At 35.8% G+C, this 72089-nt stretch overlaps 6 protein-coding genes and 1 non-coding gene across 11 annotated transcripts; 4 read left to right on the plus strand and 3 right to left on the minus strand.

The window, feature by feature from the left end:
* Positions 1–6033: 6033 nt before the first annotated feature.
* LOC131658255 (uncharacterized) lies at positions 6034–8744 on the plus strand. The gene is made up of 12 exons (XM_058927568.1): positions 6034–6210; positions 6326–6487; positions 6572–6812; positions 6949–7039; positions 7122–7249; positions 7339–7432; positions 7516–7654; positions 7737–7894; positions 7974–8094; positions 8183–8353; positions 8434–8493; positions 8592–8744. The coding sequence occupies exons 1-12, from the start codon at positions 6034–6036 to the stop codon at positions 8742–8744; spliced, it is 1695 nt and encodes a 564-aa protein (XP_058783551.1).
* A 1641-nt stretch (positions 8745–10385) lies between these two features.
* Positions 10386–12387, plus strand: LOC131658256 (uncharacterized). Its single transcript, XM_058927569.1, has 3 exons — positions 10386–10758; positions 11440–11881; positions 11991–12387. The coding sequence occupies exons 1-3, from the start codon at positions 10386–10388 to the stop codon at positions 12385–12387; spliced, it is 1212 nt and encodes a 403-aa protein (XP_058783552.1).
* Positions 12384–16370, plus strand: LOC131658257 (uncharacterized). Its single transcript, XM_058927570.1, has 5 exons — positions 12384–12900; positions 13007–14089; positions 14510–14679; positions 14826–15681; positions 15790–16370. The coding sequence occupies exons 1-5, from the start codon at positions 12384–12386 to the stop codon at positions 16368–16370; spliced, it is 3207 nt and encodes a 1068-aa protein (XP_058783553.1).
* A 25627-nt stretch (positions 16371–41997) lies between these two features.
* Positions 41998–44164, minus strand: LOC131661771 (glutaredoxin). The gene is made up of 4 exons (XM_058931387.1): positions 43778–44164; positions 43185–43273; positions 42367–42465; positions 41998–42258 (listed from the first exon to the last, which is right to left on the minus strand). Exons 1-4 carry the CDS (start codon positions 43885–43887, stop codon positions 42173–42175), a joined length of 384 nt encoding a protein of 127 aa, XP_058787370.1. The 5' UTR covers positions 43888–44164; the 3' UTR covers positions 41998–42172.
* A 3295-nt stretch (positions 44165–47459) lies between these two features.
* On the plus strand, positions 47460–47530 carry TRNAG-GCC (transfer RNA glycine (anticodon GCC)). The gene has a single exon. It is a non-coding gene; the product is annotated as a tRNA-Gly (tRNA).
* Positions 47531–49228: 1698 nt separating this feature from the next.
* Positions 49229–54302, minus strand: LOC131661772 (uncharacterized). Of its 2 annotated transcripts, XM_058931388.1 has the most exons (13): positions 53704–54302; positions 53439–53577; positions 53178–53311; positions 52861–53062; positions 52527–52765; positions 52310–52421; positions 52091–52232; positions 51851–51993; positions 51568–51737; positions 51184–51480; positions 51039–51094; positions 50743–50957; positions 49229–50513 (listed from the first exon to the last, which is right to left on the minus strand). In XM_058931388.1, exons 1-13 carry the CDS (start codon positions 53911–53913, stop codon positions 49345–49347), a joined length of 3228 nt encoding a protein of 1075 aa, XP_058787371.1. In that variant the 5' UTR covers positions 53914–54302; the 3' UTR covers positions 49229–49344. The 2 variants fall into 2 exon arrangements, with proteins under 2 accessions (XP_058787371.1, XP_058787372.1); XM_058931389.1 differs by lacking the exon at positions 53704–54302 and having other exon boundaries at positions 53443–53579.
* Positions 54303–55319: 1017 nt separating this feature from the next.
* Positions 55320–60283, minus strand: LOC131656025 (retinoblastoma-related protein 1-like). 4 transcript variants are annotated; one of them, XR_009299949.1, is made up of 8 exons: positions 59878–60283; positions 59308–59449; positions 58466–59071; positions 58316–58384; positions 57351–58230; positions 56950–57022; positions 56679–56855; positions 55320–56597 (listed from the first exon to the last, which is right to left on the minus strand). XR_009299949.1 is itself a non-coding variant. In XM_058925807.1 (6 exons), the coding sequence occupies exons 3-6, from the start codon at positions 57912–57914 to the stop codon at positions 56460–56462; spliced, it is 408 nt and encodes a 135-aa protein (XP_058781790.1). In that variant the 5' UTR covers positions 57915–58230; positions 58316–58384; positions 58466–59002; the 3' UTR covers positions 55320–56459. The 4 variants fall into 4 exon arrangements, 1 of the variants encoding a protein (XP_058781790.1); XR_009299950.1 differs by having other exon boundaries at positions 55322–56597; positions 57895–58230; positions 59308–59363; XR_009299948.1 differs by having other exon boundaries at positions 55325–56597; positions 57895–58230.
* Between the last annotated feature and the right edge of the window lie 11806 nt (positions 60284–72089).

A 72089-nucleotide genomic window follows, 5' to 3' on the forward strand; every position in this document is an offset into this window, starting at 1 on the left:
ATAAAGGTATCCTGACTCCTTAAGGTGTACCACAAATGTTGAGTTGATATCCTGTTCTTTACAAACATCATGTTTTATAAATATCGCGCTTTTACATCTCTTGTTTTAACATTTTCACAAAAACTCAAGACAAACGTATGCATTGCATCTCATGAATTCATTATTAAACATATTCTGCTACATAATTTCAAATGTTAGCATCAGAAAGAACTTGCACAAAGTATAACTAATGACTGGAAGTTATCCCGATAGACAAGATTACTCCGAGAAGCAACGTCTCCTATGTATACAAGGGGCATGGCACGTTTGCTCAATCAATCAGGGGCAATCAGGTCAAGATTCGAAGAATCCCTCAAATGCCAAAAAGTCAAAGGCATACATCACAAGTAGATTTAAAACTATTTCCCAATCAGCATGGGGCATTGTCCTGGATCAATGATTACGAGGGGCATGATGCCCATAGTGCACAACTCATAAAGCCCTCGCGAGGCGAATCTTTCCAAAGTCCCTACTAGCAGGGGAAAATCTATGCAAGTTCAGTTTGACATCTTGATCAATACTCAGTGGTGTATCCTAATCAAAACCAGGAATGGTAGTTACTATAATGTTGGGGGCATCTTTCGAGACACCCATGTCTCCTCACAAAACCAAGTTCACAAGATCATATCCCCACAGAGTAATAATTAAGAAGATATCTTCAAATGCCCTCGTCCCGACAAAGACATGGCCCCCCAAGCAGAAATCATAAATCCCCAGCTGAGTACCTTTCAAGACGAAATCAAACATCAGGATCAAACATCTGAAGATTTATTTTCTCGACTAAGACAACATAAATCATATTCGCATACCATATGACACAAATATATTCATACATCGCATACATCGCTGCATAACAAATCCATAACATACAAAGTTTCTCATTTATTTTGAGATACTCATTACATAAACACATGCATCATGACATAAGAAAACTAACCTCTACTTTTCAGGATACTACTACCTCTATTTTCAAGTATTAAGTCGACACCTTTGACGGTTCCTTAATATATCAAGAGTTAAGTCGACACCTTTGACGGTTCCTTAACAACACACTTCAGATATAAGTCGATACCTTTGACGGTTCCTTATACAATCTATCTACATATCTGAGTCGATACCTTTGACGGTGCCTCAATGATATGCTTCAGAGTTAAGTCGATACCTTTGACGGTTCCTTAACAACCCACATCAAGAGTTAAGTCGACACCTTTGACGGTTCCTTAACGACATACTTCAGATATAAGTCGACACCTTTGACGGTTCCTTATACAATCTATCCGCATATCTGAGTCGATACCTTTGACGGTGCCTCAACAATATGCTTCAAATTTAAGTCGATACCTTTGACGGTTCCTTAAATAACCCAACACAGATTTGAGTCGATACCTTTGACGGTTCCTCAACATTCAAAAAAAGGGAAGACAACAAAAGCAGAGATTTTGCAACAATCCATACTCCAACAACTACCAGATGGCATCTACAAGCCTATCTCCGACAAAAGTCCCTACTTCAAATAGGGCAAATTTCTTGGTATTCTTGTGTTCAATCATCTTCCACCTTCAGATACCGACTGGCACACAAACCACTCTACATCTTCAGGTTTAAGAAGATTGAACAGGGGCAGCTGTCATACCCCAAAATTTGCCCTCCAGATTTTGTTTTCATTATTAGCGTGAGCTTTGCATATCATTCGCATCTTGTCATTAGGATATCAGTTAATTTTGCATTTATTCAAGAAACCGAAAAATATACATTTAGATTCATGTTAAGCATTTGGTTCGTTTTTACAATTTGATAACATTTTTCATTTATTCTACTAATTTTCTTAGATTTATAATTTTAATTCATTTTAAATTTAATTTGAATTTTGATTTAAAATTAATAAATCATTGTTGTCATATTTTATTATGTGTTTTGGGTGTCTTTTATTTTAATTAGGTGGTGCGATAGAGGAGTTCTTTGGTCCATTTTGTGGGATGCCCATTAAGGGTAGGAAACCCTATTTTGAGTGCTATAAAAAGAGGATATTGTTATTTGAGTCGGGGGACACCGAACCTATTCTCTCCCAAAAACCCTATTGATGTATATATCTACACGTACAGTAACCCTTATTTTCTTTAGAATTTCATGCACACAATAGCCGTTCCCATACCACAAGTCCTATTTCTTCCTTGAGTCAAACCTCTGTCACAGTTTTTTTTACACTAACAATTACATTACGTTTTCACTCATTCATTGATTTTTCACCAATTTTTCTAACCCTTCTCACAAACCTTGTTCTTACTAACAACTTTCAAAGTGGAATCAAATCGCTCCGTCGACGGACGGTGTAGCTCTTTCTTTCATTCCTATTGTTGTTCTTCTAGTTTTTGCTTGCAGGCTGTTAAGAATTAGAAGATACCAGATGTGATAATTGGAACAGAGAGATCCATGAATCCCGCGCGGAAACTACGACTCAACACTCAGTTCATTCTTCAACTTATCATCATCGATTCAAGCGACAACCCCATTGAACTTGCGACGGAACAGTCTTTTGAGTCTCAACACCGATACGGTTTCGCAAACATTCACGCTTCATCAGCTTCCAATCAACAAACATAGCCTTACAACAACAACGATTCCGACGCCGAATCGGAAACAACTTCACAACTTCACGTGCACGTACATCAACCATAGCATCGAGTCAGAGGTAGCGGCAAACGATTCAACTCAGTGAAGACGTTACCATAGCCATGTCTCTACTTCGATCAACATGGGATTCGGTAGTAGCGTTTCAAACCAACGGATTAACAACCTGAAGCAACGTCGCCGTCTTCACACCATTCATCCTCCGCCGTGCAAGATCGTCATCGACGCATAGATTAGAGTTGTGCCAGGGAGTTGTCGAAAATACAAGCGTAAGGTATTTGGCTGTTCATACTATTTTATTCATGAGTTGCATATGCGTTTTGTTTTTTCTGTGAATGTTGGAACATTTTGTCATGTTGAAGATTGAAAAGAATTGAGTTTAAATTTAGGGATACGCTTTGATGTGGTATGAACTGTCATGTGCTCGATTGGTCCAAATATTATTTTTCTTATGAACTTTGGTTTGGATAATCTAAGCCAGCGAGTTGACTTAGAATACGATCTCTACTGTGTTTTGATCAATTAAGTATTTACGAAATATTGTCAATTCCGTGAAATTTCTTTATACCATATGGTGAAGACAAGACTTAAAGTGAGTTTTGAAAGTTTGATTTATATCATAATATCACACATGTGCAGCTTTGGGCTCTAAAAAACATTTCTTTAGTTTCTAAGTTCATTACTTATGCTATTGTAGTTATTTTAGAAACAAGTTTGACGGTGTTTTCTATGGTGCATGTTGATTGATCATATTGAAACTTTTTCTAACAAAATACAAAACACTAAAAGATTAAGATAAACAATTTTTTTTTACTATGTTATTTTTAGTAGTTTAATTTCTTATATTATAAAATAATAAAAAATTACAAAAATATTTTGATTAATTTTTTTTAGTGCTCATTGTATTTTCAGAATTTATTTTAATCTTTAGTTAGATTTTCTTTTGTAAGTTGTTAATTGTTTATAATTTTAGTTTTTTTTTACCATTCTCTTGTTTATTGCGAGGTACATTCGAGTTGTTCGTCTATTCTCGTGGATACGCAAATTTATCCTCAATCTCCTCTACTGGATCTCGCTAATTCCAGATCTAAAGGACCAGAACACGTTACTCCACCATGGACAGGGTTCTTCCTATTACGAGTCATACCTGATCAAAAGCTAAATCCTGTTTCATATTCATTTTAAATAACCATTCTATTTTATTTGGTTTTTATCAAATTAGGGTTAAATTCGATTGCCATCGAATTGTCATACACTCACCACATCCTTTTTCTTTATGCCCAACTTTTCAGGGTTATCGTCAGAAGCCTCCGCCCACGCGCTCCACTAATCAAGAGCTAAGTTTTTTTTTATTCTTTTCTTATTTAATTTGACCTTTATTTTATTTCATTATTTTTGCCTTTTTGCCCAAAATAAGGTTTGGCTCGAATAATCAATACACTCATTGCCTTCTCCTTCTTTTTCTGTTGTCAATTCTCCAATGGTCAGGGTCAATGCTTCATGCTTCCAGGCAAATCTCTTTCCCATCAACCTTCATCAATCCAAGCTAAAGGTTTGTCGAATGCCAAAGCTACGCCATGGGTAACCCTAAACCCTAAATATTTTCTGTTTTCTTTTATTATTACTTGTGCCAAACCCTATTAAGGGATCCGCTGGTTATAATTTCCCTCCCCCATATCTGTTTTGGTTATATTATTTAAATGCGTGGTTAGTAATCCTAGGGAGTGCAACCTTTGAATTGAACATAGAATCAGTAATTTTACAAGATAATATATTCGAATATGATCACGTGATTGATGCACACACGCACACTTTTGGGTAACCTCTTTGTTGCCTTGTTGCCTGTTGCCTTGTTGCTTGTTGCCTTGTATTTTGTGCAGAATAGCCAGTCCCTCGAATACGAGGATACCTCAGCCATGTTGCCTCGATTAAAGGTCATGGTCCCTAATGATGCTGCCTTCGATACACTAACATGACCTCGACCCTCGGAAGTTGCCTACGGAAAAGGCTGAGGTATCTTCTGGTTGCCTACGAAAGGCTATTCTGGTCCTTCCCATAGACTACCTGCCCCTCTATGGCATGGGTCAGTCTTTGGCGAATGACAACGCGATGACCCTTCTACCTCCAAACGAAAGGCTTCCTGCCCTCTTATGGCAAGGATAGACCCTTTCATTCTGAAAGGCTAAAAAGAGACCTATCATCTGAGTTTAAGGTAATTGCCCCTAATTGCCTCGCCATGCTCTATTTTCTATATTCTTTCTCAAAATTCTTCAAAAACCGGCTACGCTCATTTACGAGCTAAAGTCCATTTTTCCTCTTTCATCTACATTTTCTGAAAACGAGCAAGCAAAGCAATTAAGAGCCCATGGAAAACCATGGATGCAAAGGGTGCCTTACACCTTCCCTTTGCATAAATTACCCCCCGAACTTAGATTTCTTTAAAAGGTTTTTTCTGTTTCTTTTAGCCTTTCTGAGTTTGTTTGGATAAAATAAAAGTCGGTGGCGACTCTTGCTCAACCGCACATTTCGATTATAAAAGTCAGTTCACCGTATTACAGGTATTTTGCCCAAAATTTATGAGTCATAGCATTTGGTTGAATTTGAAAGTTTAAATTTGAATTGAAATGAAAAAAAGTTTTAAAAAAAACATAATCTGATATGAGAGATATTTATAGTAGTATATATCTTTTTGTGCAGCAATTTTAATCAATATAGTATAATAAAAGAAAATTATCCCTAATATTTTTATCAATACCTTACTATGGCTGTAAAAAAAAAACCTAAATATGCATAATAATGAAAGAAAAAGTATTATAGTAAAAATATTTCAAGGTGACCATTCCATGTCCCATTATCCCATATATAAGTGGCAATGAAATAATAATATTAATAATGAGGATTGATGTATTCTTTAATAATTTAATAAGATTACTAAGCTGTAAAATTCTTATCCCTAATCTTCGTGATGTAGAAATGATGGAATTCTAAATCTAAAAAAATTATTATCTTAAGCTAGTTTTGAATCCTAGCTTCCATTCCAAGTTGGCTAAGGGTCCACTCACCTAGGCCACATTATCACATGTATAAATAATTCTGAATATCTATTAACAATATATAAAGATTAAAGTACCTGGAATTTCCACGTATGCCCTAACTGACTTAAGCTTAATCTAATCTAACAATTAAGGGCACATTAGTCTTTGTATTAAATACTGGATCATGGTTGATTTTAATTCAAATTTTGCTGACATGGCACAAGCACAGCATTCTCCAAAATTTTCCTGTTTTTTTCACCTTTTATCACGTTTAAAGCAAAATCCAAATGTAATTATGATATATGTTGCGTGTGCTTTTCTGCATTTATGAATGTTTGTTGGAATTAAAAACCCTAGACGGCAGCTGCATCATCACGCAAGGGACTTAGGACAACTTCCTACAACCAAAACCTTTCAACTTTCCATGCTGCATTGTGCCCAGCTCCACTATAAATACCCTCACCTGCATGCCATTCATTCCAAAATCGTTCTACCAAAACTACTCAAGGTTTTATATATGTTTTCTCATTTATATTACCATTCTGTTGCTGTTAGTTTGTATATTAATATTAACATTCTGTTGCTGTTAGTTTGTATATTAATATCTATATCTATTTATTCAGGTAAAACGTGAAAAGAAATTCATGGCGCGTCCAATTGAGTATGTGAGAGATATCAATGACTCAAAGGACCTATGGAAGATTTCTGTTAGGTGCAGACATATTTGGTCGGTCACAAGTGCTTCAAAGAAGGAACACCTTGAAATGATTCTCGTGGATTCTAAGGTTTGCATTCATGTTCTTTTGTGTACACTTATTTTACATATATTTTGGACCAGAACCTGATTCCATAATTTTTTATCAATGTAGGGATCTATGATTCAAGCTGTTGTGCCTCCTTACTTGGTTGCCAAGTTCAAGCAATATCTCTGTCATGGTTGTTCATACGTAATGCAGAATTTTAAAGTAGGTTCCAATGACTTCTCTTTTAAGTCCACTGATCACAAACACAAGCTGGTGTTCTGTGGTTCAACTTCCCTGAAGAAAACGGAAAACCCAGAAATTCCTGTTAATGTTCTCAATCTACTTAGTCTGGCTGACATTGTAGATGGCAAGTTCCAATCAAATATTTTAGTTGGTAACCGTCGTCTTGGACTAATTCTGAATTTTTATTATCTGAGTTTATACCTGTGTTAATTTTAACTTATATACGCGCTTATCTTATATTGCACCTCCTTATGTTTCAGATGTTCTTGGTGGAGTTGTAGAGATTACTCAATCGCATGTCAGTTCTAATAACAACAAGAGCAAAGTTGTTTTTTCAATTATTGATAATAGGTGAGATCCATATACAGCCACTCTTATACATATGCATGTGGTCTTTTTATATTTTTAACGGATCTGTTTCATTGTATTGTAGCAAATCCATGGTTGTGTGTACCTTATGGGGAATATTTGCAATCCAATTCAATGAGTATTGGACAAAAAATAAGGATGCTGGTAATATGGTTGTACTTCTGATTAATGCTCGGATAAAGGAGGCTCAAGGTATATGCTTTTGATTTGGTGTTTTTTATGTGATATAATAGATCTATAAATAATTTGACATTCTGACATTATTTAATTTGACTTTGTAGGCAACTTTCCTTTAAACGTATCCAATGCGTGGAATGGCACAAAACTGTTTATTAATGATACAGGTTTTGAACAGGTTTCTAAGCTAAAAGAAAGGTATTTGCATCGTCTTTTTTTTTATGGACCGTTTGATATATAATATAATTCTAACATGCATTACCTTATTATTACTGATGCAGTTTTAAAGGTGATTTCCCAAAATTATCAGATACAGTCGTGCAAGTTAGTGCATCACAGAATTCACAATACTCGGATTTCGATAAGTTTTTATGGAAAGCTGATGTTTTAAGTCTTGCAGAAATAGGGGGTTTGCAGCAGGCAAGCGATCACGTACTTTGAATGTATATTATTAATTTTCTACCGCTCATAATTAAATATTTATATTGTGTTTGTATGTTAGGAAACTACGTGCGTAACTGTTGCCACGCTGGATAAATTTGATGTTGGACAATCTGGATGGTATTATGATGGCTGTGTTGACTGTACAAAGAGTGTGACTCTGAGGGATGGAAAGCTTCAGTGTTATGCAAAGCATATAAGTCCTTCTCCCGTGCCCAGGTATTGTTTAAGCTATTTCAAAAATTTTTTTTCTTTCTATATCTTATTATGGCTTATGATATAATTTAACATGTTGTAGGTTTAAACTGGAAATACTGGCTGTTGATGGTAAATGCAATGCAAAGTTCATTTTTTGGGACGTCGATTGTGTTAAGTTGGTAGGCAAATCCGCGGCTGAGATTATAAATGGTCTAAAAAGGGTACATGACCTCCCATCATCATTCTATCTGTCCATAATTCAAATTAATGTATTGTAACATATTTTTTTATTTTTTTTTATGAAACAAGAGTGGGGAGTATGATCCGCTTGAATTTCCTTATGAACTTGATTCAATATTGAAGCGTGAGCTGGCCATCAGAGCTGTGTTCCAACCCAAAAATGGACGCCTTTCTGTGATTGGTTTCAGAGATGATCCGGAAACCCGTAGCAGAGTCAAGGAAAATTTTAGAGCTGAAGAGGTAAATTTGTTTTGCTGTGGCTATTAACTGGACATTTAATTACGTTGTAAGATACTGATGAATTGTTATTTCTCATGCAGCCTACATCTGTGCTGCGCATAATTGAACCAACATCCCAGGACGAATTTCCAAGTGTATCTGTAAGTTTTGCATAATTCACTTGCTGAATGTATCTGATTGTTATCGTCTGCAAATGTTTTGCTTGACAATAACTTTTTTTCCATGCGCATGATTTCAGGAACCTCTGTCTGTCTCAGCCGATTATGATCCTTCTGCCTCAAATACTAACCTTACCCCTTCCAAGAGAATTTTGAGCGAATCTGTTGAGGAATTTGAAGGTGTACAGCTTTCGTCGACGAAGTTAATTAAAGATATCAAGAAGGAAGAGTAGTGGGCGATGAGCAAGGAGTATGTGTTGTACCCAGTTTGTAGGATTTGTTTTTTTTTGTTTCCGATGAACACTTTATGTTGGTGTATTTTATAATATTTGAACCTTATGGGACAAATCAAGTTTTGAATTTTAAGTTATTGTATTTCTTGCAAATTAGAAATTGCAGCAACTATTTTTAACAACGGCTTTTTTAATTAGGAAATTTGATTTCTTGAGTTGTCTAATTATTGTTATTTATATATAATTTGGTTTTAACGTGTAGAATATTTCTGTATTTAACCTTTCTATATGGATCAAAAAATAAAGGATTATGCTTTTTATTTAATAAACTTTAACAAAATTCTTAGATTCTTATCGATACGTTGTTTACTAACGACCTATAAAAATGTTTCGTACAAGACTCATGGCATATCTTAAAATTGAGATGATCAATTTGTCTCAAATGAGATGTTTCTTCTGCACTACAAAAAAAAAAAACATCCCATTACTATATGCTTTATGCCTCTAAGGATGCGTCGTGATTCAATATTTAATGGAAGTACGATTTGAATATTGGATAAAAATATGTTAAACATATTAAGTTTGTATGTTTTATCGCCATACACTATTGTTGTCTTTTGTTGCTGTTTTAATTTTTTTTTCACATGCTATGTAGATTGCATACAACCAGGGCATTATCTAATTATTATAGTATTATCCTATTTCGATTTTTTATTAAAACATATTTTGTCTTAAGGTGATTTTCTTATTAAAACATATTTCAACACTATTTGGTTCAACTCTTTCTATCTCTGGACAGAGCACTTCAGCAAACTGTATCTGAGTGATTGCAAATTATACATCTACCCATTATTGCCAGCATATCATACAATGGGATGATTTACAGTTGAGTTAATTGGCTGGCATATCATACAATGTAGAGATTTTAGATGAATCTGGTTGGTTGCTACGTGGTGATATTTATTAAAAAATATATTGATTCCCGTGTTATTCACATATCAAATACGATGCTTATATATTTGGGTAAGACATCTTATAAGTTAACTTTCATAGAAAGAATAAACTATGATACCATATTTATTGTTCCATATAATACAGCTATGAAATCATGTTGTGTATAAAAGCTAAACGTATACATAATGGTTACTTGAGTATGTCTTAGCATGATGATGCACCTTTCAAGTTTCTCAGAAACGATTGGTTATTGTGCTTAGCACGTTCTTCAACCAAAAGTGTAATGATGAAAACATATGTCATGCACATTTCATTTATGCTGAGCTTGCTGTATGTGCGTGTGAATTCGTGATATTAGTAGCCATGCGTGCACTTTATGAATTATTCATTGTAAATGACTCTTTGAGTTTTATGCATTTTTTTGTTTTTTTTTTCAGTCAAATTTTGTACTTGTGTGGTGAAAATATCTATATATACAAAACGATTCAAACTCTATTCTTATAACATATTTTGATTGATGCTGATGTTTTAAAACGAAACAACATCAAAAAATCGGTGCTCTTATCATGTATTTTTTATATGACTGACAGTGTAAATCATTTTGTAACTCAATAACCATGGATACAACTATCTTTGAGAGGAAGAGGAAATCGGCACTCACAAGAAGGCACAGGAGAACTGTCTTGGATGAGAGAAAAAAAAAGAAATAAAGTTGATGAGAATGGAAGAGATTTCAAGATATGTTATAACAGTTTCAATCATCCATTACGTGACAATGTAAGGATACCACTTTCTAATATAACTTCATCTATCAGTAATATAGGCATTCAGAATCGTCGCTCACCGCTCAGTGTTACTGCAAAATCATCATCCAAACCATTGCAAACTGGTCTAAAAGAATCTCTGTCGTACAATCTTAGTGGAACACATGCATATGAAAATATTGTCTATCAGCCAACACCTCAGCCTAACACGACCGGTAGTCATTTCTCACCTGGCAGTTCCATATCAAATATTACTGCTGTTTCACTCACCCCTGCACAGAGATCTGCAATGGCACGTGAGAGGAGAAAGTCACTTATGAATTTTAAAAAATCTCGCACACGCACAACACCAACCACAAACAGAAGTTGTAACACCGTAGAAACTGATAATCTTCATTCTCCGGTATGTATATCCCAATAGTTACAACATGTGTTAAACTTACTTACAAAAGCTTAAATCTTTCCTAAAACTGTATATAAACACCGTGCTATGAATTTTACTGCAGCATATAGCACCCGTTGTTTCGTCCAGCAGAAAGAAAAAAACTCATGATGTCCAGACCATCGCAGCAACATGTGCTTAAATCTTTTCTAATGTTGCCAATGGTGGTATCTCTTCCTCCACAAGAAACCGCTCTGGTACAACCGACGTAGAGATTGAAGATGATGATAGTTCGGACGAGGAAAGATCGGACAATTCTTTTAGTGATAGTGAATGTGAGTTCGTAAATAAGAATCCCGACTATGATTCAGCATCAAGCCTGGATGACCATGACCAGTAAAATACAAATTATGGATCCTTTAATCACCATGATTCAGGTTACATGTTATTTGAAAATGTTATATTATCATGTCAATGCTGTTGTACATTCTTAACGAGTAGATTATATTATTAAAAAAATAAATTTCAAGTTCCTTTTTCAACTTTTGTTCATTTGTTATGGGCGTATTATGATTTCTGCTATATATGTTTCCAGGATACTCAGATATAGGTGATCCTGCAATAGAATGTACACGTTGTGGGGCACTTATGTGGTACGGAGAGAAAACTGATAAACGAAAACATAGCTCTGTCCCCAAATTCCAACAGTGTTGTGGAAATGGCAAGATTCAACTTCCTCTTTTGAAATTACCTCCTCCTTATCTTAACCAGTTGTTGTTTCAAGATAATGGTGCGGATAATCAGAATTATCAGCAATATTGTAGATTGTACAACATGATGTTTGCCTTTACATCTCCTGGTATGAAGTTTGACAACAGGTTCAATGCCGGTGGAGGTCCTCCTAACATAAGAGTACATGGACAGCCCTGCCATAGGATTGGGAGCATGATGCCGCTTAATGGACAGACACCCCGATTTTCACAGCTATATATTTACGACACTGAAAATGAAGTACAACCTAGGATCAAAGGAATGGGGTAATTCATCACCGTTTGATTATATAAATAGACTACATTAATAGTATATGTTTATCCATTTAAATTATTTGGATATATATTAATTTACGTGTTGTAATTTATTTTTCAGAAACAATCCTAATATAATTCCGCACGTTGTGACCGAATTGAAGAATATGCTCGACGAGTTCAACACACATGCTAAATCTTTTAGGATGGCTGCGGACAGGCTACGACATTCCGATGTACCAGAATTGAAACTAAGATTAGTTGCAGATAGATCTAAAGATGGTAGAATTTACAATCAACCCAACGTTGCAGAAGTTGCCGCATTGATAGTAGGCGACGTTGACACCGGAGATAAAAGGGACATTATTCTTGAGAGACAAAGCGGCAAGCTAAAGAGAATAAGTGAGTTTCACCCAGCATATCTTGCTTTACAATATCCCCTACTCTTTCCTTATGGAGAAGACGGATTTAGGCTTGGTGTTCTACACAGGGAAACAAGTTCTAAAAAAAAAAGATGAATAAGCTAACCATAAGAGAATGGCTTGCGTATCGCATTCAAACAAGAGCAAATGAGGCACATACGCTTTTGAGATCACGGAGACTGTTTCAACAATTTTTGGTTGATGGATTCAGTATGATGGAATCTCAAAGATTGAATTATATTCGCAAGCATCAGAAGAAACTTAGAGTTTCTAAGTACTCCAATCTTACCGGTCCAGGCCAAGAATCCGACACACAAGGTTCAAACAAAGGTAAAAGGGTAGTTTTGCCGTCAACCTATGTTGGTAGCAGGAGATACATGGAGCAGCTTTATTTTGATGGAATGGCTATTTGTAGCCACGTTGGCTTTCCCAAACTGTTTATGACTTTTACTTGCAATCCAAAGTGGCCGGAACTTAAGAGACTTACGGACGAAATAAAGCTTCATCCTCACGATCGGCCTGATCTCATATCACGAATTTTTAAAATCAAGTTTGATGAGATGTTGTCTGATTTAACAAAAAAGCATGTATTGGGTCGAGTTGTTGCATGTAAGTCGTTATACGATGCACTAATATACATGGGCCGTCTGGCTTTAATTCATTGCTATTTTGAGTAATGTTTATTCTTATTGTTTCGCTTTTTACGTTATTGCAGATATATACACAATTGAGTTTCAAAAAAGAGGTTTACCACATGCACATATTCTGTTATTTATGCATCCTGAAAGCAAGTGTCCCTCTCCAAAAGATATAAACAACATCATTTCAGCAGAAATTCCATCCCAAGACGATGATATGGAACTCTATCATCTGGTGAAAACACATATGATCCACGGCCCATGCGGATACGCAAACACTTCATCGCCGTGTATGAAAAACAATCAATGCACAAAATTCTTCCCGAAGAAATTTCAGGATCGCACTGTTGTTGACCACGAAGGATATCCTTTGTACATGAGAAGAGATACTGGAATTACAGTTACCAAAAAGGATGTTCATCTTGATAACAGATTTGTAGTTCCTTATAACCCATATTTGTTGAAGAAATTCCAGGCTCACATCAACATTGAGTGGTGTAATCAGGGAACATTCGTTAAGTATTTATTCAAATATATTAACAAAGGATACGACCGAATTACCGCAAGTATTGTTGATAGTACCAATGATAGATCATCTTTAAATGGAAATCTTGATGAAATAAAACAATATCTTGACTGTAGATATGTCTCTCCAAGCGAAGCATGCTGGAGGATATTCGCATTTCCCATTCATGGAAGGTCGCCCGCGGTCGAGAGATTGTTTTTTCATCTCGATGGAGACAATTGTGTTTACTATACTGATTATGAGTTGATTGATGAGGTACTTGAAAAACCAAGTGTGAAAGAGTCTATGTTTACCGCTTGGATGGAAGCTAACAAGACATATCCAGAGGCAAAAGATTTGACTTACTCCAAGTTTCTCACAAGATTTGTTTACGACAAAAGATACAGGCGGTGGAGACCACGCAAAAGAGGTAATACAATTGGAAGACTTATATGGGTCCCGCCAAGTACAGGTGAGCTTTTTTACCTTCGAATGATGTTAACTGTAGCAAAGGGACCTACTTGCTACGAGGACATAAAAAGGGTGGGAGGAATTGTTCGGGACAGTTTTAGGGATGCATGTTTCGAAATGGGATTTCTTAATGATGATAAAGAATATGTTTCGGCAATATACGAGGCCAAAGATTGGGGTTCAGGTTATTTCTTGCGACAATTGTTTGTCACCATGTTACTATCTGGTACAATGAATAGACCTAACCATGTTTGGGTTAAAACTTGGAAAGTATTGGCAGACGACATTCTTTACCAGTAGAGGCAAGCAACCAATAAATTAGGTACATTCTAACTAACTGGTCTATCATTTGGTATGTTGGTTATTAGTATAGTTAGTCGAAAATTACATTATTTTCATGGAATAATGCAAAGACGTTAATAATAACAAAAAAAAAGTCCAAATATACAGTCTACATGTATGCATATGTTATATTTACTTTTCCCAATTAAGTAAGGCAGACATCCAGGAAAATAATGTAATATAGTATTGAGATATCGTAGCTGCTCATTTAATATATTATTATTTTGTTTAATTTGTTCATTCTTTTTTTTTTTGGATATAGACCTGCATTTAACGGACAATGAATTGAAAAACTTGACGCTCATCGCCATTGAGGACATGTTGCAGTCCAATCGAAGAAGCTTGCATGAGTTTAAGGATATGCCATATCCCGACTCATATGTCACAAGAGACATTGGCAACCGTCTGATTTATGACGAACGCGATTACAACGTTAATGACGAAAGAAAAAATTTCACAGCTCTGTTCAAAGCACTCACAGGTTATCATACAAAATACTCGATATTACTTGCAACTCTATTACGTTATTACGCTGGACATAATTTCGTAGAAATTCTAAGCAAACACATCATGTGCAGGTGAGCAACGTGGTATTTTTGAAACCATCATGCAAGCCGTCGAGAAACAAAGAGGGGGGTGTTTTTTTGCATGGTTATGGAGGTACCAGCAAGACATTCATGTGGAGAACACTGTCAAGTGCACTCCGGTCGGAAAGAAAAATATGTATTATTGTTGCTTCAAGTGGCATAGCTTCATTATTATTACCAGGTGGAAGAACTGCCCATTCAAAGTTCAAAATTCCAGTGCCGACTCTTGACAACTCTACGTGCAATATCGACAAGAATACAGAGCATGCACAGTTACTTCAAGCAACTGATGTGATCATTTGGGATGAAGCACCCATGGCACATAAAAATTGCTTTGAGGCATTAGACAAAACACTTAAAGACCTCATGAATCAGAATGGCCTATCGGGAAGAATATTTGAAGGCAAAGTTGTTGTATTCGGCGGAGATTTCCGGCAGATTCTTCCCGTTGTTCCAAGAGCTTCCCGTTCAGATATTGTGCATGCATCAATATTCTCATCTTATGTGTGGGATCACTGCAAGGTCCTGACTCTAACCAGAAATATGAGGCTTAGGAATGATAAAGGCAATAAGAACAATAATGATATTGCAGAATTCTCGAAATGGATACTGGATGTCGGCGATGGTAGGCTATCTGAACCAAACGATGGATTGGCCGATATAGAGATCCCTCAGGAGTTACTAATTACAGATTTTGAAGATCCCATACAAGCCATCGTTGAAAGCACGTACCCAGATTTGTTGCAAAATTATATCCGTCCTTATTATCTGCAAGGCAAAGCAATTCTTGCATCAACAATTGAAGTTGTTGACAAAATCAACCATTATATATTGAACCTAACTCCAGGTACATATCATTAACATATGACATTAATGTTCAGATTGGTCAAATATTTGTATGTATAAGATGTCTTTCATTATCCGACGTTATAATAATATTTTTCTCTATCTTTAGGTGAAGAAAAGGAATATTTGAGTTTTGACGAGATAGACAAGACCGATGCGACATACACTGAAGCTTACGAAGTTCTAACACCTGAATTTTTGAGTAATCTAAGAACATCCGGTCTACCAAATCACATTCTCAAATTGAAGGTTGGTACACCAATTATGTTGATGAGAAATTTAGACCAATCTCAAGGATTGTGCAATGGCACAAGACTTATTGTTACAAGGTTGGCCAATCATGTCATTGAAGCAAGAATTATTTCTGGCAAAAATATAGGTAACCTCTTTTACATTCCTCGAATGTCTATGTCGCCTTCAGAGTCTCCTTGGCCATTTAAGTTGATTAGACGACAATTTCCAATAATTGTCTCTTATGCTATGACAATTAATAAATCACAAGGTCAATCTCTTGATACCGTCGGACTGTATTTGCCTACTCCGGTCTTTAGTCATGGTCAATTATATGTTGCCATATCTAGAGTTACCAACAAAAACGGTTTAAAGATATTGATTCATGACAACGACAATGTTCCGCAGTCGACGACTACAAATGTCGTGTACAAGGAAGTTTTTCAATCACTTTGTTAACTGGTAATCCACATTTCCACAACCCATTATATCTATATGTTTTAATATATATTGGCAGTTATAAATATAATTAGTATCTCATGCCGTTTATATACTAACGTACATTAATTTGTTTCAGGTTGAAGGCGAAGTCAACAAAATATGTCACCCGCCACCGCCCACCCTGATTAAAATCACATGAATTTTTATTTTATTTATTGAATGGTAGAAAGATTGTGTTAATTTCATTGTTGTGTTTGTTTGTATTTTCGGTACAGTCTGAAATGTTTACCCAATTGTGAGATTGCCTTACTATGTCTTTTAAACTAATTATCAATTGCACTTGCACTTATCTGGATATTGCTCTAATATGAACTGCATCATGTAGTTTTAAGTTATGTTGAAGATAATGCAAACTCTAATATACAACATTGGTTTGAATAACCTATACTTTATTATAGTACACATCCCAAACAGATGGTTGATATCCATTGAAGATAAATAGATGTTTAATATTAAACACATATATTAAACAGAAAATACTTGCACATTTATTCTGATACACCCGAAATCCATAGAAATTTCATTTTTCCTACAAACAACCTGTTTTTTTTTTTTAAACAGCCAAATATTTTGGCAATATTGCACAGCAAGTGCAGATAATCCTATAATACAAAACATATGCAAGAGGGGAACAAAACCATGACATCCAAATAACACTATTCCAGCCCCTTAGCAAGAAGCTATTCAGATTATAAAATAACAGCACCACTGCATTATACTTGCAGAAAAACAATAACCAGACTTAACATCTACTCAGCACCACCTAAATGTGACCAACACCAATATACTCATTGTACAAACAAGTTACTATTATACTTTCAAAACTCACAAGCTATTGATACAAATAATACTGTATTTTTCAGCATCGCATCGACTAAACTAAAGAAAATAGATGCTGCGATTTTGTAAAAACATCACTATGTAACATTATTCAATCATGCAAATATTTTTGATGTAATCAACAATACTATATACATGCTAAATAGCACCAAATTACGAACTATTTATAGAACCGTACATAAAATGAAAATTATAGCATGGAATATTTCTGAAATTACTTTAATTATGATATCTAATGTGAAGGTTAAAAATTTGGATCCACTCCTGTTCTAATCCACCAACCTTCCCTTCAGTTCCTAATTCAATGGTGTATGCACTGATATAAAAGAAAAGACAATAATCGCAGCATACAATTATATAAAGCAAAAAAAGATATACGATTAAAATAGCAGAATCCCATTTCTGCAAAACCACGATGTATCAATGTTTGGAATAAAATAAAATACCGGCAAAGGAGATCCATTATACTATTACAGTCCAGGCATTTGCCAAATTAAAATCAAAATAAAACTTAAAAAACCAGATTAACTTATGAGAAATGCAGAATTCAACATTCCCTACAACCAGATGACTGCCAAGCCGCCATCCTTCAGCAATCTCAAAAGTTGTAATAGCATTCTGCAATAATAACAAATGTATGCGTTAGACAAACACAATACTTAAAAAAATAAAAATATACAGTTTCTTACATATCACCACGTTAAATCCTGAAAAACCAGGTTATACAATTAATAGACAGTCTTACACATAATTTACTTACCAATTCTTCATGTTTGCAACCATATCCGACCATACCTTCCATTCCCTACCATACATACAAATAAGTAAATTACAACACGAATTTAAAACAACACAAAATATTTAAAGATGTAAATATTTACTTATCTAATCAAAGTAATGCCATACCTTTCACCTTCAAATTCCACATACACAATAGACAGCCCCTCACACACGTTGACGACTCTGTGGTTCACATCAAGACCGGCGCCGATCATAACATCTGAAACAGCCTGAACATCTTCAACAACAGCGAAGTTTAAACCAAGCTTCTTTCCCTCGCGTTTGCCACTCCACTTGATGTCAACAATCTTTCGTTCCCACACTGCCGAGATGTTCCTCAACTTCTTCTCCTTTTCCCAAATGCATGTTTCAGTATCCGATACCTTCAAACCCAAATCCACGCACACCCTCGTAACATGATTTCGTTTCCATTTCAATGACCTCCTCAACTCTTGAGATAAACGCCTGAGCTTTCTTTTGACCGAAAATCGTTCCCAGCGATCACGAACCACAAGGTACTTTAAATTCCTACACAGAAAAAAATACGTATCAAGGAGATTAAAACAACTGAAGAAAAATCTTAGAGAGTATTATTGCTGGAAAAAAAACAGCTTTTCCACCTGCATGCTTTTGCTATTTCAGATGAACGAGACATTTTTGGACGGCAAGGAGTGATGGCTACGCAGTTGTCAATCGCAATGCAATGTGGAGTAAATTTTCGTTGGATACAGCACTTATAGCAATGATGAAGATTTTGGAAGAAATAAAGTAATTGCTTCTTGGAAACTGTTGCGCTACGCCGTAATCATTGTATTGGCTACTGAAAAAACTTTTCCAATGTTGAGTGACATATTAAGTAAACCCAAATCTGTTGATATCTCCAAAATATTTTCAACCACGTTTTCATGTCAATTCAAACAGTATTTATGTATCACATTAAACTTATTTTGCATTAATATATTAGAAAATTTACAACGTGTATAACCTTTTTTTTTCACCTTCTTCAATTAATTACTAACTATATAAAATAAGGTCCTGTGTCTATTAATTACATAATGCAAGGTATAGATTTTATTATTTTATTCCAGTAACTGTTCAAATTATATCAAAAAATAGCACATTGCATTGTATCAAGATTTTAAATATACATTATTTTTTCTTTATGATTTCTTAGTAACAAAACATATAATTGTATCAAATTTTTCAGTCTAAATACATATGTTATCTCCAATGAAATTTTTAGTCTCAATTGTTCCATATACCGTTCATTTTTTTTTTTATAAATAAATGCCACCCCTTACATAGCAAATTATTTATTAAAAACATAGTATCATTATAAATATGTTATATTTGTTAATCTTTTTTCACAACAATGCCATATATCAAATATATATACAAAGCTATATATATATATATATATATATATATATATATATATATATATATATATATATATATATATATATATATACGTTTTTGTTACGTACATAATTAGTCGGCAGGTCATTCATCGTTCATATTTTAATGAAGAGTACAACCACATAGTAACCAAGCACTGGCTACCAAGCACCGTGCTATTATTTTTTTTATATATCACGTATTCATTTTTTTGCGTATTGGATTAAATCATTCTTCCCCCGTACTCATTACAACATTGCGTCTATTATATGCATCATACCATTTGATAGAAACGTGTTTTCATCTTAGCCACAGTAATATTTATTTTAATATACTAACAACGGTTATTGTTTAAACCACAACAATGATATTCTTCTGATTAAACAAACGAAATTAACAAATATGAAGTGTATATACTTCAAAGTTGATATAGATTTAACATTCTACACAAAATATAAAACCAAATGGCAGATTGTTCACACAACACAGTGAGTACAATAAAAACACACATCTCATATTATACTACTCACTAATTTAATAAGTTAACATCGTCATCAATTTCGGCGGAACAACTCCACAAACATCACGCCTGCAAAAGGATTCATGGAGAATTCAAGGACATCTCCGCATTGAAGCTTTTTCTCCCTCGCAAATGCGTACCAGCCAAGGCCAATATGTTTCTCATAAGTATTTCTACTTGCTCTGATAATTACACAGTGATATCCTTTTCCATCAATCAGATCTATCATCCTTATTGCATTTTGTGCCTTACCAAAACATGTTCTTGAAATTTCCATTGGAATGTTCTGTAATTTGCCATAAATCTAAACTATTTAAAGAAAATAAAGAGGATCATAAAAATAAATATTTGCTATTTATTTAGATGCTTACAAGGGCATTTTGTCCGTTCATGTTTGATTCGGTCACATTTGACCTCCATCGAACCTCGCCGCTATAATCAGCTATGCGCTCATCCTCTGTAAGAAATCCGTCTTTTATGAGTGTCTCATACATCTTATTTTTCTCATCTTCAAACTCATTATGTATTTTACGCACCCATTCAAGGCTGTCTCTCTCAGGATCACTGAATCAAAGTAAAAAAAATATATGAATTAACCAGATCTGTTAATAAACAGAATAAAAAAATTTGTGTTGTCAATAACCAGATCAATGTAACATTACTGCATCCAAAACGATAAAAAAACCAGCATTTTCCACCTTGACACTTCTCCCTTTCCATCATTTATCCTTCAAAGTCACGTACAAAAACGGAGTATAGCGAGGCATCTCACATCTCAAAGTGTCTCCCCTTTTAAAACATTTGGTCTTCACAAATTCGTACCACCCCTTTGTCATGTACTTTTCATAAGGACTTGGCACACCATTGCGATTAGCAGTGTTGATTGTACACCTGAATTCTTGATGTAAATCAATATCTCTAATTATAAGCTCCTTTTGATTTCTTGGTAAGCAATACTTTGATACCTCTTTAGGAAAATGCTGCAATAATACATAAATAATTCAGTTCAATTATGTATCATACATTCATTGTATTAAAACTACTTGAGAACATCAAATTGATTACAAGACAATATTCGATACCATATTTAAATTACCTGAACATTTCCTTTCTTAGTTTTTCCATTTGTGATTGCAATTTCCCAACAATATGTTTTCTTCGCCCCATTCGTTGCTACCTTAACTTTAAATGAATTGAATCGCTTCCTCCCAGTTTTCAACTTCACTTTCTTAGTTCCATTCCCCACTACTGCAGCAGGGTCTGAACCGCCAGAACCATTCCTTGAAGTACTCATCTTTCCACCATTTTTTTTGTTACAAGCTCTTTTGGCAACGAAACTGGTTGGCTGCTTCTTAATTCCTTCTATTGTGCGAGCTTCCTGCCTACCAGTACAGTCAGAATCAACTTCTTCGACCTTGACTTCCTTGATAAAAACACTTGCTTTCTTCGCTGGTCGAACTAAAGCTGATGTTTCATGAGCTTCTGCAAACCTAACTTTTTTTTTGACATATTTCCTTTTTCCGGATGATTCTCCCACCTCATCCACAAGTTCCTTAACTACTTCCATTGCAGCTTCCTCACTGTACAGAAAGATACGTATACTAAGATACTATAAAACGTATAATATAAACGGACAAAAGACCCATCGATTACAGGTATGAACATATCCAGCAAACAGATACTAAAAAGATACATGCAGCAATAATTTTCAAATTGGGACATAACTTATATCAACAGACATACAAACCAATAGCATTCATATTGTCTTTCATTCAATGTCTCTAAGAAATACTCCAAACTTTAACCTCCAGTTATGAAATATGGGGTATTCGTTGAATCTCAAACGCAAAGCCCTAATCGACCCAAATAAACCCCAGGAAAATAAAAATACCCTAATACATACAAATTGATAACTAACTAAATTTTTTTCTTTGTTAACAGCATAGATACACGGTGTTCGACAAAAACAAGTTTAAGTTCTAATTACCTGTCGCCTGAAACGGAGTCGTCTGAGACCCAACCATGACAACCATTTCTTCGTCGATTCACCATTGGATTCTCGCGCGCTATGATCAATTGAGAGGCGACTCGCTGAGTACTCGATGACGTCTTCAACCTGTTTAAGGAAGAAAAAAAATTACAAGAGATAAGAAGTGAGAAGCTACAGAGAAGGAATACGAAAAAAATAGAATGGAGAGGTGAGAGTACTTTGGGACGTTTCCTATAACAAATGCAACAATTATTTAATTGTTGTAAGTTCCAAAGCTACTAATACTTCTCTGCAGACATTTTATGTTTCTTCTACTACACGGTTTCTCCTATTAAACCCATTATATTTTATTTTCTCTCATATCTTGATTGTTTGAATCATAAAATTTATTTTGTATTGGGCCTTCAACAGATTGGCCTATTAAAAAGGCTGTGATTATGAATATATTATATTTATTAACAAATTAGCCTAACAAATCCATATATTCTATTATATATATATATATATATATATACATTATTATTATTATTATGTGTTCCAATGCTATGCACTGTCAGTGTAAAATTTTTTACACTATCAATACATCACAACCACTCAATTATATTACTTTTTAAAAAATTAAAGGGTTAATGAACTTTTTCGTCCCTTTAAATATTTCAAATTTCGCTTTTAGTCCCTCCAAAATTTTCCTTCAAGAAATCGTCCCTTCAAAATTTTTCTTCTTAACTATTGGTCCCTAACATCAAATTTCGTAGCTAATCGGTGGCTAAAGTCGTAGCTAATCTCTAGCAAATTTGACGTTAGGGACCAATAGTTTAGACGGAAAATTTTGAAGGGACGATTTCTTAAAGGAAAATTTTGGAGGGACTAAAAACGAAATCTGCAATATTTAGAGGGACCAAAAAGTTCATTAACCCAAAATTAAAATAAAAGTCAAACACTTCCAGCATATTAACGACTATGATTCAATGACGGTGTAAAACTCCTTTACACTGTCAGTGTATTCTAATTAGATTCTATTATTATTATTTTTATTATCATTATTATTACTAATAGATTTTTTTTATTATTATATACAGTGTTTTAAATTACCAAATACCATAAACTTTTTTACAAGTATTAAAACGTCTTTTTTATTTATTTGTCAATTTAGGTTATTCTTATATGCATTGTTTATAATGTGGACATTCAAACGCGTCAAATTTATAATGATAATCAATATATACGTGTATATATACATATATATACACGTATATTTTATTGTTGTATCTTATATAGCATACTACATGTTTAAATATATTAAACACGTTGATCCAATTAATATGCCGTTTGTCTAAGTATATACGGAAAAACTTCATAAGATTTATCTTAACCACGTAAAAAAAAAACGAACCGGCCCCGTGCGATAGCACGGGTCTCCCGCTAGTTTAATTTAAAGTTGTCCTAGTTAAAGTTGACTAAACCTTTTTATTTGCTAGGGCCCTTATACTTTGTTTGGTTTAGAAAGGAAAGTCAAAGGAAAGAAAATAAATGGACTGATTGTTAAAGGAAAGAAAATGAGAAGAAAGTTAGTAGAAATTATAAGTTTGTTTGGTAGAAGAGAATGTGAGAGGAAAGATAGAGTTCATTGTTTTAAAATGACATTAATACCCTCGTAAAATTGATTAATGGTTACTTATAAATTATTAATATATTTATTAAAATAAAATATTGATATTAATGTATGAATTCATTTTAACATATATGTTTAAATATTAAAGTGAAGCTGAAAATATTAGAATGTCAAATTGAATACAGAAAAAATATAAAATACTAAAATGTGTGTTGTGAAAAACGATGCCAAGAACAAAGTATAAAACAAGGAAAGAATAAAGGACAAGGAAGAAGAGGAACACAAGAATTGGTTATAACTGCTATTCTTTCACTTTCTCTTAAAACAAGATTACAAGTTTACAAGAATAACAAATAACCTCTCTCACCCTAAATTAGGATTTGCAGCTTAGCAATGATGAGAGACTAGTATGCTATTTATAATAAAACCTAACATACTAACTAATGGGCTTTTTCAGCAAGGCCCATTACACAAGCCAACTTAATAAACAAGCTAACTTAACAAATTAGGGTTTAAATTCTAAAACCTAATTTAACATGCTAACAACCCTAGCATCTTCGACATCTGCATGCTAGACCCATCTTCGACTACAACATGCACACTTCGACACCAGCATGTGAACAATCCTTCGACTTCATGCTTAACTCTGTCGAACTGTCGAACCAAGAAGCTACCCTTCGACAATACTAGAGTTCGATCCAATATCTCACAAATCTCCACCTTGGACCTAACTCTACAACGTCAAGGAACAGACTAGCTTTCTTCATGCAGCTTTATCAACTGCATACAGTGGAAAAACTTGCAACTCGGCAATGTCTTGGTGATCATATCAGCAGCATTGTCTTCAGTCGAAACCTTCAGCACTTGGACTTCTCCACGCTCGATTACTCCTCTGACGAAATGCAGCCTCACATCAATGTGCTTAGTTCGCTCATGATAGGCTGAATTCTTCGACAGGTGTATTGCACTTTGACTATCACATTTAACAGTGATACCTCGACCTTGAAGTTTCAGCTCCTTCGCAAAACCTTCAAGCCACAATGCTTCTTTCACAGCTTCAGTTAGGGCAATATACTCCGCTTCAGTGGTTGATAGAGCAACAACCTTCTGAAGTGTTGCTTTCCAACTGATTGCAGTGCCAAACATAGTGAAAACATATCCAGAAATAGATTTTCTGGAATCCATACAACCTGCATAATCAGAATCGACATATCCTTCTATTACTGCTTTACTATCTTCACCCAAGGCTCCACCAAAAATTAGGACTCTATTCAGAGACCCATTTATGTACCTTAAAATCCACTTCAATGCTTGCCAGTGAGCCTTTCCAGGATTCGCCATGTACCTGCTTACAAGACTTACTGCGTATGCTATGTCGGGTCTAGTACAGACCATAGCATACATCAAAGAACCAACTATATTAGCATATGGGATGCTATTCATATAGGCTCTTTCAACATCAGTACTAGGACACTGATCAATACTCAGCTTGAATTGAGGGTTTGTTGGAGTCACAACTGGCTTCGAATTCGACATACCAAACTTTTCAAGAATCTTCCGTAGATATGCCTCTTGAGATAGGCATAACTTCGACTTCTTTCTATCTCTTCGAATGTCAATTCCAAGAATCCTGGAAGCAGCTCCCAGATCCTTCATATCGAACTCCTTATTGAGTTCAGCCTTCACCCTCATCACATCTTCGACACTGTTGCTTGCTATGAGAATATCATCCACATAAAGCAACAAAATAACAAATGAATTACCAGATCGAAATCTGAAGTAAACGCAGTGGTCGAACTGACTTCTAGTGAAACTTATGCGTGCCATGAACTTGTCGAATCTCCTATTCCACTGTCGAGGAGATTGTTTCAGCCCATACAAAGATCTCTTTAACTTGCACACATAATCTTCCTTCCCCTTTTCGACATACCCTTCAGGTTGCCTCATCAGGATCGTTTCATCTAGATCACCATACAAGAACGCAGTCTTCACATCCATCTGTTCCAGTTCAAGATCGAACTGTGCCACCATGGCAAGCAACATTCGAATGGACCTATGCTTCACAACAGGAGAAAACACATCATTGAAGTCGACACCTTCTTTTTGAGTGAAACCCCTTGCAACTAACCTTGCCTTGTATCTTTTCGACGTCACTCCTTCAATTCCTTCCTTAACTTTGAAAATCCATTTACAGTTGACTAACCTTGCCCCAACAGGTTTCTTGATCAGTTCCCAAGTATGATTATCATGAAGAGATTTCATCTCATCATCCATGGCCTTCAGCCATTCAGTCTTATTTCGACTCCTCATAACTTCCTTATAGTCTCTAGGTTCTTCGTCTAGAACCTCACTTGCAGAGATTAAGGCATAAGCTATAAGATCTGCATATCCAAGTCTCTGAGGTGGCTTGATGACTCTTCTCGACCTATCTCTCGACAATAGGTAGTCATCGTCAGTTTCCTCAACTTCAGCATCTTCTGCTTCTTCTTCGACTTCATCTGGGATATGCAATTCAGCATCAACATGCTCCACCTCAACAGGAATCTCTACCTGTTCCAGCTCTTCGTCAGATGTTTCTGTACTTCGACCAACATCATCAGTTTTCTTAAAAGCCATTTCAGCTTCATTGAAAACTACATCTCGACTGGTGATACACCTCCTGTGACCTACCTCTAGGCACCATAGCCTATAAGCTTTGACTCCTTCAGGGTATCCCATGAACATGCATTTCAGAGCTCTAGGTTCGACTTTGTCTTGCCTAATGTGAGCATAGGTGATCGGTCACCATTTTCATATAATTTGCATCATGCATTCGGTCCACATCGATCAATTTGGTAACACTTTGGTGTGAGTTTCGTAGAAATTTGTTAAGTTTTTGCTTTTTGTTTGCTTGATCTTTTCATTGTGGGTTTTATTTATTTAGTTAAATTCTAGATGTTTTTATGCCTTTTGTTTAGTTGTGTACAAGTTGCAGGTTTGAACAAAGCATCTTGAGTGTCCAAGCATCAAGGAAGAAGGAAGAGCAAGAAAGAGATGAAAAATTACAAGTCTGGGGGCAAACACGGTCGGCCGTGCTTCAGCACACGGCCCGTGTTGGAGCACAGAACCAATGCCATAGAAAAACCAGGGGACCAACACGGCCGCCCGTGTGCCTGAGCACGGCCCGTGTTGGTGTTCAGCAGCTGCCCATAGAAGCAACCAGGGGACCAACATGGCCGCCCGTGTGCCTGCGCACGGCCCGTGTTGGTAGGCGCATTGGTGATCAATTTTTGGGTCTTGGGACATTCCAACTTATTCCAGGGGCACTTTTGACTTTGTACTACTAAAGGCTTGTATGGAGACTATTTAGGTTTATGTTTTAAGTTATTTTGGATACTTTTTGAAGGTACGAAAGAATTACAGAAGAGAGCGAGATAGCTTTATCAAGGTTTTGGAAGGCTAGGAGATTGAACGGTGGACACCATTGAAGATCAGAGTTCTCCTAATCTCTTGTAAATGTCTAAACTTTCTGATTGTGTTTTCTTGAATATTATGAGAGGCTAAACCCCCCAATGCCAGGGGGGTGTCCCTGATTTTTATTGTAATGACTATGATCTACGCATTTCTTTAATCAAGAATTCATGTTTTGAAACTTAATTGTTTAATGAGTATTATGCTTGCTTTGTCGGACAAACAAGGTTTGATCTATGGTTAACAATCTGTAGGACTACAATTGTTAAGGTTTTTAAACAATTAGATTTTAGGGTTATCACCTAGGACTAGGGATACCGTAAGGTTATTTGAATATTCTTGATCATTGATATCTTTGGTTCACAAACCTTTTGTTTCTAAGGACTTAGGCAATAGGATTGCAAACCAAAAGGTTTTCACTAAGGACTTAGGAAAACAGCCTTAAGAACAAATAGTGCACTTCATGAACTTGTTGAAGAGATCTGTTGTTACAAAGTCATTGTAAGGAAAATTACACACCTACCCTGGCATTCTTATACCTTTATACTTAGAAAATCTCATCTCAATTTTCAGTTGATTTATTTTAACCGTAATTCTTTAATATAAAAACAATACCCCCATGATATTTTGTTTAATTGACTCCTTATATCAATTTTTATTTCCCACGCAATCCTCGTGATCGATACTTGGGGTAAAACCCATTATTACTACATCGGTGAAAATAGTACACTTGCTATTTTTCCGATCAAGTTTTTGGCGCCGTTGCCGGGGATTGCCAAAATATAAATTGTTAACGAGTCAATTAAAATTTTATTGCTCTGCAATTAAAATTTTATTTTTGCTGAATTTATATTTGTGTAATTTTATTTTTTATTTTTATTTCATTCACACTAATCAACTCTAATCTTGTATGCGAGGTAAGGCCTCAGCTGAACTTCTTTTTGACGCAGAACCAGAAAGGCTATTGCGAGCAAGACTCCGCGAAGTTAAACGGAAAAGACTGGCTTCAAAAGAAGAATCTCCTATAGTCTCAGAATCAGAAGACGAAGAAAGAATATCTATTTCATCCGAGCAGTCAGAATCTGAGCCTGAAACTATGGCAGCTGATCCACCTCCCCCAGAGAGGCTTTTAGGAGACTATGGAAGGAATAATGCCCCGCTTGGAAGAATGACCATCGTAAATCAACCGGTCAATGTGGCACACTTCCAACTCCATCCTTCAACTATCCGACAGTTGGAGAGCAAGCCGTTTGCGGGAAGAATCAATGAAGATGCAAATAAGCATCTACAAAGATTCCTCACCACAACAACATCATTGAAGATTGAAGGCCATTCTGAAGAAGCCAAGAGACTCGTGATGTTCCCATTCACTTTATCCGAAGACGCGGAAGAGTGGTTTTACTCACTTCCAGCTGGAAGCATCACAACATGGCAACAAATGGAAACGGCTTTCCTTAATGAATATTTCCCTGCATCAGTCTTTATTCGAAAAAGATATGACATTGTTAATTTCAAGCAGAAAGAAGGAGAATCACTGGGTGATGCATACAAGAGGTTCAAGAGGTGTTTGGTTGCTTGTCCTACTCATAACATGGACCCAACCGAACAAATGCAGACTTTTGTTAATGGTCTCCGACTTAAGACAAAACAGCTTATCGACACTGCTGCCGGTGGCTCAACTAACTTTGCAACAGCCACTGGTATCAAGAGAATCATAGAAGCGATTGCCGCTAATGAGCACATTGAGTTATATGACCGCGCTATGAGCCAACCAGAAGGGAAAATTGATTTGAAGCTTGCTGATCAGGTGGTTAAAATGGAAGAACAAATTGCAGCTGAAGTAGAAAGAAGATTGAAGAAAATGAATCTCAGTGAACAGAAGGTAGCACAGGTTGAGCCAACAGCCTCAGTTATATGTGAAATATGTAGTGGACCGCATTTTGCCATGCATTGTGTGGCAACGCAGGAACAGGTGGAACAGATTCATATGTTGAGGCAAAATAATCCTTATGCCAACACATATAATCCGGGTTGGAAAAATCATCCAAATTTTGCATGGAAGGACCAACAAGGAAACTTTCAAAAGCAAGGACAAACCCAATATCAATTTCCAGCTCAGTCACAACAATACAGACCTCCTCAACAACAAGGTCCCTATCAGCAGCAATTTCAACACCACCCGCAACAGTTCCAATCTCAAGCACCTCAACAATTGCAGCAACAGGTACCGAAGAAGGCAGAATGGGAAATAGCTATTGAAAAGATGGCAGCTCAAAACTCTCAATTTTAGGAAGAAACTAGGAGCAACTTGAGAAACACAGGGGCATCAATCAAGAACTTAGAGATTCAAATGAGTCAGATTGCCCAACAAATGACCAACACTCAACCCCAAGGCGCTCTCCCGAGTGCCACGGTTACAAATCCCAGAGACAACAATCATGTGAACGCTGTAATTACTAGAAGCAGTAAATCCAATGACAAACCGGAGAGGAATTCCGAGGATGAGGATATGTTGATTGAAGTGGATGTCGAGATTAAAGAAAATGAGGTGGTAAGAAAAGAGGTCATGGGCGAAGAAGGAGTAGTCAAAGAAAAAGTTGCTACACCTAAACCAGCTGTTAAACTCCCTTTCCCAACAAGGAATAAGAAGAAAGAAAAACATGAGAAGAACTTCGAAAAGTTTTTAGAGATGTTCAAGAAACTTGAGCTAAATATCCCATTCTTAGAGGCACTGGAGCAAATGCCCACCTATGCGAAGTTCATGAAGGACATCATCTCGAAGAAGCGAACAATAAACGGTGACCCGATTATTCTAACTGAAACTTGTAGTGCTATTTTGCAGGGAATGAAGATCCCAGTTAAAAAGAGAGATCGGGGTTCGGTAACGATTCCATGCACAATTGGTGATAGGTCTTTCAAGAAAGCCTTGATCGATTTGGGGGCAAGTGTGAGTCTTATGCCTTTATCAATTTACAAAAGATTGGGGATAGGTAAAGTACAAGATACTCGTATGACACTTCAGTTTGCGGACCAATCCGTTAAAAGACCCTACGGAGTGGTAGAAGATGTGTTGGTGAAAATCGACAAGTTCGTGTTTCCGGTAGATTTTGTTATTCTAGAGATGCCCGAAGATGAAGAGATACCAATCATTTTGGGAAGACCTTTTCTGGAAACCGGGAGATGCTTGATCGACATAGAAGAGGGTACAATGACTTTGAAAGTTTATGATGAAGAACTGAAGATTGATGTGCGAAATACTATGAAGTACAAGGATGATGTTGCCACGAGTCAACACATTGAGGTAATTGAACAAATTTGTGATGAGGAAAAGTCGTTGACAACACAGAAGCTACCTTTGGAAAGAGTTCTTAGTTTATCAATCTTCGGAGAGGAAGAAATAATTGACGAAAAGGACAGCGAAGTTTTAGCCATGATGGAAACATCATTTGTCAAAAATTCTCGCCACAACCGATGGGAAGATTTAAGGCAACCATTAGTGGAAGGAAGTAAAGACGAACAAAAGAAGGGGGCTGGACTAAAGCAATTACCAGAGAACCTCAAATATGTCTTTTTAGACACTGAAAGTAAGTGCCCAGCTATCATCAGTTCTCACCTTGAATTTCTTCAAGAGGATAAGCTTGTCAAAGTCCTCAAAAAGCATAAAAGCGCTCTTGGGTGGTCAATTGAAGACTTGAAAGGAATAAGTCCAACGCTTTGCATGCACAAGATCTTAATGGAAGAGGATCACAAACCGGTTGTCCAACCTCAACGACGACTAAATCCGGCAATGAAGGAGGTGGTTAGAAAGGAGGTGGTAAAACTTTTGGACGCAGGGATGATCTATCCAATATCTGACAGTTCATGGGTGAGTCCAGTGCATGTGGTGCCTAAGAAAGGCGGAACTACTGTAATCAAGAATGAGAAGAATGAGTTGATTCCAACAAGAACAGTTACAGGGTGGAGAGTCTGTATAGATTACAGGAGATTAAATCTAGCAACGAGAAAAGATCACTTCCCGTTACCTTTCATTGACCAAATGTTGGAGAGGTTAGCGGGTCATGACTATTATTGCTTCCTCGATGGATATTCGGGGTATAATCAAATAGCTGTTGCACCAGAAGACCAAGAGAAGACCGCATTTACATGCCCTTTTGGTATTTTCGCCTATAGAAGAATGCCTTTTGGGTTATGTAATGCCCCAGCCACATTCCAGAGATGCATGCAATCCATCTTTGCAGATATGCTTGAGAAGCATATGGAAGTCTTCATGGATGATTTCTCGGTTTTTGGTAAGTCTTTTGATAACTGTTTGACTAACCTTGCTCTTGTTCTTGAAAGATGCCAACAGACCAACTTAATCCTCAACTGGGAGAAGTGCCATTTCATGGTACGTGAAGGTATAGTGTTGGGTCACAAAATTTCTCACAAAGGAATAGAAGTTGACCAAGCTAAGATAGAGGTAATAGCAAAACTACCTCCTCCGATGAACGAAAAAGGTATTCGAAGTTTCTTAGGCCATGCGGGTTTTTACCGTAGGTTCATAAGAGATTTCTCAAAAATTGCAAAACCATTAACTACACTGTTGGTTAAAGACAAAGCCTTCGTTTTCGATAAAGAGTGTGCCATAGCATTTGATACTATAAAGCAAAAATTAGTGTCGGCACCAATTGTTGTAGCCCCAGATTGGTCTCTACCTTTTGAGATCATGTGTGATGCCAGTGACATTGCAGTTGGGGCGGTTCTAGGACAACGTAGAGAAAAGCTATTACATGTTATTTACTACGCAAGTCATGTGCTAAACCCTGCACAGATGAACTATGCGACTACTGAGAAAGAGTTGCTAGCGGTTGTTTATGCCTTTGACAAGTTCAGGCAATATCTGTTGGGTTCTAGAGTCATTGTTTATACTGACCATGCTGCTTTGAAGTATCTTTTTGCCAAACAGGATTCTAAACCAAGGTTGCTAAGATGGATCTTGCTCCTTCAGGAGTTTGATGTGGAGATCCGTGACAAGAAAGGGTCTGAAAACACTGTAGCCGACCACTTGTCTCGCATGTCACCTATTGAAGAAACTGAAGAGACGCGCCCAATAAAGGACGAGTTCATTGATGAACATATCCTCGCTGTTGTTGGTGTGCCTTGGTTCGCAGACTATGCGAACTATTTGGTAGGTGGAATAATACCTGACGATTTTGACTATAACCGTAGAAAAAAAATTTTACATGATTGCAGGTTCTACTTGTGGGATGACCCATTTTTATACAAGAAGGGTCTCGATGGATTAATAAGAAGATGTGTACCCGAGGAGGAACAACGAGACGTGCTTAAAGCATGCCACGACTCCGAATATGGCGGACATTTCAGCGGTGATAGAACAGCGGCAAAAGTCTTACAATCTGGTTTATATTGGCCCACGTTATTCAAAGACGCCCAAAGTATTGTGAAAGAATGCGACAGGTGTCAGAGAACGGGGAATATTTCAAAAAGGAATCAGATGCCTCAGAAGGGTATACTGGAGGTGGAATTGTTTGATGTGTGGGGGATTGATTTCATGGGACCTTTCCCACCATCATTTGGGAAGAACTACATTCTTGTAGCGGTGGATTATGTTTCTAAGTGGGTAGAAGCAGTAGCCTTACCCACAAATGACGCCAAAGTGGTAGTGAACTTCCTAAAGAACAATATTTTCTCAAGATTTGGGGTTCCCAGAGCACTCATAAGCGATGAAGGCACCCATTTCTTGAACAAGTTGATGGAGAATTTGCTGAAGAAGTACAATGTTAAGCACAAGATAGCAACTGCTTATCATCCTCAGACCAGTGGGCAAGTAGAGGTTTCGAACAGACAAATCAAGCAGATTCTCGAAAAGACTGTCAGTGCTTCGAGAAAGGATTGGTCTCTTAAGCTTGAAGATGCACTATGGGCATACAGAACAGCATTCAAGACGCCAATAGGTATGTCCCCGTATCAATTAGTTTATGGTAAAGCATGCCATCTACCACTCGAGCTTGAGCACAAGGCGTTTTGGGCCACCAAATTCCTTAATTATGATATTGTGAAAGCTGGAGAGTCCCGAATTCTTCAACTCCATGAATTAGAAGAATTTCGGAATCAATCCTATGAGAATGCCAAAATTTATAAGGACACAACAAAAAAATGGCATGATCAAAAGATTCAGAAGAAAGAATTTTGGGAAGGGCAACTGGTGCTGTTGTTCAACTCGAGATTGAAATTATTTCCTGGGAAGTTAAAGTCAAGATGGTCGGGACCTTTTGTAGTGCACAAAGTGTTCCCCACAGGAGCTATTGAGCTTAGGAACAATAACAATGGAGACACATTCAAAGTGAATGGCCATAGGTTGAAACCATACAATCCTGGACAAGGAGCCAGCACTCTCGAACACGTTCGTCTCGCATGATGAGATGATCGACCGTCGAGCCATGCGACGTTAAACGCAGCGCTTCGTGGGAGGCAACCCACGGGTTTACTAATGTTTTTTTTTATTTTATTTTGTTTTGTTCGTTTATGTATGTTTTATGCAGGGGTAAGGAGTGGTGATCGCTAGAAAGAAGAATGTACAAAGAAAGGAACGAAGAAATTATATAGAGAAGTGCGACAGCACCCTCAAGCACGGCCACCCGTGCTCCAGAACACGGCCCGTGCGTGAGTGGCCAGCCATCCCCATACAAAAAACAGGGGAGCAGCACGGCCGACCGTGCTCCAGCACACGGCCCGTGCGGATCCAATTTCCCTCCCCATGCAAAAACCAGAGGTGACACACGGCCACCCGTGCGTGGGCGCACGGCCCGTGTGTCGTTGCGCAGAATTGAAAAAAAAATAGATTTTAAGGGGAGATTCTGAATTTTTGTGGGTCCCACGCATCTTTAAACCACCTTTTATTGTACATAACTCAGCAACTTCATCTTCTCCCTCTCAAAAACCCTACTCTCCTTCAAACCTCCATACCTCCATCAATATTCAATCTCCCTTTTCTCCATCATCAAGACTCCAAATCCATTTCCTCTTTCACAAAAGTTGGGCCATTTTGCGCCCTCTACACAGTGACGGTAATATTTTCTTGTTTCTCCAATTTCCAATTTTCACTAATTTTTCAGGTTCCCATTATGCCCCCGAAGAAAGCTGACAGGGGAAAGGCAGTTGTTGTCGAATCCTCCAGGCCCAAACAAAGAGTTCGCCGAACACCGAACGCTCACAACATCATTTTTGAAAAAGATGAGCATGTCCAAAGGTACAAGACTCTCTTGACTAGGAAGCTTGTTCCCACTAGGTATGTGTGTGACACCACTATGAATACACTAGGAATCCTAGATGATGTGACACAAATGTTTAATAATCTAGGGATCCTTGAATTCATGCACAATGATGCACCCACATACGAGCGCATTACTTTAGAATTCTTAAGTTCTGTGGAATTTACTTTGGAAAAAAACTGGACTGGGCACTCTTTTGAATATTTTGGCACTCTAACCTTTCGGCTTTATAATGAGGATCATTCTATGTCTGTAATTCAACTCGGGCAATGTCTCCGGCTACCTTTGGTTGGCCATGGGGCAGTGCCAAATGAGTTTTCTGCTTCTGCTTTTTGGTCATCTATTACAGGTTTACCACAATATGAAGCACGAACCGCAAAGGCCTCTTGGATCCAGAACCCATGCTTTCGTTATGCACAAAAGGGGTTAGCTTATTCCTTGTTCGGGCGAGGTGACAGCACCGGTGTCGCAACAAAAAGAGAGCTCTATCTGATGTATGCTATGGTTAATGAAGAACCAGTGAATGTGGCTGCGTTTGCGGCAGATCACTTAGGTACTATGGGGCGTGCCGGTTCCGGTGGTATCTCGGTGGGAGGAATGATTACTCAAATTGCTGAATGGTGTGGATATCGGCCGGTGATGGATGGTGAGACACCGTTACAAGCATTGCATAAAATTGATCTAAATGCTCTGTGCACGCAAGGGATGCTCGAACCATCTCGAAATGGCCACATGTTGGTAAGCCGGTCTCGCAAATTGTTGCGATTACCGAATTCTGAAAAAACTACTGTTGATAATAATGTGAATTGGTTATATACTAACGTTGACCCCGAGGAAGCAAGGGATGATGTTGTGTATGCAGATGAGGCAATGGATGAGGATGAACCAAGGAGGGAGAGGGCTACTCCCCGTACTAGGACCTCACGTCATCAAGGTGAGGGATCCTCTTCTGCTGGCTGGACATCTTTGGATGTTGAGCAATTCCGTGCCGAACAAACTCGCCAAGGTGTAGAGATTGAGAGAATTGTGGCAGAGCAACTCCGTCAAGGGGTTGCAATTGATGATATCCAACGAATGATGCAGCAGATGATGTTGCATTTTCAACCTCAGCACCCGCCTCCACAGTAGTCTGTAAGTCCTTTCCGCACTGAGGCTGAAACATTGGGGACAATGTTCAGTTTAGGTGGGGGAGGGGTCCTTTTCATTCCTTTTCGTTTATTTCTGTTTTAATTATTCAGTTTGTGTTTCCTTTGTTTTGTTTTGTTTTTTTTTATGGCTTTGTGTGGTATGTCTTTGTTTTATTTGTCTTTGTTTGTTACAAGATTGATTGACAACCACCGAATAATCGATGCAACTATAGTAAGTGGATGAGAGATACAACCTAAACTTGTTTCTTCAAGGCACCCTGGAAGTTGATGTCATCGGGAAAAAGTACCTGTTGGACGCATCGTGCCGATACTAGATTGAAAAGAGTGGATGGCATTTGCAACAAAAAGAAATTGTATGACTCTAGGAGTAGTCTGAAACCTGCAAGTTAATTTATCCAACATGGCGAGGTCTATCAGAACCAAATACTGCAAATTCATCATGAGGGCATCCAGGTATGACGTTATCACTCTGGCTTCGCGTTTATTCTGCTAACACACTATGATATGAAGACACACACTGAGGCACTTGTTTGTTTACCCATAAGCCTTCACAACCACCGTTAATAATTCTTATCCGTTGTAAACCACTTTTGAGCCGTATCCCTTTGTTTGTTTTACCACATAAATGAACCCACAACCACATTATCCTTACCCTTGCTCGATATTCATGTTGTGTTGTTTTTCAAAAGTGTGCAAAAATAATAAGTTTGGGGTTGATTATGTATGAGGGGCAAGTGCAAATGAGAAAAAAAAAAGAGATATTTAGATGTCTTAAAAAAAAAAAGAGCAAAAGCACTCGCCTAAACAAATAGACTCGAGAATAAGAAAAGCATCGAAGTCAAAATGAATGTGTTGATGAGTCTAAAGAGATGGATCCCTTGAAAAGTCATGCATAAAAGAAAAAGAGAGAGAAAAACACACGATAAGGAATGTCGAGCCACAAACCATTAGTACACCCCTTTCTTTGTCTATCCCACCGTACCTAAGCCCCGTTACATCCGAAAAAGACCTCAAATAGTGTGTGAATTCTGTCTGTGCAGTGAAAGTAGAATCTATTCGAAACTAAGAGTTGGTATTGCATATCTTGGTTTATGAGTGAAACACTTTAACCACGAGAGACTTGGTGAGAGTGTGGGAAAGCTTGCAGGTGAAGGGATACTCTGATGAGAAAATGCGATAGAGCGTTGGTGTGATGTGCTGGAAGCTTGATCAAGAAGGTAGAGGCACGAGGCGAATAACATCGGTGACATTGAGGAAGTAAGAATCCAGGGTGACCTCTCTAAATGTCTCTCGCATCACTTGAGGACAAGCAATGAGATAAGTTTGGGGTTGTGATCTGTCACCATTTTCATATAATTTGCATCATGCATTCGGTCCACATCGATCAATTTGGTAACACTTTGGTGTGAGTTTCGTAGAAATTTGTTAAGTTTTTGCTTTTTGTTTGCTTGATCTTTTCATTGTGGGTTTTATTTATTTAGTTAAATTCTAGATGTTTTTATGCCTTTTGTTTAGTTGTGTACAAGTTGCAGGTTTGAACAAAGCATCTTGAGTGTCCAAGCATCAAGGAAGAAGGAAGAGCAAGAAAGAGATGAAAAATTACAAGTCTGGGGGCAAACACGGTCGGCCGTGCTTCAGCACACGGCCCGTGTTGGAGCACAGAACCAATGCCATAGAAAAACCAGGGGACCAACACGGCCGCCCGTGTGCCTGAGCACGGCCCGTGTTGGTGTTCAGCAGCTGCCCATAGAAGCAACCAGGGGACCAACACGGCCGCCCGTGTGCCTGCGCACGGCCCGTGTTGGTAGGCGCATTGGTGATCAATTTTTGGGTCTTGGGACATTCCAACTTATTCCAGGGGCACTTTTGACTTTGTACTACTAAAGGCTTGTATGGAGACTATTTAGGTTTATGTTTTAAGTTATTTTGGATACTTTTTGAAGGTACGAAAGAATTACAGAAGAGAGCGAGATAGCTTTATCAAGGTTTTGGAAGGCTAGGAGATTGAACGGTGGACACCATTGAAGATCAGAGTTCTCCTAATCTCTTGTAAATGTCTAAACTTTCTGATTGTGTTTTCTTGAATATTATGAGAGGCTAAACCCCCCAATGCCAGGGGGGTGTCCCTGATTTTTATTGTAATGACTATGATCTACGCATTTCTTTAATCAAGAATTCATGTTTTGAAACTTAATTGTTTAATGAGTATTATGCTTGCTTTGTCGGACAAACAAGGTTTGATCTATGGTTAACAATCTGTAGGACTACAATTGTTAAGGTTTTTAAACAATTAGATTTTAGGGTTATCACCTAGGACTAGGGATACCGTAAGGTTATTTGAATATTCTTGATCATTGATATCTTTGGTTCACAAACCTTTTGTTTCTAAGGACTTAGGCAATAGGATTGCAAACCAAAAGGTTTTCACTAAGGACTTAGGAAAACAGCCTTAAGAACAAATAGTGCACTTCATGAACTTGTTGAAGAGATCTGTTGTTACAAAGTCATTGTAAGGAAAATTACACACCTACCCTGGCATTCTTATACCTTTATACTTAGAAAATCTCATCTCAATTTTCAGTTGATTTATTTTAACCGTAATTCTTTAATATAAAAACAATACCCCCATGATATTTTGTTTAATTGACTCCTTATATCAATTTTTATTTCCCACGCAATCCTCGTGATCGATACTTGGGGTAAAACCCATTATTACTACATCGGTGAAAATAGTACACTTGCTATTTTTCCGATCAATAGGCTATGCAGCCAAATACTCTCAGTTTGTCGAGATCTGGTGGATGTCCCGACCAAACTTCTTCAGGTGTCTTCATATCTAACGCTGTCGAAGGACATCTGTTTATCAGATATGTTGCTGTCGAAACAACCTCAGCCCAGAACACCTTTGTTAACCCCGCACTAGTCAACATGCATCTGACTCTCTCCAAAATAGTTCGATTAAACCTTTCAGCCAAACCGTTTTGTTGTGGAGTACCCGCAGTAGTTCTATGCCTTGCAATACCAGAGGCAGCACAAAAACTGTCGAATGCCTCATTGCAAAATTCAAGGCCATTGTCGGTTCTCAACCTCTTGACCTTTCTGCCAGTCTGATTTTCAACCAGAGTCTTCCAACTTTTGAAATTCTCAAAAGTTTCATCCTTAGTCTTCTGGATGAATACCCATAATTTTCTGGAATAATCATCTACTATGGATAGAAAATACCTTGCTCCTGAATGTGATGGACACCTTGCAGGCCCCCAAAGATCAGCATGGATGTAATCAAGGGATCCATGTGTTCTTTGTTTGCCTTTGTTGAACTTCACTCTGCAAGATTTTCCAAGTACACAGGGTTCACAAAACTTCAGCTTTTCGACTTTGTCTCCACCAAGCAGATTTTGTTCCCCTAATTCGACCAGACCCCTTTCACTGACATGGCCCAATCTCATGCTTTGTTGAAGGCATCTTCTCCACGCTCACCGCACCAATTTGTTGTGAAAAACGATGCCAAGAACAAAGTATAAAACAAGGAAAGAATAAAGGACAAGGAAGAAGAGGAACACAAGAATTGGTTATAACTGCTATTCTTTCACTTTCTCTTAAAACAAGATTACAAGTTTACAAGAATAACAAATAACCTCTCTCACCCTAAATTAGGATTTGCAGCTTAGCAATGATGAGAGACTAGTATGCTATTTATAATAAAACCTAACATACTAACTAATGGGCTTTTTCAGCAAGGCCCATTACACAAGCCAACTTAATAAACAAGCTAACTTAACAAATTAGGGTTTAAATTCTAAAACCTAATTTAACATGCTAACAACCCTAGCATCTTCGACATCTGCATGCTAGACCCATCTTCGACTACAGCATGCACACTTCGACACCAGCATGTGAACAATCCTTCGACTTCATGCTTAACTCTGTCGAACTGTCGAACCAAGAAGCTACCCTTCGACAATACTAGAGTTCGATCCAATATCTCACAATGTGTAATAAATTCATTAATTTATTTATATGTGATTTCTTTTGTCATTTTATAGTTCCATGACTTTCTTCTCACTTTTGAGGGGAAAGAAATTTTTTGTGGGACCCCCAAAAAAGTGCTTTTTCCTTTCTTTTAATTGGGCAACCAAACGACAGAACATATTTTAAAAAATGTGCTTCCTTCCCTTTTCCTATCTTTCCTCTTAGAATCGGTTGTTCCATGTTAATTTCGATACACTATGAATATTATTTAATTATCTTGATGGAATGGACTACCACCTAGAACAGTACCAAAATTCGTATTTCAAGGCCAAAAAGTATCACTATACCTATTTAAGAAATTATATAATTCAATAGAGTCATCTAATATATCGATGCAATTTGATTTAAAATGCCTTAAAAAAACAAAAATCTTTAAAATGGAGGTATATTTTAGGAAGGTTACCAACAAGAGATCAATTGAAGAATATAAGTATATTTATAGAAGATAGGGACTAGATAGGGCTGTTGTTGCGTTTTGTGTTTCAAAGTTATGGAGAATTCCAATCATCTTTTCGTGTTGTGCCTTTTCACAAGTAGAATTTGGAACAAAGTAAGAGATTGGTTGGGGAATTCGGTCACGTTGACGAATGTAGAGTTGAGGAGTTACGTGGATCAGTTCGATAAAAATAAGGCGGTAGACGAAAGATTAACTGTAGGAGTTATTTGGTTAGCGGTTTTGTGGAATTTGTGGGTGATGAGAAACGTCATTTTGTTCAATGGTTATATTTTTAACTTTGACGAATGTTATAGTGTTATTGTACTCGTTTCTTGGAAGTGGTTTAGATCAGTTAATGTTTCTTCTACGACTTGTAATTTTCATTATTGGAACATTTTACCTCTATCTTGTATAAAGAGGTAATTGTTTGGTTCGTGAATCTTTCTTGTGATTAATACCATTACTTATTGAAAAAAATCATGAATTTAAGACGTCCATATTTGATTAAGTAACTTCGTAGCAGAAAAACTATGATAACTGAGTACAAGTATCCATAACTATGTAACGTTGATTTAAAATGGCTTAAAAAAACATTTTTTATCTTTAAAATGATGATAATCATGGATTAAGGACGTCCATATTTGATTAAGTAACTTCATAACAGAAAAACTATGATAACTTTAGTGTAATTCGTACCATTTATGATAGAAACATATGTCTTCTCATCCGAAAGGAGCCGACATGCAATTAGATAACCGACTAACTTTTGACTTAAATCATGGTTGTGTAAACCACATATCACATTAAACCTCTATTTCTTATTTGCCAAAAGATAACCACACAACCTAAATAGACATTCACATTTTCTTGAATCGGTGTCGTCGCGTTTCAATTTTTAGATATGACGGGTATATTTCCCACTTCTTTCGCATGTTAAAGTCACAAATGCATTTCTTCTATCTGTACCATTATCAAATCTTCTAATCACAACACCAAATCATAGTTTTGTAGCATCTATACGAATCTACTGCAACATGTCTTCACGTAATTCAAACTATTCTGCATTTTTAAAATGCTCACAAATATCTACCACCTTAGTTACGATAGGAGATACGAGAGGTGAAACAACTTGAGACACATTAGGTTTGAGAATATTATCGGGATGCACCATACCTAATGTTATAAAAAAACCATAAAACTTATTAACACTTACATAAAACATGGCAGAAGTTGTTGTCAAATAAACACAGACAGAAACCGGAATTGCATTTCTGGTTATGTTTAACTACCAATCGGAAGTATACATCTGATTTTCGCATAACCTTTTTCCACAATGATAAACAGATTAATGTAAAGAATGAGAATTGAAATGAATAAACTTCACCTTAAATTTCACTTCCTTTATCTCCTTTTGAAGATGAACCACAAAAATGAAGATTTAGAGTGGAAAAATAGATTGAGAATGGAAGGGTTTTTAAGAGGTTTTATGGAGAGAAAAAAAAAGGTATGATCATAGTGACTATGCTGGTTACTGTTTTAAGCATTATGAATTTTCCGTAATACCGAAAATATACTTCTGGTTATATATGAAATAACAAGGTGGCAGAAAAATTAATCTTCCCGCTTCAAAAACCGAAAACATAATACCAATACAAAACCAAAAGTATGTCTCCAATTTTATTTTTTATAATTTAAAGGATGAAATTATATTTGACCTGTTTTTGTAAAATATATGGTACAAATCAGAAATACTTCCAATTTTCGATGGGCAATTTTGAAAATGTAAAAAATCTTTCTTTTGGGCATTTGGTAAAATAAGAAATTTCCATAATCATACTCACCCTATAAATCACAAATGAACATTTATCAAAAATAACATTATTAGAATTTTCCATACAGTCAATACCACAGCATCTCAAACTTTCCAAACTTTTTCTTTTAACCCATATCACCGCATGTGAAACTTTTCAAATCTAAAAGCTCCCTCTTACTGTCTTACACCAAAAGCCCTAATTTAAATTAGAGAGAAAACTTACCTACAATTTTAATGTGTTTTATACTTCTACTTTTTTATAATGTTGAAACATTTTCAAACTTTCCGAGCCAAAACATAAAACAAGAATATTTTAGATGATCCTCTTTCACTTGTAATAGAATTATTAGTAGTAACTAACTATATCTCCACTAACATAATTAAAGTGGATTATTACACAGGCTTGTTTTGCGTTTATTCATACAAAGTATTGCCACAAGTTTGGGCAAAAGCAGTAAATATTTTGTGGCTATTCAGAGCTGGGCAGAGTTATTAGCAATCGCTCCAGCATCATTGAGAAGGGGAACCAATTGACCTGCACGGTGTTTCTCCAAAACAGCTGCATCAAATAAAAGCACAAATCAAGAAAAAACAGAACAATAACAACTTTAGTTTTTTTTTGTTTTTGTCTATCATAGAAAAAGAAGCAAAAGGAGTATGGGCTTACAATCACAACCACCAATGTGTTTGCCTCCAATAAAGACGTTGGGTACTGTTCTTTGTCCTGTCCACTCAGCTAAAGCTGCTTGAATCTCACCACCGTCACCTTCAAATAGGTAAAGAAGATAGATCCAATCAGGAAAACTTTTCCTCGTACCATCAATTTCCCTTCAAATTCTTAAAATACATTCTTTTCCCTTCTAATTCTCAACCTTTTCAAACCAAAATACACATTCTACTTTCAAGTAAAAATTTCAAACACAAATAAACCAGACATTTTAAAATCAACTCTACAACTCTAGACTACAAATTTTATCTTCAAGTATGTGTATGTTTAGTTTCACGTTTGGAACACCTAAAATTGATTCTGGATGTGTATAATTAATTTTGACATGTTTAGTTGTTCTCAAGAAGAATTGATTATGTTTTTCAAAATTAATTTTACTTATAAAAGTAGAATTTATAGCTTTTGAGTCTAAGCTTAAAATCACTAAAACTAACTGTTCAAGTCACTTACGCAAGAATTTATCTAAACTTAAATCAATTTACCTTCAAAATCACATTTAGCCATAATCAATTTTACAAAATCATTTTTTTCCACTGCGGAACCAAACACACCATAAATCTTATCTTCAAGTAAAATCGAATTCTATAAACAAAATCAATTCTATTTTAGATAAACCAAATATGTCAAAATCAATTATACAGCTATGAAAATGGTTTCGTCTCTAGAATTGGAAAAGTTAAAAGGGCCAAGAACAAACAAGACCTAAAGAGGGATTCAAGTTTTTGGAAGAAATGAGATGAATGAGATAGTAAACTCACTTTCTGTATCCAACTCAAGGACCTTGTAGCTCGCTCCTAGCTGTTTGAGCAGATCCTTCACCCGTTTGCAGTAACCACAATAAGTCTTACTGCCACAACATAAATTACTGAATGAGATTATCAAACCGTCTTAAATTTTTTAGGCACTGAGTAAGTTACTCCCAGTTCTACTCTTACAAATATTTTAAGTACGGTTTAACTGATAGACCATGTATAATAGTCCGCCTTTCACACCCTCTTAGAGGATTTGAGGGTGGCCCGAGTGAAAGACACCAATTTGTCTCAACAACATGTGATCAAATTGCATATCATAGCCTAAAAACTAAATAAAAAAAACACATAACTAAACTTACCAATTAATCTTAACAACCATGTGATCAAATTGCATATCATAGCCTAACACCTAAATCAAATGACACATACCTAAACTTACCAATTAATCTTAACAACCATGTGATCAAACTATAATTAATAAATACTCTCTCTATTTTGAGACAAATCTATAAGTGCTTTTTTACAACCTAATTTCATTGAATAAAGAACGAACTAACTTAAAAATAATAAGTTTTAGAACGAAAACATGTTACAAAAACCTGAAGAGAAAGACAGGGGAAGAAGCAGCGAGGTCCTTAGCTTTACTCAAAGACGTTTCCATCACTTCTTTGCTCATCTGAGTATTCTGAGAACTCAATATAGAACCCATTCTCTTTGGGTTTTGAGTGTGTGTATATATATTATAATAGGGTATGAATGAAGAGAGAAAACGTGAAGGTTTGGGTATTGATCGAAAGGTGTTAGATGAAATTGGAGTACAGGTGTTGGAATTTGATGATGCTTTGTGGCAGTGTGTGAGAACAAAAGCTGAATTCGAGGGTGTGAATGAATTAGGGTTCGGTTGAATTTGGGATTTATGGGAATCGGTGGTGAAGAAAACGATGTCGTGTTATGGAATTTGTGAGGGGAAGAAGAAAAATCAAGCGGTGTGTATGTTGATTGTAGAATGAATGATAGAATCACTGCGATATGAGTTTTGTCATAAGAACAAGCTTAATATGCCCGCCATCAATTACTCTTTACTTTTTTGTCTGAATAAGACATGCATTAAAAAATCCTCAAGATTTCAAAAAAGAAATAATTCCTCAACATGGATTGAACAGTGAAATTTTGGAACTTTGAAAGTGTGTTGATCTTAAGGTTTTTGATTCAAGGATTTTTTTGGTCTTAACCTTAAGGAGATGTAATCCAAAGTTAATATAATTTAAATATGTTATAAAATATAGTTTAATAATTTATTTTGGTAGAGAAATATTTAAGTGACACAATTTTAATTTCAACAAAATAGTTAAATCTTAATGTATGATCATCGTATGACATGTCTACGGTACGGCAGTATATTGTTTGCCTCTTATAGTACAAAGATGTAAGTAAATCTCAACCAATAATTGTTAATTTTAATTATTATTTCTATTTTATAATTTATAGTTTAAATTGTCTTTAAGAATGAGGATCGAAGAAAGAACTGAAGATTGCAACTCATGGAGTAAGCTGATAGAGTGAGTTTTATAATATCTCCCACTTGTTATAGAGGATGATTGACTGACATTGATTTATCTTCACTGTAGAGAACTAGTTTAAAGAGGATTGATGTTAACTTGATAATTGTTTTTGTTGAGAGATGACATTTAGAGACATTGTCATTTCATATGACATTTGTTAAGATGACAATCACTTTTGACGATGCTTTTTGTCTTCTTCACTTTATTAGTAGGAGTGATATTTAGGATGTCCCGCCGAGTGTCAATGAGGAGGTGATGTTGCTCTTATTGTTGACCTTTTGGGAGTGACCATATAGGAGGCTATCCAAGATGTCCATGGTTGTAAGGGTCAACATTACAGACTAGAGTGACTCTATACATTATTTAAGTTTCATCGAAGTCTATCACAGTTTGACTATGTCGCGGTAAGTTACATGGTGATGTTGGTCAGGTCCATTATTTTTTCATAAAAGAGTTATACTCTTGTTGAGGCAAAATATCTAGCCTTTACAGGAACCTGTCAGCATGTGGGAGATATAGTTGGGACGCAACTATTTTGGTCACGCAGTAGAGATTTTTAGGAGATGCTTATATGTTCCTCTACAATCATCTCTGCGGATACACCACTCGCCTACATGTACCCCCTTTTGACTATTTATTTTTATTTCCTTTTATTTATGTATTTATTCATTTATTATTGATGATATTAATGTTGTGACATGTTGGATACACGTATATTTTCTTACCTTTGGATGAGAGCACATAGCCGAATCCCAACCAGCTGTTATGGACTTCCTTAGGCTATGTGATGAGCATATAAGCAAAGAACACCGCAAGTCGATGAGCTGAGGGGTGTTTTGGATGGTCTGACTCCTGTTGATGTCATATATAGCCTATTTGAGACTCATATATAGGAGGGTCTATTTGACGATATATGTCTATATATGAGGTGTCTTAGATGATGTGAGACAATTGTTCTATACTTGCCTAATATGTATATACGCCAGTTTGGTTTTAGACAATATATACCACATCCACCCCATGATTAAAGTACGCATGATGTTGATATGGAGTGAATTAGTTACCATTCCAACGTGCACAAAGTGGTTGGTAAGAACACTGCGGCTAGCACTCCATATGAAATTGATGTTGGATACTTGGAGTTATATTCTAGAGTTTCACATGCCCTATTGGTACCACCCTATTAGGATACACAAAGAGGAATGTCTCTTCCTTATTATGATACAAGACCCTCAAAACCGAGGATATCATTGACTGTTTTTTCTACATCGGCATATCAATCGCATAGGTGCTGACGAAGACAATCCCAATTACGTAGAATTATTTTTAAGCATTACACTTAGCTTAGGAAAATGATTTGATTTTTGATATTAATTATCTTACCCTTTTTTTCATTAGAAACAATTGCATGTAAGATCTAACAGAAGATTTTCCCTAAGATTCAATCATTCGAAGATCTAAAGTATAAATCTTGAGGGGATCTGATTTTTATCTTAATCCCTATGGAATTTAATTTTTATCTTGAACTCTAGGATATTTAAATTTTATTTGAATTTTAATATTCTGTATAAACAATGTAATATTGGGTAAACTATGTAATATTCTGGGTAAACAATGTAACAACTTAATAATAATAATAATAATAATCACACCCCTCGGTTTTTTGAATAAACCGAGATAAAAGATATGCTAGTTTTGAAAATAATAAAAATGCGGTTACTGAGGTTCGAACCCATATGCATATAACTATACCCCTCGGTTTTTTAATCTCGAAGGTGTTAAGTGGAAATTTTTCATGACGCCCTTCGTTACCTCGCTACTTTAGCCGAGGTAAAACGCATTTCGCGTTTGAGGTTAAAAGCGTTATTTGTTGTAGTGTATGCTTATGATCTCATATGTCTTGTAGATGAGCTTGTGTTGATCTGATTTGGTTGTGTAGCAACCACTTTGTATAATCTTTGATATTTGTTACTTCTGCTTACATTCTATTGCATTGTGCTACTTGTGTGCTCAATTTGCTATTTATGAAGATTTACTTATGCACATCTTGTAAGAATCATATGAGTTGTTTGATCCCGTATTTGCAAAATGGAAAAATTGTTATTCCTTAAAATAACATGAGTAGTACAAGATGTATTTTGGTAAAGATGCATCATGTGGGACAAGATGTTCCAGCATGTGTGTAACTTAATGCTTTTGCAGCTATTGACTGAGTTAAAAATTAATGGGTTGAAAACTTTTTTTTAAGATATCAAATATAAAAAATTGAAATAAACATTGATACAAAAAATATAAATATATATCAAATTATTTGCTTTAATAATAATAATAATAATTAACTATAAAAAATTGTTTAATTTCCTAGGCATCCAACCAATAGTAAAAATAATTGGAAGACAATACTAATAAATACATGAAGGATAAGAAACACATGTTGAAAGGGATTAGCAAAATTTAAACATACAACTTGAGTATGCAAAATCTTTTTATTATTATTAAATTCAACCACTTAAATTTAAATTAAATATCCATATAAAAATATATCAAACTATTTATTTAAAGAATATTATTTTTTTGATTTCCTAAACGACCAACCAACAACAACAAAAATTGAGAGGATTGTTTTAGTTCTTCAAAGAGAAAAAGTAAATATAGGCTTGGATTTTATGCTGCTCTTTAAAAGTATTATAAGCTGTGATTTTCGAAGCCATTTCAACAAGCACCAGTGGTCTAGTGGTAGAATAGTACCCTGCCACGGTACAGACCCGGGTTCGATTCCCGGCTGGTGCAATATGTTGGAGCTGTGATGAAAAATATTGTGATGTTCGGTAACATCACTATTCCTTAACAATAGGATGGAAAAATACCTCTGAGCTCTAACTTTTTGTCATTAGTAATAAACATCTATTGAACCAGCATTAGAAAGTACTAACATTAGAAAGTCATTACCAATAGGAGCACACCATAACCAGAACCTAAACTCTCAGTAACCTCTGTCCAAATAGCATAACCATACTGACATGTAGAACTGATGATGCATAGTACTAGTTAGCACTCAACAACAAAGAACCATCCACACCTGAAACAAAGTGAGTCATACAACAAACAAAATATTCTAGCTGAAACAAAGTGAGACATACAACACACAAAACCATCCACGCATAAATGAAAATTCACAAACACCATCCTTTATCCCTTATCAATTTCATTCTACTAGTCAATAAAATCCAGTTTGTTGTGACAGACAAAACACTATTAATCGGCATCAATATTTTATGCCTACGCAGATAAGTCTATGAATTAGACTTGAAATCCTATTCGCCAATGTTAATATTTTAATAGGAACTTGGGTTTCCTTGAAAGTGTAGATCAACTCTTTACAGAAAAGGAAGAATGTTGTAAGTCCTCTAAGAGCTAAATTAAAAAATGAAAAGAAAGAGATTACACAAACTCTTAGAAGTGTATGCACATGCTTCCTTCCTTTCTTATGCTATACTTCATCCTACATAAACACCAAGAAATTGTCCGTGGCTTACCTAAAACGTAAAATTTAATAGGCACATTGAATGTTCATACACCAAAACACACCTCTAACCAACCAAAAAAACCAAACGATTTCAAGTTTCAAGCAATCGACTAACAATAAAAATATATCATTGTTATAGGTTTTCCAGTATTCATAGAATCAACAAACGAACTACACCATACAATAAAATAAAAAGTAGAACTTTGATTACATGGATTGGTCTCCTTACACTAAGAAACTCCTAAAAATTTCTTTCCTAAAAATTTCTTCAAAAAAAAAAAACCATGACATAACTGTCATCATCAATCAAATAAAAGTTTACATGCATTACATGAAGATAACTTCATAAGCATTTGGTTCTTTTCAACGCATGTACTCTTGATTGTCATAGTCTCTAGTAATTTTGAATGTTGCATAATATATTTTACAAATTTGAACTCACATTCTCTACTTGTGTACCCTTGAATGCTAAATGTTTTAAGATGTGTTGAAAGACATTATGGAGCAATTAATGGAGAAATTGGGTGGAACCTTCAAACATCTAGAACAAATATATATTACACCCGAAATATTCAAAAATATCAACCGAATGTTTAAATGTTGAAGATTGGGAAAATGTGGGAGTATTCCTATAATCTACCTGCACCCCATCTCCAGTGAGCTACGACAAATAGTAACAATTTTGTTGCAACTTAACCTCAATAACCAATTCGTACATATAGCCTAAGAGCTATGATTCTTGTATCGATGAAGTTCATTTTTCAATCAATAACAGAATTATGAATTCCATTTTCTCTACAGTTTTCCATCATCAATCATTATTCAAATCATTAGTCATCTAGTAGTTCTTATTTACATTCTACTAGTAATATATTTGAACTAGATAGTCTAGATTATTACTGAAAAATAATGTTTATAGTATGATTTGGAGCCTTAACAACTTTAATAATGGGTGCAAATACACAAGCAAACAAAAATAAATATAACAATCCTACATTATATAAACACCAGAAACAAGTTTATAAGTATATAAGTATAGCAAATCCACATACAAACTCTAACTACACTTTTAGTATTATCACTTGGATGCAAAAATAGCTTCCAAATCTTCATGCAAAGCTTTTGGTTTTGACTTATAATCAGAAGAAGAGCTACCACTTCTCTTATTTCCCCACAAACCACTCCATCCAGTATTATTACTACTAGAAGAAGGATCAGTCATTTGAACTCCACTTCTTTCCCTACTAAAACTGCGTTGCGCAAGCTCCCTTACTCTTTTCAACCATGGTAGATCAGGTGTACCCGAGCTCCTACTACCCGAATGCATACTTCTTTCGCCCGTTTCGTCGTTCGCATGTCCATTTTGAGGTAACTTGTTTTCCAAGTTTTGTACCCATTTTTTAGGGATGAAGTACAAAACAAACCCAATTGAGGCAATTTTCAAACCTCTCAACAATGACTTCTCCTTAGGGTCTAGTAGCTTTGTTTGTGCATATAAAGCATACCATTCGTTGGCTATCTGAGAGCAATAGCCGACTAAAAACAACACGAGCATGAAAATCCCGAATTTGGTCTCGGTTTTCACAGAAAAGTCTTTCTTCAAGAGGATGAAACAAGTTACGAAAAATGCAACTTCGCATGTAAGTGAAATGATCTCGACTAGTTGAACCTTTTTCTTGATAAAAGGCTTCTTTAGCACAATGAAGAATAGCTGAAAAGAGGTTATGGATAGCATAATAATGACGGGACTTTTAGACGACCGCGATCGTGTCTGAATGAAGACGCCAGCCAAAATCCCGAGGGAAACGCGTCTAATGGATTCGAGAAGGATAAAATATATTCTGAGAATTCCAAAGAGCTTTTGAATGAAAGGTGCTTCTGAATCTTCTGTTTCATCATCCGAGGCAATAATACGGTCGCTTTGACTCGGAAGACTTCCACCCGATATTTGCGAAAGCATGTACTTTGGAGGACCTCTTAAATCTTCAAATAGAGGGCCAAATATAGTTAGATAAACAGATTTAGGCTTCTCTTTCCATGTCCATTGGCCTCTTTTACCTGGTCCAAGAGTTACTCTTATAAGCTCTTGATACCAATGAAATGTCTCACCTTCATGGTGAACTTCTTTGTATTGAAGAAGTTTTCCAAATGTGATTCCAATTGAAAGGAACAAGAACAAAGCTAGAAGCACAATAGAAACCGAAATCAACAGTATAATTCCAACAGCCATTGCTGAAGGTGTTCCCCCTAAAGCCATACAAACAAATGAGAAAAGTTTAGGCCTAATCAAACAAATTGTCATATAATCATCGCAGCACCAACAGTTCATATTAAAGGCATGTATGGTGTCTGACACTGACACACGTGGTTATATTCAATAACTTTTACTTCTCACGTTATTATCAGGGATTACGTGTCTGGTGTCTGTGTTTTGTGTTAGTGTTTCATAGCAAATAATAACATTGAAGTAAATTACCTCTAATAAGGCCAGAAGAGGCCTTGCAAATACCAGGTAGTGCCAGAAACAAAAGGAATATCTCAAATCTTGGGAAAATGAGTGCTCCATACTTTCTTTTATTTTCAGAATTGCTCTTTCTAAATTTGAGAATAATGAGTAGAAAAGCATGCAGAACCATCAAACCGCCGAATATCACAACTAGCCAAAACATGGTTCTATAAAAATCTGTCCATCTACAAAAAAAGCAAAGAATGTGATAATGAAGTATTATCATGTTCATGTACACAATTTCACTAAGATATTATACAACTTACCCACTAGAATGTTGCGAATCCAAAATATATTCAGCTTCCGGTTTCATATTTTCGTTCTGCAGGTAAGCATTGTTTATTAAAGACATTGATTATTCATAACAAATCAACTTTTTCTACTTGATTGATATATAAATTAACTTCTGACCTCGAAAAATTGTCTATACTCGGAAGAAGTAAGTGGCGATCCATACACCGAAACACCATAATTCAAATTCTGACCTAACAACATGTTCGGAATTGTTGCTGTAGTTTTAGCAAAGGAACTAGAGCTTCCAAAAGGACTAGAGCCTATCATGAACAAACTCATAGGTCCAGATTCCCATGGCACGGAAAAATACGGTATGGTCCACTGCAAATGCCTCGAAAATTCGTAAAATTCAACTGGTAATTTAACTGATAACCATCTTGCTAGTGCAAAGACTTGAATATGGCACAGAATTCTCTGCATGATTAGCACACATTGATTTGAATCAAATACACATTAGCCAAGATAATACATTCATATGTATGTTATTTATAGATATCTTACGAAAAGATTCCTTGCTGGATCAACGATCAAGAAAGAAGACGGTCTCGTGAATGTATCGACAGATTGAAGACTTGCAGTTGAGATCGTAAGCAAGCCAGCAGCAATCGATGTCAGCGCGAAAGTAGCAGTTGCAAATGCAGAAATCACAGAAGAAACGAGAGGTACCGAGTCTGCATGATTCATGAAATCATAAATATGTCTAAATGAATAGATTTTTTATAAGAAAAACTTGCATCTAACAAATGAAAGAAAAAAATTTAGATTACTAGTATTGAAATCTTACAGTGCCTCACTTGAAGAACATTGGAAGCTATATTTTTGTTTCCGGAAACATCACGAGTTACGTTCTCTGGAACGCTGACGAATACCAAATCATCATCTGCTTGTAGCTCAAGAATGTATGTGCTCCATTTTAGTTTGTGAAAGCTGGACAGAAATGAAAAGTTGCAAGAGAAAAAATCAATTATCAATTTGCTTTTGACTTTACATTTTTTTCGATGAATCAATGTTACATTACACTTGCCTTTTTGATAAACCTCCTGAAATTGATATGCAGGAGGTATTGAATCCAAAAACAGGCTTCGAAAATTCGAGTAATATTTGGATATTGTGATCTTTTGTCCTCATTCTATGTGTACTTAACATCACCGCAGGCCTCTTAGAATCTGAATTCCATGAAAATATTAGCTTATAAATCCAAACAGTGTTTACTTGGTGTGTAAGTAACATCATTAATATGTACCATAGAGAAAATTAACCGGCGCAGTTGGAGAAACTTGAGTCCCTTGTCTGGTTATTATAGACTTCGAATTGAATTCAACCGAGACTATAGCAGTAGATGAGATATTAGCAATCTGCATTAACAATTAGCCGGAAAAAAGACGTGTTAGGAGAAGAGATACAGTTGAAAATCATAACACAAAAGGACTACAACATATCACATCCAAGAATTAACTAACCATGAATCCGAATCTACGATTTCCGAGATTTTCTGCACTAGTTGGAACGAGTGAACCGCGACTAATGTTGAGAGAATTCATAACTTCCATAGATGAATTTACAATCGGAGATGAGAAGTACAAATACACCTTTAGCTTGTTAAGGTCATTAGTTGCCTGAATCGTCCTAGTTTCGCTGTTAATTTGAAGTAGCTTTTCAGGTACATGAGTCCTGATATTGACATAAACCTTTCTTCTGTCTGCGGATCATACTCATGATAGACGAAAACCGAACTTTCAAAATTCAAATCCAATACTAATACTATTACTATGATACAAGAAAGATAGCACTCACCAATATGTACATGAACACTCGAATTCGCCATTCTTGTAAAGCTGTTACCAGCTATGTCAGTACAGAAACTCCTATCCATTACCAGGATTGCTCGGCCGTATTGAACGGTAGGAGATAAACTAACAAGAAGAGAATACATGAGGTTTGGCTTCAGAATTTTGAAGGAAGATGGTACAACCTGACCAGCACCATAGACAAGAAGCTGCAGAGAAATGTAACAGCAAGAAGTTAAAATCGATCTCATATTACGGGAACACAATACACGCTCCGTCTTGTTTTTGAGAAATCTAAGCAATTGTAGATGGACATATACTTACATTGCAGGAATTCACAGACTGGCATCCAAAACCTTCACCTATACACGGTTCGGTGAAAGATATATTTACGGAAACATTTGAAGAACTTGTGAAAGTTGTTGAGGCTGTAACAAATGCTGTTGGTGGAATTGTGTCTGAAAATATTAAAAAAATGACTTTTTATCATTCCAAAGACACGCGACACGATTTAAAAGGCCAAATTCCATAGGTAATAGCAAAATGATAAATAAAAGCATAAGGATTGAAGTATGGTTTCTTAACCAACAGTCCAGTTGTAGCTAGCGCAGCCCACAAAACTTCGTTTTCCATTGGTGCAGACTTCAAAACTATGATTTCCATCTTGCAAGCTTGAGTATGTAACTCTCTGATTTGTGCAAATTGACGCGGCCCCATCATCAAGCTGCAGACATAATAACAAACTTGTGAGACTATTTAATTGAGTTTATAGAAACAACTTATTGGCCTAAACACCGACGAAGCCATCAGAAAGTTACCAACTGGATATACACATAAGAAGCATACAAACCTTACAACTGAGGCTGCAATTTGAGCAAGTTCGGTTACTAGCAAAATTAAGAACTTCAAAAGCAAATGTTGCTGAGTTCAAGTGAGAAAATGCATGAGGTGCTTTGAAGAATTTCACAGTTAAATTTGAACTTCCACATTTGGTAATGGAACAAAGTGTTGACAAAACCAAACAGAATATAAACAAGTGCAATACTCTAAGGAGAGTCATTTGTCTTCAAACACAGTTTGTGAATTGGTGCCAGTTATTGTGTAGTACTTGGATTTTTGCATGAAAGAGAGGTCATAGAGAGACAGATTTGAGGAATTAATTTTGTTAAGATAGTGTATCTCAAATGATGGGTTTGAGTGTGTTCAATATTTCACATTTTAGTGGTTATTATATAGTCATTACTTATGGATAAGTCACTGAACTTTGAGTGTATAGTATACTTCTAAATTGCGGTTGTCACCGCGTGTTACAGTCACGTCGTTAGTTTATCTATAACACTCACACTTCTCAATTTAACGGATCATAATTTACAAATGACAAAATTGTGAGGGTCCATAGATCGGTCTATAGTGAATAGTATCTCGTAGACGCAATGTTATATCACTGGATAAATAATTGAAGTTGAAGGAAAGAACAAACACCATAAATGTAACTCAAATTTCTTGGTATGAACATGAACATCAATTGATAATTAAAAGAAAGAAAATGTTAGTCCAATTGAGTGATGGTCCTACAAAAAGATAAAAGAGAAGCAAAGACAAAAGATGAATGGAGACTATAGATGTTTTATTCTGTGCCAATCACATAGTGACAAAAAGATTTGAGAGTGAGATATAAAATGTCTATTGAGCTCAACCTTAGAAACATTATCCCTCTTGTACCGTTATTTTCTATAACTACTAACAAACCCGTGCGTTCGCACGGGTTCTGGTACGTGACACGCATTTGTTTCAGATATATATTTTTTAATAGAAAAATATTTGATATCTGTGAAAAAATAACAATTGAATTTATAATTAATAAAAAAAATTATTTTCATGCACGGGTTCTGGTACAAAACGCGCATTTGTTTTAGATGTATATTTTTTAATATAAAAATGTCTGATACTCGTGAAAAAATAATAATTAAATGTATAACTAATAAAAAAATATTTTGATGCACAGGTTCTGGTACGGGACGCGGATTTGTTTCAGATGTATATTTTTTAATAAAAAAATGTCAGGTACTCGTGAAAAATAATAATTGAAGTATAATTAATAAAAAGAATTGATGCACAGAAAAATATCTGGTTACCAGTGAAAAAATAATAATTGATTGTATAATTAATAAAAAAGAATTTTGATGCACGTGTTCTGGTACAGGACACACATTTGTTTGTGATTTATATCTTTTAATAGAAAAATGTCTGGTTACCCGTGAAAAAAATATTCAATATTTTGATCAGTAACTTCATGTTCCTAATAATATTCAATATTTTGATCAGTAACTTTATGTTTCTAATAATATTCAATATTTTGATCAGTAACTTTATGTTCCTGTTAATATTCAATATTTTGATCAGTAATTTCATGTTCCCGTTAGTACTAAATATTTTGATCAATAATTTCATGTTCCCGTTAATATTCATGTTTCCGTTAATATTTAATATTTTTTAATAGATATATTTTTTATTTAAAGATGTTATGTAACATTTTTTTTTAGAATGAAATTATAAACGATACATTCTTCCAAAAAGTATTATATATTATGGTTTAAAATTGTAGTAGTGAATTTAAATCAATAAAAGAGTCTCCTTTTTATGACAGATAATTGACGCAAGATACTATCGTCAAACCGAAGCGCACCATCTGGTCTGACACCAAACCACACTGTGAGATGTTGAAGAATTATATCAGAACGTGAAAACATACTTCCTCCTTCCAACCTACTACCAATACGCGCGATCAACCAAGAAAAACTCCGAACGCAATTGTAGTAAATAACTTCTTGTGCTTCTTTAATGAATTCAAACACAGTTGTAGTAAATAACCTACCATGTTTTATTAAATCCCAAAATCAAATATAATGGAAAGAGTTGGTATATTCTGTGATATATTTTAATAAATTGAACTATATAGACACATTTTATATAAGCCTTATATGATATAGCATGATATGTAGGAAAAGAACGTACTGCATTTGTTTTTTATAATTTTGAATTAGTAGCCTTAACATGACATAGAAAAAATTGAATTGGAAAATATCCTCTAATATAGTAACCATATATGCTACACACGTGATGAACACAATACATCATATAGCTTGCTTCACACAGCGCACCAAACTTACACAGAAAGCACACACAAATGACACAACGACTTCAAATGAAAATTAGATACACATAGTACTAATTATTTAATATTCAAATGAAAATTAGAACCAATAAAGAGCTCTATTTCTTGGAAATAAAAATGCTATATATTCCAACAAAACATGAAATAAAGTTAACATTTGAAACACGTTTGGATAATTTCGGAAATGAGACTAAGTAGCTTAGATCTCGTTTACCAAGATCCTCATTTATTTGAATATATTTATCAAGAAATAAATAGATAAAGAGTGTTCACAACTTACTAACATCACATGTATTATTATCAACAAAACCCAGTTTGAGTTATAAACATGTTAAACATGGGTTATAGCTTATTTATCAACATCTTTCTGAGTTCATCTTCCTTTTAAGAAATGATCAAATTTGTGTTTTAAGCTAGACAAGGAAAACATTTTATTGCTTAGCTAATTGTGTTTTACGGCGTGTGGATGACCAGTCAACGAATATGTTGCGAAAAACTTGTAGTTTGCATTGGAGTTGCTTTCTGTAGTTGTATATAATCTCCCTAAAAGTTAGGTTCAATTGTGATATCTGCGAAACACAATAGAATAGAATGAGGAAAAAGTACTAAAATCATATTACACTCTCAAGTTTAGAAAATTAAAGACAAACCTTCGCAACTCCATAGCAGCAACTCGTATTGATTCGGTCAATATGGCGGTTGAAGAAGAGAGATGTCCATTGGTTTAGGATTTGCTGGAAAAGACAATATACATTCTCCCTTATCTGGTGAGATAATTGTAGTCTTTCAACCATTCCGTTTATTCTGACTTCTCCTAACTTGACAATCTACGAAACATGGGCATCAAACACAAAATTAAATCTTAAATAAACACATAAATCGGACTGGTATAATATAGTACTATCAAGGTTCAATTCTTACCTTGCTGAAAAAGACACCGATACCAGTTTCTGCACATGTTTCTCCGCCACCTCTTGGATTTGGCTTTATCGGACTACAAAGAATAAACATAAACATTCAACACAAAGCAACAAAGGAAGCAAACTTACAGATAATGTTACTGGTATCGGTGTCTATAATTGATCTATAAATTTCATACAATAATATCTCAGCTGCTAGAAAACAAAATTATAAAACCACCTGCTAGGCTGCTATATCTCAGCTGTTATGAATATAACAATCATGTACCAAAAGTATGACAAAATAAATGTCAATCGTGGATTCATAAAAAAAAGCATATAATAGTTTAATAGTATAAAGCAGCATTCCATCTCTTTATATTGAAAAGTATATTACAAATATATGAAAAAATGCTTTCATACCAGCAACAATACAAGAATTTTCTACACCAGTTCCTGCTCTAACACATTGACACACCAATGCATGAACCATTAGATTTGGATCTACACCTACTGGAGACAAGATAACCCTACTGTTTATTTATTTATTTAGTTACATACAATTTTTTCTTATTTGTGCATAAATTAGGTCCAATAATCCAATCCAAATGGTCCATGTCAACCAAAATCACAATTATGTGATTTCTCTAGAGCAGAGAATAATAATTATCTATAGTGGTCCACATAAAGTAGTTAATTATGTGTAATTTCATTAATTAAACTAGGACTTTTCTTACTAAAAAATAAATTAAATTAGGCTATTATCCAAACAGAATCAAAATGGTTTTTTTTGGTACATGAACATATCCTGTAACGACGAAAGCTGGTTGATTTGGTACTGATCATTGGTCCCAAAAGGGTCATCCTCATACTAAAATGAAAGGCTATTATCCAAGTAATTGAATTCAAAATCAAACGCGTCATCCAGTTGTATTCCAAGTTAGTTCCATTTTGGTTCACTATGCACCTCTCTGTCACAGGTGACATCTGGCGAAACCACGTGCCCGGAGCTGCTCGAGTCCGCGTGCAACTTTGGAACCGAATCAGACGTGTCCATGTACAAACTATGAGTCCGTGGCAAACCCATTTCTGCACACATCAGCAAAAACAAATTGTTCATATGCAATTAAAAAGAAGATTAACAAAAGAAATTATTCATTAGTGAAAAAATGATGTAACAGGAAGCTGTCATGGATCAAACTTATACAAATCAACTTCTTTAACAACAGGAACATAAATTGATTGGCCAACACATTTTCTACACAAGTAATGATTCACCAATTCTTCATCGGTTGGATGAAATCTGAAACCAGGTGGTAACTTTAATTCACCTTGCATTCGCGTTTATGAAACCAATGACATTATTAGAAGTGATTAAGTAACTATACCATTGCTTGGTCCTTCTCCTGTTCCATTAGCTCCTTAATGGGGTGACATGTTGCGGTATTGCACAAGTTCTGTTTACATAAATTAATAACTATTAATCTCAATAGTTCATGTCACCGATAATAAATAGAGAATGACCAACAAAAGTGAACCTTAAGACCACTCCCACTATATCCTTCTGTCATAGCTGAAACCTCTTTGAAATCTATATCTTCGTGTTTTTCCTTAGCTAGAAGAGTTCTCAATATCGCTTCTCGTTTTTCACCAGAAGGAAGACCAATCATGATCCTGCAGAAAAACATATTTAGCCCAACTTAAATCGTTAAAATAGGCAGAGCAGTACTCACCGGAAGAAGCATTAGAAATCCAATTGGAATAATCGAAGCCATGTCAGTGAAGGTTCTCTTGAGTACTTTCTTCTCTTTCTCAGTCAATTCATCTCCCATCACGGTTCTTCTAACTAAAACCATGGCGGCGGCGGCGTCAATAGCTAGAAGTTGAGTTCCTTGCCAAATTTCCAAGTTGTAGCAGTGAGTAGGAAATTGTTATGTTTCATAAAACGCAGAACTGTAACAATCTTAGTGTGCTAAAAAATGAAACAAAATAAAAGTCGGGGGAAACACTCCAAACTTGTAGCATATTGAGCGTTAAATATTGCCATATCGCAAGTTGCAACTGCACCTCAGTTCTTGAGCATTAAATATTACCTATGAAGCACTGCATTGGAGGATCAACTTCCAGATTCTCACATCCCACACCTACACAAAAACAATACATAACTTATGATAAAGAGGATTTATGGAAATGGTCATGGGCAAGATTTAAAAAAATAGTTTGTTACCGCAAAAAAGGTTGCGTCAAAAAGATATTGCTTGGTGCCGCAAAACAGTACCTGATGCATACCTAAAGTCGTTGCTTCCAATGTGCAGATCTTAACAGTCCAAAAAATGAAACAACAAATTATAACAGATTTAATTTGGAATGGGGCGAGTACCTCAACAGTTCGTCTCCGAACAACAGCCTCCAAGTAGTGAATCACTATTTGCAGCACTGCTTCAGAATTGGTATATGTGTTGTTAAAACAGAGTCATAAGTCAATTTAAAAGCAGCTGTACTCTACAGTGTATATCAGTACCCTGAAATAAAAGAAAATGCAAATGCAAAAATGTTATGGTAGAATGTGTTTTTCCAGTTTTATAAATATCAAAGTTTATCATGAAGAACAAACATTTCATCAAACATGGTAAATACATCAAAACTAAAGTTGTATGAAAGAAACAAAATTGCAGAAACCCTAACTATACGAAACCTTAACTATGAAACCCTAAGTATACAAAAATTCCTACCTCAAACCAGAACCGTTGCGAAAAACGGCAGCAGATGAAACCCTAATTTTGAAGTTGTGTGCAAAGCATCTTTTATGAAAGAAACAAATTTCAAGAAACCCTAACTATACGAAACTCTAACCATACGAAAATTCATAACTCAAACCATAACCCTTGCGAAAAACGGCAGAAGATGAAACCCTAAATCTGAAGTTAAAACCCAATAACAACAAACATACCTCTTTATCGTGTAGAATCATCTTGAAGTGCTCTTTGGTTTCATTTCTGATGGATTTTGACTGCAATTTTCTAGAGTTCCTTGGTTTCATTGATGTCCTTCAATTTCTCAAAGGATCTTGCCATAAGAAAGTTGAGAGGAGAATAAATTTGGAAGAGAAGTTTGATGTCGGTTGCAACGTTATGGAGAGAGAGAGAGAGGGAGATGTCTAAAACAAATGAGATAAATGAAACGTTTGTGTGGAAATGACAAGAGAGGTGCCATGTTTGAAGCTTCATGTCTGCAGAATAGCAGTCTTTTGTCAAAAGTAATTAGGTTTTCTGAAATTTTGGGGAAGAGAAGAAAAAATGGTGGGAGAAATCAATACCCATTTGTTTGAAAAAAAACGTGAATAGAACAAATCAATACTTTTTGTGTTGGTTCAATAAAGTGCTTTTTAAAACAGAAATTTATTGTTTTGAATGTACCAGTAAAAGACATTTTGTACCCTATAATGTTAATTTAAACTAAGATAACAAAAGGATATTTGTGGGAAATCCAGAACATTAAATTTTCTTATATTATAGATAATGTTATCATAGTAGAACTCTACTCTCCCATGCCATAGATATAAAAGTATAAACACAATCACTCATATTCAGACAAGTACTATTGATAACTCAAAATCAGTTTGTTTAATAGTTTGTTTAATGGAGGGGAAAGGAGGGAAGAGAATTTAACTAAATATGTGTTTGGTTCAAAGAAGGGGAGGGAAGATGAGGGGATGGATTCTTAACAACATGTATGTTTGGTTCAAAGGGGGAATTTTAAAATCAAATTACCTTTTTATCCTTATAAATATTGTTATTTGTACTTAGTAAAAATAATTTTAAATAACAATAGTATTGAGTAAATTTCACCAAATAATAACCTGTTCATTCATAAACCATATTATAATAGTAAACAACAATATACATTAGTTGAACTATAGATCTTCAACACAAATCAAATCATCATTTGATCGTGATGATTCACCTAACCAATAAAATAATTTCTATAATTAAAAATAGATTAAAAAATATTAGAATGTTAAAAAAATTGATCAAATAACATTAGACTTAGAATTTTTTATTTATAATATAAATATATTATATTGTTATTATTATTATTAATAGTATAATAAAAAAAACTTATTACTATTATATATGAACTGATACTTATTTTATATAAAAAAAACATAATATCAAAAAGGTAAATTCAATAAAATAAATAGGAAAAAATTCACCTGAAAGTAACAACGCACAAATAGCAATCAGACAAAAGAAGAAAAATGAAACGTGAAATAACACAGAGAAAAAATTAGTCTTTAATAATTCAATAAGGACAATCTTGGAATTAAAAAAATAAATGAGGATAAAATAGGGAAAATAATAAAACTCTCATTAATGAATCTTCCCTCCCCTCCAAATCCCCTCGATTTGGAAGGGAGCAAAAAGTGAGTCTAGAAGGAATTTTGCTCCCCTCCCCTTATAAAAAATGAACCAAACACGTATATTTATAAATATCTCCTCCACTTCCCTCTATCTACTCTCATACCAAACGGACTATAAATTTCCTATAAAATTGAGAAAAATAATTACCATTTACCACCATAAAATTCATAATACCCTTACATATATTCAATATAATATCAGGTGTCAAATTTAACATATTTACACTTCTGATGATTATTTATACAAATCAAATTAAATCAATTCAAGTGATGAATTATCAAATGTTATCATGATGATTATGCATATAAAATTTTAAATAATTTAAACATTTGTTACATTATAAATCTAGTTAAGCTGGCCCAGATTCGAATTCAGACTCAAGAGAGTTCACCCAGGTTTTAAATCCTCTAGGGGATAAAATTGAATTAGTTGATATCGTGGGCCAGATCGAGTATGTCATCCCAGGACCAACATATCTTACTCCAAACTGATACACTCTAACACACGGAAAAAACATTCAAGGCGTATTAATGGTCATGAGTGGTATATCTCAGACAAAGTGATAGGGGATTTGATTTCATTAACAGGGCTCATGCTGAACAAGGAGACATGGGCACTATCATGAAAAACCTTTTTTATCTCGGTTAGAAATGAGGGTTATGCTGGGGTTGGTTAAAAATATAAATGTTGAAGAAGTATCGCATCGCTTAGTTTTGTGAAGGAAGAGGAAGTCCATGGCTATATATAGGATTAAAGTTCTTCTAAGTCCCACATCGCTTAGTTTTGTGAAGGAAGAGGGAGTTTAAAGCTATATATATGATTCAAGTTCTTCGTTCCAGAATGTAGCAGTCAAAAGTACTTTAAGCTTGTATTTGACTTTTTATATTTTCTCTTATACCCTTGTACAAAAAGGTTGGCTAGAGATTACGTGTAAAAACACTAGTCCCACTCATTTAATAATGAGAATATTACAATCTTTTTTGATTGGATTCCATGGATGTTTATCATTATCCAGATAAAGGAGGAACCGTATAAGATGAAAATCTCACATGCAATTCTGGAACGAAGATTCTTTGAACCGAATGACGATCGTAATGGATGTCGGCTCAATTTGAAGGAAATTACGCGGAAGCTTTACAGAATCATTATGAGGCTATGAGACTGGAAATGGATCCATATGATCGAAGTTATATACTTTATAACATAGGTCTTATCCACACAAGTAACAAAGAACATACAAAAGCTTTGGAATACTATTCTCTGGCACTCGAACGAAACCCTTTCTTACCTCATGCTCTTAACAATACGGTCGTGATCTGTCATTATGTGCAACTATCTCCACTATATGATCAAAATCATCCACACCTCATGCATGATTTATGGATTGTACCATTCCTGTTAGTCCATAAGAATCAGATACCCATATTCCAAGACCAAATAATCCTGTTACATGAAAGGCGCCAAAAACAAAACATGTCACCCTTACAAGAAATAAATGAACTCAAAATATTTTTAGCAAATCCAAAGAAGGTTTTCCAGTATGTTCATCACAAAAGATTTCTAGATCCCAATAGACCCAATTCCAAATAGCCGCAAAAAAGCACAAGCCCGGAAACACAATATGTGCCACGACCACACCTTTGTAACTCTAAATACCCGGATTCGTTATAGTTCCTCCTATGATATTCCAACCACCCCACGTATTGTTTATTCATAAACGAGTCATGAAGGTTATAACGAACATATTCTGCCTACACATTGGGTCAAAAACAAGGTCAGGGGGATCAAAAAGTGCTAATTCATATAGATCCGTCGAACCGGCCCAACCAGCAACCAAGGTTGTAAGCATTATATGGATAAAGAGTAAACAGATCATTTAATAAAACGGTATGAACACAATACCAAGGCAAACCCATGAAAATACCCTTTATATCAATAAAAAATAGACACTATGTAACTTTATTGCACTATAAAAAACTATGTTATGCACATTCCCCTTTTAGTAAATTATTTCGCATTATATTAAAGAATTTATGTTTGTTCTAGTTTGTGGACTTGGAGTGGTTGAGGGTAGTTTATGTGCTGTAACAATTTTCACATAGTGTAATTATCTAGTTGTCATTTGACAACGACCGTCGTTTTTTCACCGGTTTTGGAGTTTCCACATTAACCTCTTGTATTGTTATTGTGTTTATTTTTTTAATGCTTTATTTTTTCCAACAAGTGGTATCAGAGCTTGGTTGGCTCGATGGTGGCGGAAGTGGATCCTAGTGTGGATCAAGGCTAGTCTTGTGGGTGACTCACACTTATGGGGGACATTGTTGGGTTTCAGGTGTGAAAGTTGTGTTAAAACCCCACATTGACTAGGAATGAAGGAACGATTAGGTTTATAAGAGAGGTGAGTCATACCCTATTTATTTAAGGTTTTGGGTGGATATGTGGTTTCAAGGTCTCTTGTAACCATGAACATTTGGTCCATTGACACTTTCGGACCTCGCTCCCCAGGCTTCCCCGCCAAGTGGTATCAAAGCCTTGGTTGGCTCAGTGGGGGCAGAAGGGGATCCTAGTGTGGCTCAAGGCTAGTGATGTGGGTGACTCGCACTTATGGGGGAGATGGTTGGGTTTCAAGTGTAAAAGTGTTAAAGTCTCACATCGACTAATAATAGAGAAAATATTGGGTTTATAAGAGAGGTGATTCATACCCCCGTTGCCTCAAGGTTTTGGGTGGATATGCAGCGTCAAGGTCTCATGTAACCATGAATGTTTGGATCATTGACACTTCTGGACCCCGCTCCCCGGACTCCCTAACAAGTAGTCTCAATAGCCTTAGTTTGGTGGAGTATAAATTTTAGTATAATTTGTGGTTGCAATTTTGTCTGATCTTCCACATCAGAAGATAACTTTTATACTATATGTTGGTTGGTAAAAATTTATTGTGCTGCGGGAAAGGTTTTGGTTTAATGTCAAGTTTTTCAAATGCAGTGAAGATTGACTTAGAGCAATTTGATGGAAGAATCAATTTTGGCTTATGGAAAATTTAAGCCAAAGATATTTTGATACAATTAGGATTACACAAGATGTTGAAAGGAAATATTTCCAACATGGACAATGAGATGTGGGAGGAACTAGATTTGAGAGCTTCGAGTATAATATGTATGTCTTTGGCTAAGAATATTCTTGTGAATGTTCTTGGTATGTGGTCAGCCACAGAGTTCTAAGAGAAACTTGAAGAGTTATATCAAGGAAAGGGTATATCAAATCGGTTGTTTTTGAAGGAGCAATTTCAAAGCTTGCATATAGATGAACATACAAAAGGATATGATCATTTAAGTGTTCACAATTGTATTGATTTTAATTAGAAACTAGTGGAGTCAAGATTGAAGATGAAGATAAAGCTTTGAGACTCATATAGTCTCTTCCATCTTCATATGATCATATTAAACTTGTTTTGATATATAGAAAGGAAACTCTGAGTTTTGAAGAAGATGCTAGTAAAATCATTTCTAAAGAAAGAATATTGAAGGGTGTGGATAATACTTCTTCAAACTTAGTGTTAGTTGCTAGAGGAAGGCCCTGTGTGAAGAAAAATAATTAAACGAGTGTGAAATGTTGGAAATAAGAAAAGATTGGACATGTATAGTATAAGTGTCCTGATGGGGCATCATTAGAGAATGGCTCTGAGTCAAATGCTAGCAATGTCTTTCTCGCTATGGGAGAGGATGATCTTCTCTGAATAATTGAGAAGTGTGTCCTCAGGACATTTTCGCTATCATGGAAAAGGACGATTTATTGCTAGCGGGTTAACACATGGGCATTGATGCTGAATGTGTAGTGAGATTATATCGATGGTTGAAGAGCTTCCTACCAACATGGAAGTTGCGCCATAAAGCTTCAACCTGCTTTTTGACATGTGAAAATTCTTGAAGTTGTTTAGCTTTAAGTGAAGTATACTCTTATTTAGATGAAGTATGATAGATTTAAAACTATGATTGTCAGTGAAGACAATGTGAAAATTCTTGGAGTGGTGTAGCTTCAAGTGATTATACTATTTATGGAGGAGTATGATTGTCAGTGAAAACAATGAAAGTTAGTGTATTATTTTCAATCAAGGTGGAAATTATTAGGGTTGGTTGAAAATATACATATTGAAGAAGTTCCACATCGCTTAGTTTTATGAAGGAAGAGGAAGTCAAAGGCTATATATAAGATTAAAGTTCTTCAAAGTCCCATATCACTTAGTTTTGTGAAGGAAGAAGGAGTTCAAGGCTATATATATGATTCAAGTTCTCTATTCCAAGATTTACCATTCAAAAGCACTTTAAGCTTGTATTTGACTTTTTATATTTTATCTTATACTCTTGTTTTATAGTGTTATAAGGGGTAATTAAATATTTGTTTTGGAGATTGTGGGTGTATTGGGGGCTTAGGGGTGGTTGAGGGTAGTCTATGTTAGTCTAATATGCCTTAAAACCTTAAGTGATAAAAGTGAAATAGAAGAGACATACTTTGGTACTGACAACTTTGGGCTTATTTGTAGATCCGTTTGTTAATGAATCATATATTGGCCCCGTTATAAATATTGGATTTTCTCTCATTTGTAAGGTAGAATTTGCATAAGGTAAAAATCCTATTTAGAATTTAAAGGATAAAATTCTTATAGTAATATTATAGGGATTTGGTAGCCTTTTAGAGTTATCATAGGGATTGAGAAATACTTCTAAAACCTTGGATTTGAGTGATTCATATATTGAGAGTTGGAGAGGTTAGGAAACACTTGGGTATAAAATAGGGGTTTGTTCTTGGTAGCTTTTAGGGTTTGTTTGAAGGAGAAGACTATTTTCTTGTAAATCGTCTGTAATATCTTGTAACAGCTTTCTTAATATAGTGAATTGGAGTGATGCTCTCTTCCTCATACGTAGAACATTTGATTGAACTGGGTAAACAATTTTTTTGTGTTCTCGCCTACTATTATTTTTATTGCTTGAGGCTATTTGTTTGGTTGTCCTTTTTATTTTCCCCCACATATCAAAAGTGTTGATTTGAATTGAACTTTGTCATTATCACAACAAGTGTCACCTACTGTATTTTCAAGCTCCTGCAAAATTACTTAAAGACTTAGTTTTGATGAAGACAACATATTTCATATATTTCAAAAATGATGAGCAAAGATAAATGGATAAGAATCAAAGGTTGCAACTTCGTGAAAATTAAAGTCATAGTATGATTGATCTTCAACATATATGGGTATAAGTTAAAACTCTTTTACATTGATATTCTTTAGTGCTCAAAAGATACACTTTCATTCAAATGCATGATCAAAACCTCAAACAAATGCAAACCATAAACACTTAGCCTTTAAAAATCATGTTTTTAGCTTTTTAGTTTGATGTAACCGGTTACCTAAACCATGTAATTGGTTACATTGTTGGCAGTAACTTTTTCCTTTTGTTATTGATCTTTTTCAACATGATGTAACCGGTTACATCATTTAGGTAACCGGTTACATGCTCGTGATTTTGAATATTTTGGGCATAACGTAACCATGTAACCGGTTACATCCTTCACGTAACCGGTTACATCTGAACCAGTGCCACTTTTTCATGTTAAATCTTTCCCAAACGAAATTATGTTTCAAATCCTTAACCATTGCATTGTTCCATCAAAATGCAACCATTCTAAAGGGTGTAAAGTCATCTATAAATACCATACATATCAGTTTTCAAATCCTTACCTCTTTCATAAAAATTCACAACCTTTATCTCACCAATATTTTTTCAAACAAAGTGTTCCATATCCTTCAATTTTCATTGAGAAATTTTCTACATTGCTAAATACCATTTTAGAAAAACTTTCTCATATATTCATATACCTTGAGCACTAATATATCTTTGTGAATTGTTTTACTTAAAAGAGAATGTATGTGGTTTCACTCAGAAAGAAGGTGTCGACTTCAATGATGTGTTTTCTCCTGTTGTGAAGCATAGGTCCATTTGAATGTTGCTTGCCATGGTGGCACAGTTCGACCTTGAACTGGAACAGATGGATGTGAAAACTGCATTCTTGTATGGTGATCTAGATGAAACGATCCTGATGAGGCAACCTGAAGGGTATGTTGAAAAGGGGAAGGAAAATTATGTGTGCAAGCTAAAAAGATCTTTACATGGGCTGAAACAATCTCCTCGACAGTGGAATAGGAGATTCGACAAGTTCATGGCACGCATGAGTTTCATTAGAAGTCAGTTCGACCACTGCGTCTACTTCAGATTTCGACCTGGTAATTCATTTGTTATTTTGTTGCTTTATGTGGATGATATTCTCATAGCAAGTAACAATGTCAAAGATGTAAAGAGGGTGAAGGCTGAACTCAATAAGGAGTTCGATATGAAGGACCTGGGAGCTGCTTCCAGGATTCTTGGAATTGACATTCGAAGAGATAGAAAGAAGTATGAGTTATGCTTATCTCAAGAGGCATATCTACGAAAGATTCTCGAAAAGTTTGGTATGTCGAATTCGAAGCCAGTTGTGACTCCGACAAACCCTCAATTCAAGCTGAGTGTTGATCAATGTCCCATTACTGATGTCGAAAGAGCCTATATGAACAGCATCCCATATGCTAATATAGTTGGTTCTTTGATGTATGTTATGGTCTGTACTAGACCCGACATAGCATATGCAGTAAGTCTTGTAAGCAGATACATGGCGAATCCTAGAAAGGCTCACTGACAAGCATTGAAGTGGATTTTAAGGTACATAAATGGGTCTCTGAACAGGGTCCTAAGTTATGGTGGAGCCTTGGGTGAAGATAGTAAAGCAGTAATCGAAGGATATGTCGAATCTGATTATGCAGGTTGTATGGATTCTAGAAAGTTTTTTTCTGGATATGTTTTCACTATGTTTGGCACTGCAATTAGTTGGAAAGCAACACTTCAGAAGGTTGTTGCTCTATCAACCACTGAAGCGGAGTATATTGCCCTAACTGAAGCCGTGAAAGAAGCATTGTGGCTTGAAGGTTTTGCTAAGGAGCTGAAACTTCAAGGTAAAGGTATCGCTGTTAAATGTGATAGTCAAAGTGCAATACACCTGTCGAAGAACTTAGCCTATCATGAGCAAACTAAGCACATTGATGTGAGGCTGCATTTCGTCAGAGGAGTAATCGAGCATGGAGAAGTCCAAATGCTGAAGGTTTCGGCTGAGGACAATGCTGCTGATATGATCACAAAGACATTGCCAAGTTGCAAGTTTTTCCACTGTATGCAGTTGATAAAGCTGCATGAAGAAAGCTAATTTTTTCCCTTGACGTTGTAGAGTTAGGTCAAAGGTGGAGATTTGTGAGAAATTTGATCGAACTCTAGTATGGTCGAAGGGTAGCTTCTTGGTTCGACAAGATTAAGCATGAAGTCGAAGGTTGTTCGCATGCTTGTGTCGAAGATTTTAGGGTTGTTAGCATGTTAAGTTAGGTTTAGTGTTTAAACCCTAATTTGTTAAGTTAACTTGTTTATTAAGTTGGCTTGTGTAATGGGCCTTGTGGAAAAAGCCCATTAGTTAGTATGTTAGGTTTTATCATAAATAACATATTAGTCTCTCATCATTGCAACACAACAAATCCTAATTTAGGGTGAGAGAGGTTATTTGTTATTCTTGTAAACTTGTAATCTTGTTTTCTAAGAGAAAGTAAAAGAATAGCAGTTATAACCAAATCTTGTGTTCTTCTTCTTCCTTGTCCTTTATTCTTCCTTTGTTTTATACTTTGTTCTTGGCATTGAATTCACAATAATCATGATTCAAAAATAATTGAAAGTTACACCTCATTTCATCATTTAAACACACAGGTTATTTCATAAGGTTCAATATACTCAAAACGGCACTCAAAACAGGCCAACGGTTCAAAAGTTACGCATCATTAAACTTTTCAAAATCACAAAATGGAAATCCTGCACACAGGCCTGTCATACGCGTATAGTCTAGTCCATACACGTACCATTCTAAGTCATGCGTGTATCATACATGTATCAACAGAAATGGATTTTCACTAAAAAGCTTCCCATACGCGTTTTGTCTTCCTCATACGCGTATGGCTTCCTCCCATACGCGTCTCATACGCGTTTCAGCAGAAGGCTGGTATCGTGATGGGACGGTCTGCGTATCATACGAGTACGTCCCTTGGGAGTGTCCCTCATACGCGTATGGCCTAGCCTCATACGCATATCATACGCAAATGGCCAGCGCTTTCCAAAAACATGCAATTCGTACCAGTCCGTTTTCTGCTCGTTTTCATCACTAACAGCCTACGAACCTAAATCCCAAATTCCTCAACCTTGACCAAATCGATTCAAGTTGATCAAATACCAGAAAACAACCACACAACATATATCATACACACCTATAACATATATTATGCATCATTAACCATCATACAACACCAAAATCACGGGATTCATCAAAATAGATAATTATCAACAAACACCCCAAAACCAAAACTTTATCATACGACTCAATCGACATGAATTAATATACCTATATCAATCCTATTATCCTGTTTACCCAGAAAAATGGTAAACAAGCGCTAGTTTCCTTTTTAAAGGTTACTTTTGCGGAATCAACTAGAATACTCCAGGACTAATTGCTTTATTTTGTTATATTATGTGTATCTGGTTTGTATTGAATGCAACAGTGACTTTAAAGTAAAAGTAAAACACTGAAATTAAAGGCTTTAAAGTAAATCAAAGCAATAAAAAAAGGCAGTAAATGTGCATTGAAAGACGAAATATAACGTAAAATGATTGCATTAATTAAACTGGTACGCATACGTACATTCCAAGGTTGCACTCGTTACTCATTATTGCACAGAGATTTGAGTTTACTTGTGTTTTGTAGAAAATGCGGACCCCTAACTATTCCTATGGAACTTGCTTAAATAGTAAAAATAAAATAACTACTATTAACGGTCGACTGGTTATCAGTCAACACGTGTCTTCGACATGCAAGATCTTCAATTGTGAGACCTCCACGCGTCCTGTAAGAACTGCCAGAAAACTGCTTGAAACTGCCTCTTAACTTCTAATACCTCTCGACTTTTGCTTCAGTTTCTGCAGCAAAATTCTTAAGTCTTCGCATTCTTCTGATCGAACGCTGAAGCCTCTGATCATCTTTCTAGTCGAACAGCTTCGACTACTAAGCATTGCTTAGTCGAACCACTTCGACCTAAATGGCAATGTAATTATTTAATTGAGGCCCAATTACCAATTTAGGGCCTTTCCACCAAATTGAGGCCCAATTACCAATTTTGAGCCCCAGTTGCCCATTTATTGGTAAGTCGAAATCCTAGGGTAACAAATTGCCCCCCAGGCGACTTCTTTCAACTGACTTTAGGAAAGAGAAAAGATGGCGTTTCAGTTCTTTCTTGGGTTTCGACTTTTGTTAATTCCTATTACGCCATGATTACATTTCATTTTCCCAAGCACTAATTATTACCTAAACACTAGGTTAGTGGGCTATAACTGCTCCCAGCTTGCTTGTGTCAGTTTTCAAAGCGTTTCTTTGACATGACCTTTGGTTTTACAACTTCTTTTTGCACGATTTCTAATGACGTCACCAGCAGCTTATATATACGTACAGCTTCTTTCTCCTTTTTTTTGTGTCTCTTCGTTTTACTTCTCTTCTCAAACGTTTCAGAAAGAACCATCTCTTTTCCTCTAACCTTTACCCATTTTCTTCTTCTCCTTTTATACACAACAATGGCAGCTACAACCACTAACCCCACTGTGTACGATACGGGTGCGAACCCTTTAGGGTTTATTATGTCTCGTGAGGAAGAAGAACAAGGCTTAGATTTCATTCCTCAACCCAACCTTATTGAGGCCAAAGCCATCATTTGGCAAAACCAGATGTTAATCCCTTTTCAGATTACTGATAAATTAATGGCTTTCTCGGGGCCATTACCAAACCATCGTTACCACCAAGAGAAAACCACTGGTTTCTTTCCTTGCTTCCAAACCACCATGCCTGTAGCTTTCGACGAACCACGTACCCTCGACTTGAAGTTTATGGACCCTTCGCTTAGGGTGTTTCGTTCGACTCCGGCTCCTGGCAACAAGGAATACTTGGCTTGGCTTAACAAAGTTCAAGCGAAAAAACAACAAAGATGGGAGGAATTGGGCATCTTCGACGCCATACAATTATCCAGAACTGGTCATAGAGTTTGTCCTCCAATGCTACTTGCTTCGATCTTCTTCTGGGAAGGTTAGACTAACACCTTCCACCTTCCTTGTGGAATGATGACTCCCACTCTCTTCGACGTGGCTGCCATCACAGGGCTTTCGCCATTGGGTGAAATCTTCGACCCAACTTTTCCCACAGAAATGAATTTCAATTTCACCAACGCTACCATCACCAAGTATATGCAAGATCATTATGACAAGTCGACAGAAGAAGTCTCTGACGAAGAGCATGTTGCCTTCCTCACCTACTGGCTCTCTTATTATCTGTTTTGTCCAGGATCAGTTCAGATTGTTAAAGCTTACATACCTTTGGCTATTCAGATTCATGAAGGTCGAAAGGTCTCTTTAGGTAAGCTGCTCCTAGCTTATCTCTATCATACCTTAGGTATAGCATCTTTAAGGATAAAACGCCTGCACGAGACTCCAAAACAACTCTCTCTGTCGGGACCTTATTGGCTCTTACAACACTGGTTGAATGCCACCTTCGAGTCACATATAGGTTTTACTGTTTCCAGATCCATTTT

The sequence above is a fragment of the Vicia villosa genome, linkage group LG3, assembly GCF_029867415.1.
Source record: "Vicia villosa cultivar HV-30 ecotype Madison, WI linkage group LG3, Vvil1.0, whole genome shotgun sequence".
Lineage (NCBI taxonomy): Eukaryota > Viridiplantae > Streptophyta > Magnoliopsida > Fabales > Fabaceae > Vicia > Vicia villosa.

Bases quoted from the DNA above. Each gene is read 5' to 3' on its own strand.
- LOC131658255 (XM_058927568.1), top strand. From the start codon at position 6,034: ATGTTTGTTGGAATTAAAAACCCTAGACGGCAGCTGCATCATCACGCA. The intron at 8,095-8,182 runs GTACATGACCTC...TTATGAAACAAG, and splicing joins TTATAAATGGTCTAAAAAGG to AGTGGGGAGTATGATCCGCT. The intron at 8,494-8,591 runs GTAAGTTTTGCA...GCATGATTTCAG, and splicing joins ACGAATTTCCAAGTGTATCT to GAACCTCTGTCTGTCTCAGC.
- LOC131658256 (XM_058927569.1), top strand. From the start codon at position 10,386: ATGAGAGAAAAAAAAAGAAATAAAGTTGATGAGAATGGAAGAGATTTC. The intron at 10,759-11,439 runs GTGAGAGGAGAA...ATATGTTTCCAG, and splicing joins ACAGAGATCTGCAATGGCAC to GATACTCAGATATAGGTGAT. The intron at 11,882-11,990 runs GTAATTCATCAC...TTTATTTTTCAG, and splicing joins CCTAGGATCAAAGGAATGGG to AAACAATCCTAATATAATTC.
- LOC131658257 (XM_058927570.1), top strand. From the start codon at position 12,384: ATGAATAAGCTAACCATAAGAGAATGGCTTGCGTATCGCATTCAAACA. The intron at 14,090-14,509 runs GTTATTTCTTGC...TTTTGGATATAG, and splicing joins GGCCAAAGATTGGGGTTCAG to ACCTGCATTTAACGGACAAT. The intron at 14,680-14,825 runs GTTAATGACGAA...CATCATGTGCAG, and splicing joins ATGACGAACGCGATTACAAC to GTGAGCAACGTGGTATTTTT.
- LOC131661771 (XM_058931387.1), bottom strand. From the start codon at position 43,887: ATGGGTTCTATATTGAGTTCTCAGAATACTCAGATGAGCAAAGAAGTG. The intron at 43,274-43,777 runs GTTTTTGTAACA...ATGTTGTGGCAG, and splicing joins TCCCCTGTCTTTCTCTTCAG to TAAGACTTATTGTGGTTACT. The intron at 42,259-42,366 runs GTAAGCCCATAC...TATTTGATGCAG, and splicing joins ACACATTGGTGGTTGTGATT to CTGTTTTGGAGAAACACCGT.
- LOC131661772 (XM_058931388.1), bottom strand. From the start codon at position 53,913: ATGACTCTCCTTAGAGTATTGCACTTGTTTATATTCTGTTTGGTTTTG. The intron at 50,958-51,038 runs GTAAGTTGTATA...CTTTTTTTGTAG, and splicing joins GATTCGCAACATTCTAGTGG to ATGGACAGATTTTTATAGAA. The intron at 50,514-50,742 runs GTAATTTACTTC...GTATGGCTTTAG, and splicing joins CTCTTCTGGCCTTATTAGAG to GGGGAACACCTTCAGCAATG.
- LOC131656025 (XM_058925807.1), bottom strand. From the start codon at position 57,914: ATGTCACCTGTGACAGAGAG. The intron at 57,023-57,894 runs GTGCATAGTGAA...TATTCTTTGTAG, and splicing joins ATGTCACCTGTGACAGAGAG to TCCGATAAAGCCAAATCCAA. The intron at 56,856-56,949 runs GTAAGAATTGAA...CATGTTTCGTAG, and splicing joins TCGGTGTCTTTTTCAGCAAG to ATTGTCAAGTTAGGAGAAGT.